The following is a 71728-nucleotide window of genomic DNA, read 5'->3' as shown; positions in this document are numbered from 1 at the left end:
GCATGTAGCTAACCCGTTAGCATGTAGCTACATGCTAACGGGTTAGCTACATGCTACCGCTATGACACGGTGTGTAAACACAGCGACCATCAGGGTGGAAAATAGAAGATGTGAAACAGTAGTCAGTTCATTATTTCTGCTAAAAGATAAATGTATGGAAGATCAGAGTAATGGTATATTATTTACAGTAGGAGCTGTCTCTGTGTTACCATGACTACAGACCACCGGAGCTTAGCTTACCATAGTGTACCAGAGCTGAAGACTTTCTCCTGTACCATGTCACATAACTAACTAACAGGTGGGATGATTACAAATGCTGTGAATAATTAATATTGTCATCTGTCTACTCAAATAAAGTTTGACTGTGAAACAGAAATGTGTTGTGTTGCTTACAAGTCACTATTTACTACCTGTACTCTGCTACATGCATGACATCAAATATATATAATATATAAATATCATCTGTTTAAACAGTGTAATTACATAAAGCCTTTGTGAATGAATATGTTATATTTAGATGATGGGAGTACATGAAGCCTGTTCTGCTGGTTCTTGCAGACTAACTGTAGGGAGCTACTTTGCTCAAGTTAGGTTGAGGAGGAGAGACAGTGACGCGCTGTGGGCCCGGGGTCAGCTACTGAAGGTTCTCTCTGGTTCGACCAGGAAACCCTCACGTGACTTGCATTCCCTAATGACGTCAAGATACAAGGAAAAAAGCGAATTTTTTTTCTGCACCCATTTCCGGACAAACGGAGGAGGAGAAAAAGAGAGAGGATGGTCTTTTATGATACTATGGTGGCCTGTAGACACACTGGGGACAGATATTGATGTTTAAAAGACATGGAAAAGTGCATTTTGCATAATAGGTGACCTTTAAGCTGCCTTCACGTGATAAGAAATTTGCCCTTCACTCACTACCTTCACGCGGTAGGGCGCAGAGGCAAAGTGTGGCCCTGGAGACAACTACTGTAGCAGGAACTACCACAGAAGCGGTTTTGACTACTTTGCCAGGTGTTTATATGTCTGTCTGTCTGTTGACAGATTTTGTCACCGAGATAGCGTCATACCCGTGCAAGATGTAATTACAAAAATTACAGGTGTGTAGTTGAGATCTTAATGAAGGCCGAATTCAAAAAAGTGTGTGGACCGAGCAAGGGCACTGGAAATAGGGGGGTAGGAAGTGTGGAAAGGTCCCCACCACGTTCGTAGATGCTAGAATGTCCCCACCGAACGCAGGTAACTCTCGCAACTCTCGCTGCCCGATGACCAATCCTAACCTTAAACATTCAAGGTTAATGTCTATTCTTAACCATCTCGCAAGAGTTTTGCACACATACTACGCTCGGTGGGTACATTCTAGCATATACCCCTAATTTACACCCACGATTTGGCGTCGCGACTGGTGTAATCCATACAGGCTAATGACATTAATGTCTGATACACTCTGTCTCTGTGCATCCTGTTTTGTGTCTTTCACTGAGGGTTAACGGTCTCTTTATGCTGCCTGTGTGTATTTAACACCTTGCTGTATATTTGCGGATGTTATAGAGGCCATATTATGTACTGTGAATGAAATGTACCTTGTGTATCATGCCATCTACATAGACACAGTGGCATATATAGAGCTTGCCAATTGGCTTTGAATTTGTAATTCCTTAATAATTGCATTTGTTGCTTATACATTCACCTGTTGGCTGTGTGTGATTTATGAATGAGTCATGTGCAGAATGTCTGCACAGTTGCTTGTGAGAATTTCTTCATTCTTGTTTTGTTTTTAAGCTGTGCTGTGTAATGAGTGATTCGCTTTAATAAGTAACTACAGTGGTTAGCCCTGCTGCCTCACAGCAAGAGGGTCGCAGGTTCAAACTCGGCTTGGGGCCTTTCTGTGTGGAGTTTGCATGTTCTCCCCGTGTTAGCGTGGGTTTTCTCCAGGTTCTTTGCCTTCCTCCCAGAGACAATGCAGGTTAGGTTAATTGTTTGTGTGAATGTGAGCGTGACTGGTTGTCTGTCTCTATGTTCTTCAGTTATTTCAGTATTAGTACTGATCTGTACCTTTGTAGTATTGCTTATATGTTTATATGCTAAAAAGATACATACAAAAACATGTGCATCTCAATGGTATTATTTTGATTTTATGTGAACATAAAGCTATCTAAAAGTCGAACCGATGTATTACACCACAGTGGAAGACTACAGTTCTGAATTTGTTAACTTAGTGAAAAGGACCCATTGTTGAACTCTATACACTTAATATACTTTATTATTCTTTGGATGACCGGTCTGACTTGGCTTCTGGACCTCTCCACTGCTAAAATCAGTGCTTCGTTTCAGAGTTAATATAGCTGGCCCCTCTACAGGAACTGCTGGCTCCAGTCTGACCCTGTGATAATGGACCAGAACCACCACTGGGTATACCGTATACAGTTTATTATACATTTTGGAGTCTGGTAGAGCCAAGTTTATGAATTATTTTTTAGAGGCAGCATGTCTTCCTTTTGCTTCAGTACAGACCTAAAATTAGAAATGGCTCGATACCACTCTTTAATGTCCGATACCGATACTGCAACCTTGAGTATCTGCCAATACCGATACCAATCCGATACCGTCTTTTTCCCTCTCTTAAACAACTAAGTTTAATAAATGTAATAACATTAATTACTTTGCAGATTCAGGTTATTAATACAAAATATAATGAACTAATAAATGATGATGTATTATTATAGATTAAACTACCCAGCAGTATATAAATGAAACAAATTAAAATGACCTCCACATTTACCAACTGCAATATTAAAGTGATGAACACTTTAATGCATCAATAATAAGAATACAATAATATAATATAGATTATTCTGCATAATGAGTACTTTTCCTTTTGTTACTTTAAGTATATGTTGATGCTAATACTTGTGTACTTTTACTTAGTAAGTAGAGATCTGAGCTTTTCTTCCATCTCTGTATGTTAATCTTAGTTTATTGAAATATTAAAAGGGTTTCCTTTCACTCACATGCACAGTTAATGCAGTGTAGTGCGTGCAGTGTTTACCTCTCCATCATCTACTGCTGTCTGTCTGTCTGTCTGTCTGTCTGTCTGTCTTTCTCTCTCCAAAGTGCATTTGTGCACTGTGTTTTCACCTTCATTAAAATGAGTCGTTTACTGTCTTAGTATGTTTTGGAGCGATGCCGTAACCTAATGTCATGCAAAGGGAGGTTTGTAAAATAAAATGGCATCTACTAACATGAAGAAGACAAAACACTGTGCCATTTCTCCTCTACTCTACCCCCACTCACAGCTGGTTTAGAGACCTGCATTTACGTTGACAGTCGGTTCTGTGATGAACACTATCACACATTCACATACATTATGTTTTCTGTCGGGACTACACTCAAAGCATTCGGGTCTTTAGTCCCGGCAAAATGACCTGGCAACGCAGACTTAGAAAATTGCAGGTGCCAGACTGAGCCCCCGCACAGATGCTGACATAGAAGAACGTATGTGACGGAAATGGATTGGATGATAGTTTTTTTTTTCATGATAACATACATTACTTTTCTATTTAGGTTTCCCAGTGGATATCTTACCCTATCTTGATACTCTGTTGGAATTATGTTTTATTTTACTTTTGGTTTGACGAATAAAAACAAGTTAAGAATCATCACCACGCACGCAATACTTTCTAGAAGCTTGAAGACGGACAGAAAAAGTGCTGCCAAGTCAATCTGCATAATGTGCTACTGAGGTGATGCTTTGCATGTTCCTGTCTCGAATTGTTGTAAATGAAATCATCCTGTAGCTCAACAAACTGTCAGTAATGATGAAAGTGAATAGTCAGTCTTGTCTGATTGATATTTAGTGTAATTGTGCTATCCATTTTTCCCCATATAATCAAATGTAGTTAAAATATACAGTAAAAAGTAGTATGAAATATTGTTGTTGACAATTTTTCTCACACTGTTTGTCACCATTATCTAGGCCTGTTGACAAAAGTAAAATTCTTCCTCAATAATTAAATTGAACCTCCTGATATTTCCACAAGATGGAGCCATGGTGTCATACATTAATTAAGGACATGTATACTGAGAACCATACACAATAACTGTGCTTAAAAAAAACATTGAGTTGCTCTAACTACAATTTTATTCACCATTATATTCATTTGCTCATCAAAACAGAATTGATTACAATTACTTTTCCTCAAGCCGTACTATGAAACAATCCTACTTTTCAAAATGCTGCGACACAGGTCTGACAAAAACAATGGTGTGTGATTTCAAGCAGATAATCTAATATAAAAAAAGTATATATTAAATGTCGAAGTGGTGGAATCTCCCTTTAGTTATGTCGTTTTTTGTTGGTATACTTATAATGTAAATCTACAGTAACACCATTATAGCTAACATAAATAATTCTAGCTAAGGGAAATATAGTCTGTATAGAGAATTTACAAGTCAAACCACCCAATAAACTATTAATATAAAACATAAAACCAAGCACTATAATAAACAAATCAACCTGATACACCTATATTGCCCACCAGACAGTGCAATAATTGGTTAGTCTGTGATGTAAATGACCAAGCTGTTGCAGTGTACAGGCAAACACTGCTGCTGAATTTCATGTTTAAATTAAGCCATCTAATTGCAGAAGGAATAAATAAGACGCTGGTCCCTCTGCTCTGAAGTTTATCCAGTGTGAAGGAGCCAGAGAGTATCAGTTCCTCTGCAAGTCAAAAAAGATGTTCGTCTTTCACCATAAGACTCTCGCGGATTTCAGTTATTTGTGTGCAGCTCAGAGCAGTAACCATACTGGGGTTACTCACAAAGCCCTCCCTCAACAACTACAGTACGCACAGCTAAGGCAATAAAATCTGGTAAAACAAGGTCATAATTTTAGCAGATGTTAAAAAAGATTTTGTTTTCTCTGGGGGAAACGGCTGTGCTTCCCCGCAAATTATCTCTGTGGCTGTCTCTGAAGTTTGCCATCAGTAGAAGTCCCCAGATATTTATAGTTGCCCTCCAATTCAATTCCCTTATCAGATTGTGAGTGGGTTTGGGAGCAGCCTGTAAACTTCGCAAATTTATTGCACCATGACACAAAGTCACCAACAACGCAGTCAAGTACTACGAAATGCCAGAATCATCCGCAAACTTGATAAAATGTCTCTCTACATATTTGCAGTCATGAATATGAATGGAGAGATTGCAGGAGTGGAGGAATACAACCCAACGGAGTGACAGTAGATAAAAAAGAGGAACTTTAGGGACCAAAATCTGTCACTTACAAATGCTTGTGACACAGCCTACGGTCTCTAGATCAACATTGTGAAATATGAAAGGAAGGAAATATGATAAGAAAATGAAGAAAAGTTACCAAGACTAATGAGAATCAATGCAAGTGAGCATCCCTAAGCTCCTAATGCAGTATGCATACTGTACCTCTGCCATCGTCTTCTGGGTTTTGTCAGCTTTCGGCTGCTAGGGCCTGAAATGGACATGTCTGCATTTCTTTGGAAAATACTACAACAGCTAGAATTCTTCCCACGAAAAGCAAATTTTCAGTTAAATTAAATTAAAATTTGTACTTGCAGATACTTCATTAAAGCGTAACTTCACAGATTCTGGACTAATCACTGACGAATCACATTAGATACACAGGATGCTGACTGGGGAAGAGCTATTTTCATGTTGGCAATTTATCCTTATCTCATCACTATCCAAAACATTTTCTCAGAAGCTAAACTGCTCAAAGTATTCTCCAAGAAACTTAATACACACACTGCCCTTCCCCATCTGTCGCTCATGCGCACACACTCATGCACAAATTATACTGTGCACACACACACACACACACACACACGCTATTGACTTCCTTTGTGATTCTATTTTCTGCATCAGGGTTATTTTAAGTTACTCTCTCACTTGTCATTTATGTTGTTGTTCAACACTTCACTGCTCTGTCACCATCATTGTGCAAATAAATAAATGCACTAAACTATACTAGCTTTGGATATCCTGCAGTAATGTTTCAAAAGAATATTCTATAACTTTATGGATAGTAATAGGTTAAAAAAGGAATTAGTCCAACATTTTAGGAAAGCTTATTCGCTCTCTTTTCCGAGAGAAAGATGAAAAGATCGATACCACTCTTCATAAAGTGTCTGATATCAATCTTCTCATCTAAATCTCGACAACAAAGCGAATAAGTGTTTTTCCTTAAAAGTCAGCCCAGTCTTTTCATGTATTACAATACATTCTTGCAGTGGTAAAAGAAGCAATACCCAACTAAAAAAATACTCCCAACATGTAAAATTCCTGCATGCAAAATGTTATTTTACACTACACAACTTTAGCCCTAATTTTCTGCGGTATTGCGGTTTTGTGACAAAACGTAGTTTGGAGACCAGACATACTTCTTAGAGATTCCCCCTGGTGAAAGATCTTGTAGTGTTTGACTCCCTGTCGCCGGTCAGTCATGTAGTGTGAAACCAACAATGACTTCAAGACTCGTGATTACTTAAGAGAGCAAGTTGTGGAGTGTGAACAGTACAGCGATCTGATGACTTTGAAAGTTGTGTCGTGTGAACTTTGCTTAAGCAGCTTCAGTGTAAATGCACCTGGTTACACTTCACTACTGCATTATTTTGTGTCTATAGTATTAGCATGAGAGGTTACCGTCATGTTAGGTTGGATAAGAAAAGTTGGTAGTTAAAGCAACAACTAAAACTTGTGATGATCATAATAAGGTAACAGCCTGTATGTTTCCTGATGAACAGTGTCATCAAAGCCCCACCCACAATCCCCTGCACTGTCAATTTTGCTCTCTTTGTTTCACTGTTCTTTTTCCTAGAGACAGTTCAACCCCTGCTGCTATAGATATACCCACCGGGTGGTCCCTGTAGACTGACAGGTCTGCCTCTTTCACAGATTCACACTTTGACCCCAGCAGCGGGAGACTTTTTCTCCACAGTGGCTCCCGCTGTTGACGCAAGCACATTTCTGTTAAATGAAGGAGGAGATGACTAACCGTAATGAAGACGTGCCTAAGCCTTGACTCTTCACCCTAATATGCCAGGGAAAAGGAGGCAGACATTGCTGCATAGGGTAACATTATAAAAGTACACTGTTAATCGCTGTGGCCAGCTGGCCACATACAGTAGTCTGGCTGTCAATCATCTATGTGCTACAAATAGGACCTAAGAAGCATTAGGGTTACATTTGGGAAACCATCCGGGAGTGGTCGGATGTAATTAAGCACATTTACTCAAGTACTGTGCTGAAGTACAATTTTGAGCTACTTGTGCTTTATACTTAAATAAAGCACAAGGACAGTTACACTATACTTAAATAAGGTATAAATCACTCCATTAGATCTATTTGACAGCTAAGATAGCATATTGCATACTAATCTTTTCATCAGCCTCTAAAATGTGATTCGTTCTTACAGATTAAACTACCAAATACTGTGTGACGTAGTTAAAATGAGTTCCAGCTCGATCAACTGTAAAATACTACTTCAGAATTAATGCACCAATAATCCAATAACAAAATATATACTGTAACGATATAACAATCACAGAGGTCATTTATCCACGATCAGTTACGATTACCTTTCATGAACTGAAAACACGCTGTGAAAGGGTTAAAGTTATAAGACGAAGGGCGCCTGGGTTAGCTCAGTTGGTAGAGCGGGCGTCCATGTTAGTGGAGCGGCTAACATCCATTTTTCAGTCAAATCGTGCAAATAGTGATACAAGCACCAAATTTGGCATGATGATTCCCGAGGGGTCACTTAGCAAATATAAACGATCGGCCACTTGAAAATCCAAGACGGCGGCCATTTTTCAAGATGGCCGCCAAATTGACCTGCCGTTAATGGTTTCTCTCATAGAAATTCATCTACTTGGTCAATTTGAGTGATCTTGGTGTCAAATTATGTGTTTTCTAGCATGCTGGATCTTATTTTGATAGTTTTAATAATTTTGAACTGCAATATGGCGGACATTTTTAAGATGGCTATCAAATTTACTCGCAGAGAATGTTTTTCTTAAAGAAATGCATGTACTTGGTCAACTTGAATGATTGTGATGTAGAATTATATGTTTTCTGGTATGCTATCTAATTTTACAGCTTTAACATCCTCCGATACGTTTTTTTTTTACTTTTGGCTGTCCGGTGAGTCTTTGCTTTGTGGTGTTTGCATGGCTCAATTGGCTTGTAGGTCTACTGTTGTAGATATCAATAGCTGCTGTTGCCATAGGTGTAGGGGCTTAGTGGTAGGGGTAGTACCTTTGTTTCAGAAGTCAGCCACATCCTCCAGGATGGACTACTGGCACTGGTCCTCACTACTTGCCCAACTCTCACCTGTGGCTCCATGAAGTTGCTAGTGCACGGCAATGACCACACCCCGGGACACCATGTTGGCTCACGGGCTGAACTAGGTGAGGGTAGCACACAGAGAGTCTCTCTGTGATGGAGTATTTCTAGCTCTAAATGTCAAAGTGCATAGAGTCAACGAACCAGCCATCTTTATCCATGAGGTTCCAACCCAACTGCCAGAATTGGAAAAACAGCAAAGAACTGTAAAGGAGTGATTGTCGGGCACTACCAGGGCACACTGGTGACAATCGCTGCTGTGTAACTCAGAATGGGGTTTAACGTCAGCTAAGTAGGATTCAGCATTATACTTAGTGTCCAAAATGCTGCTTACTACCAACCCCTGATCAGTTTAAGGCAGCAAAACCTGAATCGACAGGATGTGCAAGCGCGGGAGAGCCGAGCCAAGGATAATGGGGTTTCAGTTATCCAGATAGTGTACAGATTGCGTAAAATAATGCATGAACCTAGCTGTATCCCATGCAAGCAAGTGCCCGTTCAGTGATGGAAAGCTCCTTCCCAATCTGAATGCTGGAGATGTCAGCCTGCTTGCTTGGCTGCTCTGTACAAACGAGAACGAGCCTATCTGAATGCCCAACAGCTGCAGAAGAAAGAAGAGCTGTCCCAGAAGAAGGAAGCAAATATGGAGAAGCAGTCCACCTGGCAAAGGCTGCTCAGATGATACGTCGTGACATGTTTCAGCATAAATCAGAATTCAACAGCACGTCTCATGATGGGTACCTTGAAGATACCGTCCCACCATCACTGCTTCAGTTTGTATGTATGATTGAACATGGGACTGATATCAAGTCACAACTCCAAAATGGCACATCAAAATCTGACCTTGCAACTGTTACAGTAGAGCTGTTTTGCCAAATACAGGGAAGGATCGCAGGTCCACAGGCAATCCAAGGACAGGAAGACACCTTTTGCTATGTATGTTGGCCTGTCTGTGTTTTCCAAGACCAGAAAGAGGCAACTGATAGATATGTTGGTGTGGGAACCTCATGGATAAAGATGGCTGGTTCGTTGACTCTATGCACTTTGAAATTTGGAGCTAGAAATACTCCATCACACAGAGACTCTCTGTGTTTTACCCTCACCTAGTTCAGCCCATGAGCCAACATGGTGTCCGAGGTGTGGTCATTGCCGTGCACTGGCAACTTCATGGAGCCATAGATGAGAGTTGGGCAAGTAGTGTGAACCAGTGCCAGTAGTCCATCCTGGAGGATGTGGCTGACTTCTGAAACAAAGGTGCTACCTCTACCACTAAGCCCCTACACCTATGGCAACAGCAGCTATTGATATCTACAACAGTAGGCCTACAAGCCAATTGAGCCTTGCAAACACCACAAAGCAAAGACTCACCGGACAGCCAAAAGTAAAAAAAAAAAAACGTATTGGAGGATGTTAAAGCTGTAAAAATTGTTAGATTAGATAGCATACCAGAAAACATATAATTCTACATCACAATCATTCAAGTTCATCAAAATCATGCATTTTTTTAAGAAAAACATTCTCCGCGACTAAATTTATATTAAAGTTAAAAATTATTTAACTATCAAAATAAGATCCAGCATGCTAGAAATCACATACTGAAATAAGGTCCGTAGTTAACACAAGTTTAAGAGATTGTAGCGTTTTGTTCTACAACATAAACCATCTCTAATACCCCACTCGTGAATTTTGAAGCCTTTATGTGTCTTATAAAGGCGGTTGCTAACAAGTGTCTAAATGAGACTAGTAAATGTCATCACGCCATCTCGTCCGCCACAGAGCTTATTTTCTGCAATAATCCAAAACCCAATGGAAAAATCCCATTGGCTTTTGTTGACGGAACCCAGGGTGATGTTAACTTCCTGGTTGGCCTACAAAAATACGTCATCCTGGAGCACTTTATTTACTAAATGAACATCATGCTGTATTGAAGAAGACTTGAAACTAGCGATTGAGACCATGAACTCATGTTTACAATGTTTACTGAGGTAATAAATCAAGTGAGAAGTAGGGTCATTTTCTCATAGACTTCGATACAATCAGACTTCTTTTTGCAACCAGAGGAGTCGCCCCCTGCTGGCTGTTAGATAGAATGCAAGTTTAAGGCACTCCTGCATTGGCTTCACTTTTCAGACCAGGAGGTAGCCCACTGACTGTGCCCAACATTTTATAGTGAAATTAACATCATTCTACAGGAGCCCTGAGAGGCAAGTGAGAAAAAAAATCAATTCATGTTTTCTTCCAGATTAATTTTAATTTATCCGTGCACTCTAAACACAAGGTACATATATTGTGTGTTAGCAAGTTATGTAAATCAGAAGTCACCTGGAAGAAAACATTAATACTTTTAGTCCCATTTAGAACATGGCGTAGTGGTGCACAAACTTGATCCTGACAAAAAAAAAAAAATTCACCTGTTTTCACAGATAGAAAAATGGTCCTGGCAAAACTTTTTTCCACCTATTCTCAAGTTATAAACACAGGCCGGAAAACTATGTAGTACAGACTTGAAAATGGATCAACAGAATTTATTTTTTCTCACTTACCTCTCAGGCCTTCCATAGAATTCACAGTGTAATAAAAACATGCAATGTGGTATTTGGGCCATCACTTTGACTGATTCATTATTAAAATATTGGATGCGAATAATATGCAATGTTTGATAACCTGACCCATGTTTGATCAGATAATGCTGTTGTCAAATAGGCTTGTGCCGATTGGAGATCAGATCGTATAGCAATGATTAAAGGGATGATCGACGATTGTTTTTTCCCACACGGATTTTAATAAACTTACTATCAGAAGTAAGATGTTATAAAAAACATCTACAGAATCATTTAGAGATGTTTCTGGTGTCCGCTGAGCCCCATTAATCAGCACAAGTAACGAGTGAATTTTAAATCCTTGATTACAAATCAGTTTGCCTTTGTCAATTTTCCATGGCTCTCCATATGCCTGCTCACCAAAACTTTGCTCTGCGCTCCATAAGAGTAGTTAACGTTATGGATATGATTTGAAGTGTGATATTAAAGATGAGATAATAATGTTAAGCAGAACATGATGCTGAGATATTGTCGCACCAAGCACAGATACGCAGACTTTTAAAAGAGAGCCGTTGTTTGTTTTAATGTTTCAATATTTCAAATAAAATGTTCACACTCTTTTAGAAATGTTTATTCATGTAATTTTAAATGTATTGCTGGCAGAAAGCTTAAACCTGCAGTAGGCAGAATGTTTTTGGCATCATTGGGCAAAAATTCCATAATAACCTTTCAGCATATTGTAATTCAAGTGTTCTGAGAGAAAACTAGACTTCTGCACTTCATGGCTCTGTTTTCAGGCTTTAAAAAGTCTAGCTGGTGCCGGAAGACTTTGGTCAGTCACAGGTCATTTCAGAGCGAGTGTTCCTATTGGCTGTGCTCCAGCTGGTGGGCGGTGCTTGGTATTTCCTCAACTGATCTCAATATGGCTACCAGGTCACAAGCTTTCTCATTATGCAGCTAAACAGTTCACTACAAGATGTTTCGGAAAACATTTTATGTGAGAAATAGGCATTAAAGTAACAGAATATTGATCCATATATGATCAGCTCTGCCTAGTTTGACCGTCGCGAGTGGTTGACAGCTGCTCTGAGATGGCAAGACTCCAGCTTGGCTCTGACTGGTTGTTTTCCTTGGGTCTGTGAAATCTTGCAGATGCCATTAGGAGCACCGGAGGACACCAGAAGACACATGATTTTTTTTCAGATTATTAGATTGTCTGATGCACTACTGTCAGGATATAGTAACCGTTTTATAAACATAACTTTTTTAAATCGTATTTGCTCCAATTCTACCCACTGCAGTTTAAATGTTTGATTATTTCAAAGATCCATCGGCCGCTGAGCCGCGCCGCTGCCCCCTGGTGATCAAAACGCTTATCGGCGATCTCGAGTACCTACGATTGGACGATATGAAAATAGAAACGATCGCCCAACCCTATTGTCAAAAGGTGTCAGGTGTGTAGAACATCAGTAACAGACAGTATTATAAGTTGCCTTTCAAATACTTGTCTGTGTCTACCTTATTTTAGATTCACTTCTACAGCCATTGCAGCACATCTAGAGTAGTATCAAGTGAAACAAACCACAAAAACCACTTGCAAATCCTGCTCTTAATGTGGGTCATAAGAGGTGATGATAAAAACATTAGTGTAAGTAGGCGTTACATTGTAGGCACTAGATAAAGTGTCAAAATTGAGGTACCTGTTGATCATCTCAGTGTATTCTGTATTTCTGCAGCAAACATTAGAGCTCAACAGGTTTAGTCAGTCCATTAATCTAAACATAAATGTGTAATATCCCTTTCGCCACCACTTAACCCTTTAGTCTCTCTACCTTATCACACTCTCTCTCTGAGTGCATCCCTTTTTGAACTCCTTAAGGGTGTCCTCTGTGCTCCTCGCTCACTGGAAGGGGTGTGGGTGACTTGAGTGCCAGGAGAGCTTTGAATAACAGAGAGAGAGAGAGGGGAGAAATAAAAGGAATAAGCACCACCAGCCCTCAGTCTTCTAGCAGCAAAGCAAAGACACAGGAATAACCATGCCTGAGCCAGTCCCTGCAGGTATGCAGATACTTTTTGTGAAAGCATAATTCATTGTAATTAGTTTGGAGATTGGGTTTGCAGTGGTAATGTTGATGCTTGGGTTGCCTGGTTTGGTTTGAGGTGTTTGGTGTATTTGCTTATTTAATACTTATATATCTGAGGATGTGGCAGAAATTGATGGATTGTATAAAATGTCAGATTTTTGTGTTTTGGTAAATGTCTAAGATCAATTCATATACTTATGCATTTATATTAAGTAAAGTGTGTGATAAAAAAAAGAATAAAATGATCTGATTAAAAAAGTACATATATTTGGTTTTTAAGAGATTAGATGTACTTGGAGAAGAGCATGATGCCTGCTGTTATGGTGTAAGATACAAACAGATGACAAAATGTGGTCAAGATGAAAGTGGATTAGTTTAATGTTCAGTTTAATGTACTGGGGAGGCAAGATGAGCTTCAGGTCATCAAGTTAAACCCCATGCGACCCACATTAGTTGTTTACTGCAAAGGAAAACAAAAAATATCAGATGACCTAATCGCGACGCTTACAGTAACTGAAACGTGTTCAATTTCATTTTGCAGACAGTTTCGCACAAGACTTCCTAATTTGGGAGCAGACTTCATGCACAGCGTGACAAAAGCTAGACATAATAAAATGCTTTTTTTAAAGTAAAATTCGATTTTTTTTCCCCCGACATAACATTAAATTAAAAAGTATGTATCAAAATGACAATGAACCAAAATATTTTAAAATATGATTTAAAAATATCCAAAAGCGTTATTTTAGAATTCTTATAAGACTGTTTTACTCGTCCCTTGCTGCTAAAGAGTCACCTAGAGGCATTTAAATTAGTTGCTAAACAGATTGGGCATCTTGTGAAGATACACATTCTGCCTCTTTGGCTCCTTGTTGTTATCCGTCCAAAAAGAATATTCCAAAGGTCATAAATAATCACGTAAGCGGCTGCTATGACATCATCAGTATGTTATGACATCAGCCCAGAGAGAGCGCCATCTCGCTGACTGAACTGTAAAGCTTCCACAAACAGTTGTGGTAAAGTTAACTACAGCAGGTACAGCAGGTTCATAGGTAAACACGGCTGCCTGCAGCGATATCATGTGTGTCAGTCTGCGCTGTGTGGAGGGCCAGCTTATGTTTCATGCTAGCTCCTGTCACTGACTTGCTTCATGTACTTTACAGTCGTTAAGATTATAATCACTTTTAATACGATATTCACAGTGGAAATTTTTTTATTAGGTTACTTTGACTTTCTTTCTTTCATCTTTCCTGAATTACCACATGGAAGTGTTTGACACTTTTTTAGCAAAAGCCAACATCAGTAAGCAAATAAACATTTAAACAATTACACTAACCCTGACCCTAAAACCTGTATTATCATAGAAATATAAAAATGTAATATTAATAATTAAAAAAAAGAATACTGGCACACAATACAAAGTCAAAGTTTGATTTCATATTATTTTTCTTTTTTCTTTTTAAGATAAAAAAAATATATATATAAAATAAAGCTTGCTGCTGAAAATCTGTTTAAATATATTTTGGTCCCCGACAAAACTCCCATTTGGCACCCTAGGGTGAATGCTACTTTCTCATAAATAGTTGGCTGTCCTTTGTGGAGCCGCCCGTCCTCCACTTTGACCCTGTCTGGCTCTAAATCACTGCAGTGGCAGAAACCTAAGATAAGTCACTGTCACGGTGGAGGGGTCCGTAAGAGGAGTTGAGTTTTACAGTCTAAGATTGTGGGAAGAGTGTCGAGCCTTTTTCAAACCCATCCATCTAATTTCTACACTGGCCGTGCTGTGACAGTGAATATAACAGGCTTTGCTGGACTTGGTAGCACGTTGATTGTAATTCTACTGGGCACTATTTGGTTCTTTTTCTCTGTATCCGTCCCTGGGATAATCTTTTTACAGATCTAAGCTAGGCCCTTTTTTATTTTTATCCCAGCAACTTAGCCAGGCACTACATTTATTCACCATATACAGCCGCGGAGTTAATCCGTGTAATATGGATACGATCACACTTTCCTTAGTGTATGTCTGCACCTCCCACCGCTCTGTCATTCCAAGCCTGCAAAGCTTTGCACATGGGGGTCAAATAACCAGCCGCTGGGACGACTCTGTGCGTCTTACTACAATCCTATGAAACACAAGTGGTATAATTTTTCCGCCTTAACTTACAGTCTAACACCACTTATTTTCCCACTCTATGAATTATTTCTCTATTTACGCACCAGATGATTTGAAAAACGTTTTCTGTGATGCTTCACTGAAAAGACAGACCCCCCCCCCTCAGCTAACAGCTAAAAATACTCCGCAATAACCCCTGACCTATTCCACTGTTTTTTTATTCCTCATAGAGTTTCACGCACCCAAGCGTATCAGATTGTGTTATAAGCCTTGTGCAGTTCCATCTTAGATAAATCATTGCATGTATGTGATCTAACACTTCCAACCAGAAAGTTCCCTCATGGTCAGCAGGCCTGATGCCCCCTCCTGAATGTGATGCTGCCCTAACTCAATCAAGCTCATGACAGTTTACTAGTCAGTGGTTAGAAGTGACGGTATGAATCATGGTCGCAATATCTTTCATCATTGTGACCTGATGAAACACTATATAGAACCAAAGTTGAACCAAGACTGCTCTGTGAAGTTTATCCAATGCCCTAAATAACGCTGTTCATGTTTCTGAGGATACAAAACCCATGACATGAAATGATGAAATAATGAAGTTTCTCTAGGATAATAAACCAAGGTACAATCTGAGATGTAAAATATATACAGAAAAGCCCATCACCAAAAATCAAACAATACTGGAAGCTAGTTCCTACCTGCTGTCACCGCGACATTGATTGACACGTCTTTTACTACTTTTTGAATAATGGGTGGTTGAGAGACACAAAATACCAGTTTTACACCTGTAACTCACACCTATCAATACCTTAATTAAGGTGCCTTGAAACACTTTTTAAAACTGATAAGCCATCGCGACCCACTTCACAAAAGGCCTTACCTTTAAATCGCAACAATTTGTATTATCAGGTGATTATACACTAAAGAAAACATACTTATTAATATTATATTCCATTTCTGCAAATAGATCCCCCTAATTGTTACACACTGGTACTTTAAAAGACTATGGAAGAAATTCTGCAAATGTATTTGGCGACCTTAATAAAACCTCCTGCGACCCACCTGTTGGTCCCAAACCATCTTTGGGAACGACTGCCTTAAAATACTTTCAGTTTACAAGGTAAAGAAAAAATGGATTGGCCCTTAAAACCTCCTATCATTAGTAAATAAATATCAAGATGTAATTTTAAATACAAAGATTGTGTTAATTTGTTATTAAATATATCCCACAGCTGAGCCTACATTATCACTTTCTTTATTCAAATCGGAGACAATAGTGCATGAAAATTAAATAATTGGTCTATAAAAACATAATGCCAGTTTTACGTCAATAGGAGGTTCACACTCAGTATTGTCCTGTGTATCAATTAAAACCACACACTACAAACAGTTTCTTATGGCGGATCAAAACTATGAAATCGTGTCCTGCTTAGACATCTTCATAAACTTTGTTGTCTAAGGACACCCAGTCATCTTCAAAGGTTTGATAAGGTCAGGTGTCCCCATACTGTTTTTTATGTCTGGGTCATTGCACACACTGTAAATCACGCTGTCAGTGGTAAACACGGAGAGGTAAACAGTGTGAGGTGAAGACCCGCAGTACCTAAACTGACCTCGAAAAAAATATTAAAGATAGAGGAACCACAAACACTACAAACATATGCTTAACTCATTATGCTTCCATAAATAAACCAATGGTAACTGTAGACAAATACAGTATATAATACTACAGAGAGCCTGTTTACATACACTAGCAACAAATTAAGGGACAAAATAAAAGAAAGAAATCTCCCCGAAGGAAACAAACAAACAAAAAACAAGCATATCTACTATTTATACAGCTACAACAACTCTGACAACTTTGCCAATACATGAAACTACAGACAGTCTCTGTAGGGGACATTTAAGCAGCTGTTCAGAAGTTGATTACCCCACTTTATCACAAACTTGTTGAAGATAATCAAGATTCTCACCCCAAGTGGATTGAGTTAGCAGATGCTGATGCAGATTTACGCTCGATGCAGGTGTTAAATCCTCTCACGGGAAGTGTGAATTATTTGCACCAAAGTCTTAGAGTTTTCAAATTTTCTTTTTTTGTACAGACAAAGTAGCAAGCTTTGTTAATCTTTTGTTACTTAGAGCTCGGAGATATATTCTAACTGTTATGTAAGAAGTCATATGGGTTAAACGCAGCTGTACAAAAATGCGTTTAGCCCATTTTGCTAATGCAAACAGCTGATATCTTTTTAGCATTGTATTTAATGCTAATAAGATATCAGCTGTTTGCATGACGGACCCGGGTGAGCCAAGTCTTTCTACACTGCTGTATGAGAAAGGATAAATAATACGTTATGTGCATTACGACAGAACAGAGACAAAATAATAATTATAATTCTCTAACAGCCAAGTCAATACAATGTAACTTTGTGACAGCTATTTTAGCACGTAATTTAAGACAAACCCTAAGTGACCAGTAAAGCAAGCAAGGTCAAGTGGGTTGACTATTCAAGGAAACTGTGCACAACTTTAAAGAACGTGGCATGACTTCAGGAAGGTCACAAGACACCGTCCCTGGCCTTTAGCAGCAACTGGCCCCAAGGGAGACACTTGAGGAGTCGGGTAAATTATATGTCTCTATTTCCGTTGAGAATTTCCTTTTACCAGATTTAGGCCTCAACAATTACACCCACAGCGCTCTGCACTTCAATTAAATTGACTGTTTGTCATCCTCTACAGCTCCACTTTGGCCTTAGGAACATCTCTTGCCAATCGGCAAAGATGGTGCCGTAAATTTATAAAAATAAGATGGTGATGATATGATCCTCAAGTTACAGAAATCTAGGTCAAGATATCAGTTTTAAAGATTTGTGCCAGATGTTACGCCGCTTAAAAGAAATTTTGAAGATGGTCATTTTACAGAATGTATCCCCTTACGTGGTAGGTAGTATTTTATATTCATGGTCCAAGATTAATGGCTTCGCCATAAAATCAGATATACTCGTAACATTCCTGAAATATCCATTTTACATAAAGCCATCAGTTTCAGACAAACATTCAGTTAGATGTCATAGAGAAAATATGGTTCAGGATCCATCATCGCTCAAAATTATTTAAGATATCAACCCAAATTACGTTAAATGGATATATTGTTATTATGTCTAATGTATGTGTACATGTATACAAACAAAGTTTCTAATCATCTTCTTTTTCTGTTTAATTCTCAGATAAGCCGGAGGGGCAGGGTAAGTCGGATGCATCACACTGACTCGATTATAGCTCTCACATTTCCACTTTTGTTCACATATCATGTCAACTGGCCGTGTCAAGCAAACGCAGGCTCTGACTTCTGAGGGAGTGTAATCAACCTGTTCTCACTCGCAACACGTAAAATATAATCTGTAATCAAATACAGACACTTGGCCAGTGGCCATCGGCGTCTGATGCCGACGCACCGAGGCACCCTTTAACGTCTGTATGAGACGCACCGGGCTTTCAACTACATCCAATGTAAACCCATTCGTGTAATCATTAGATGATCAGAGCATATGACGTAGTATGAAAAGCGAGAAAAAACACTTAGGGAGGAGGTCGGGGTGGTCAAACAAACATAGACTTTCACCTAGGAGACCACGGTGTGAAACCAGGTCAACGTTGACATATTTTACCATAATTTTAAGCGAATTTAATATTTAATCGCGATTAATCGCATTATTGTCCATGATTAATCGCAAATTATTCGCACATTTTTATCTGTTCAAAACGTACCTTAAAGGGAGATTTCTCAAGTATTTAATACTCTTATCAACATGGGAGTGGGCAAATACGCTTGCTTCATACAAATGTATGTATATATTTTTTATTAACACAAAACAATGACAAATATTGTACAGAAACCCTCACAGGTGCTGCATTTAGCATAAAAATATGCTCAAATCATAACACCGCAAACTCAAGCCCAACAACAGCTGTCAGTGTGTCAGGGTGCTGACTTGACTATGACTTGCCACAAACTGTATGTGATTATCATAAAATGGGCATGTCTAAAAAGGGGAGACTTGTAGGTACCCATAGAACCCATTTTCATTCACATATCTTGAGGTCAGAGGTCAGGGGACCCCTTTGAAAATGGCTATGCCAGTTTTTCCTTGCCAAAATTTTGCGTAAATTTGGAGCGTTATTTAGCCTCCTTCACGACAAGCTAGTATGACATTATTGGTAACAGTGATTTCCCTAGGTTTTTTTTGTATCTTCACTCTAGCTTCAAAACTGAGCCCGCTACAACCTAAAAATCTAAATCTAAAAAATGAATGCGATAAAGAAATTAGTGGCATTAAAACAAATTTGCGTTAACGCATTATTATCGCATTAACTTTGACAGCCCTAGAAAAAGACACTATGCATGTAATGAGCGTAAACTGTACATTTCCTGTGACACTTAATGAGCTGAAATTGACATGCTGCCCCTGACATGCCAAAACTGATACTAGAGGGGTACCTAGAGCGGTATAGTTTGAGCCAGCCACTGATCAAGCTGCTGTATTTGATGAGTTGGGAGTGAGAATATGTTGATGTAATCAGCATGCACCAATTCTTTATTTATGAACTTTGAATTTTATTCATGTATGCCAGCATGCTATGTATGTTTCTATGTTTGTACCTTCAGGCATTTTCACCGAGAATATGTTGTACTGTACATTATCAGATTACTGAAGCTGTTTACTCAACTGTCTTCAAATGATGTAAAATCACAGACCGCACTATGAGAAAAAAATGCTTTGGTTTTCGCAAGCCATTTTTGAGTGTGGTCGTGTGATACAGGTCTGGATTTAATGTGTGATACAATCAGTTTGATGTATTAAATGTGTTTTCCAAATGAGCTACCACGGTATTACTGCCATGTCTAACAAAAATCCACTAATTTTAGCCCCAGAGGAGCCGACTGAAGTGGGTGAGGGACAATGATCTTCTTTTCTCCCCCCTTTTTTGCGACTTTGAGTGATTCAGTGCATTCAAACAGTGTTAATGTGAGACATGGAGTGGGTTTGAGTTGAGTGTTTTGCATTTGAGCTAATCAGTCAGGGTAATTATCTGAATAATACAGAACAAGTGGTTTTGCTATACATAATAAGTTGAGCAATTATGGAGTCAAGACGATAGGCCTATAAGTCAATCACATCATATGAGACAACATGAAGCCGCTGAAGGGGGGTAATGCAATTATTATGCCACTTTGATTCAGCCCGTTTGCATTTCAGCTAGCCCTCAGCATGCGTCACACGTGAAACTACATCTCGATTGTGTGGTAACAGATTTTATTTCCTCGATTGTATTGTAATACGCCAAGTGATGTCACGCACTCTGCACACTCTGTACGTCATGTGTATCCCAGCATCATGTGAATCCATTTCTTTCTGTTTTGTTGTCGTGTGTTGATGACCAGTCTAATGGGAATTAATGTTCTTGTTTCCTTTTTGGTGTTGTTGAACCTGATTTGGAGTTGTTTAGCATGTTGGACTACAGAAACGATCCATATGTATGAGGCAGACAAGACGAGCCATCTGCTTGGATTTTAATATACACTGACTGACTGCAACTGGATGCATTTTCCACATCTGTGAACTCTCACAATGACTTCTGGGTTACATTTTGCTGCAGGCATGTGAAGTGTTCTCCCCGTTTATGTGTTTTGGTTGAGGCTATTCGGAGATGTTCCCAAACTGAATGTTGTCCAGGTCTCATCATCTTTCTGTTTCCAATCACCTAACCATGATTTTTATTTGCCAGCTGAGCCGCAGCCAGAGATAGATGGTAGGCACCTCTTAGTGTTGGGAAATAATATACACTTTCAATTGACTTTCTCCTCAGCTTCCTCAATTATGACTAGAACTAGTGAATAATTACAGTATATATATTGGTAGCTAACTTTTATTCATTTCCCTTAGATGAACTCCCTGCAGACGGAGGTAAGATAGAATCCTGTGCATCGAATTTTCAGGTTTAATATGTCCGTCTACATAATCCATCTAATGTATTCACATATACGTGCATAGATGTGCCACTCAGTGTGAAAATTAGAGTATCTGCATGAGGGTTGTATCTTTCAGGTTGGTCTCCAGGTGACTTGAGTAACGTGTCGTTATGTATTTTTGAACACTCAAAAAATGCATGAATTCATATGCAAATTTAATGTCTTTTATTCAAATTAAAAATAATAAATATTCTAATCAATGATTGCTATGCTGCTACGTCATAAATAACAGACTATAGTTCACATTGAATGCCCTACGTTGTGTGTCATCACAGGACTGATATATACATATACTGTAAAGTATATGGTGAGGTATGTGTGACTTTAGCCTTTGGTTTGGTTTTACAGTAGGTGCAATAGGCTTGTAGTGCATTGTTGTATTTCCAGGTACAGTAAACAAGCATATAATGTATTTTAAGTTTTGGTTTCTGTGTTTCTACTGTAAGTGTTGTATGTGTGTTCTTGTTATCTATGTATATATTTATTATTGCATGCAGTAACACTAAAAGGAAAACACTTCTGTTGCAACTGTACGTCATCTCTTGTGCAACAAGAAGCATTTGCTTCCTAGCTGCTTTTTTTCAGTTAAGTTTGCTTCCTTGTCTGCAACAGATTCAGAAGCTGATGGGGATGGTAAGGAAAGAGCGACATTTTAGTGGCGTGTCCCTTGATAATTTACTTTTGCCCTTCCAAAAGTATGGTTTGAGTGTTTATAACATTATGTATATTTTTTTGTATTATGTGCAAGTCGAGACGTCACATAATATATGAAGTGTTACGTGGACCTGGGTCTATCTTATTATTTGAAATCTTTTGGACTACTTCAATTTGGACTGAAATTACGGCATGAAAAGTTGTTCAAATGGCTTTTTACTTTTTTGCTTTTTTAATTAGCTGGTTTCCATAGTTGAAAGCCTTCTTTGGCTTTTGTGAAAACACGGTTCCTACTTTGTTCTGTAGAGAACTATTACATTTTCTTTAAATTGTTGACTTACTATTACCGAAGACAAGTTGTATTGTTTAAAAAAAATCTTTCTCTGCTGTGGTTTGCCACAGGGCTGCTAGCGAGATCCTAAATGTAAAATGTAACATAAGTATGCAGGCTGGCTCCGCTGGCTTCAGCCCTCATATCTTACAGATCCCATGAAAATCCCTGCTAAAAATCCCCCTCAGAGCTTGCAGCTTCTTGCAGCTCTGCAGTAGTTGCCCTCAGAATAAGCCACACCTCAGGCCTACAACTCACCAGATCCTTGGCTGTGTCAAAGAGGAAAAAAAGAAGCTCTCATTTACAGCTTATTGCGTGATGCTATCCTTGTCACATTCACATGTGTCCTCTACCGCTGGTACACCTCACTGACAAATTATGCTGTTTATGTTCTTTTAAAAATTCAGCATTTGTTTCCCCGCGTGAAGAGTGCTGCCAATGCCATACCATCTGTGAGCTATGATACCAGCTCTCTTTTGCCTCTGTCCCTCTGGCAATTTAAACAATGAGAGTGGAAACACAGCTGTGCTTTCTGTGTGTAACAGTCATCGTGGAACAATGGCAGCTGTTGCTGTTAACATACCAAGTGTCATTTGATTAGATGACACTTTTATTAACATTATGCCATACTGGGCAAGCAGTGAGGTCATCCAAGATATCATAGTCAGCACATCAAAGTCGATGCCGCCAAACTGCACAAGGAAAAGACATACTGGGTCATGTCTCATCCTTTATCTGAAGGCCAAAGGCCTGTAGATGGTTTACTAACTAAACCATGGTTGTGTATCACAGCCATGCAGTGTGATTCATAAGTCAGCTGTCCAAAAATGTTGGGATTGCACCACAACAAATTCAAGAGCTTTTATTCATGTTACAAAGCTGTCCTTGTCTGCCATGGTCTTTCAGGGACACAGCTCCCAAAGCGATGCATTGGATGCTCTATCTGGACTGATTAAGGCTAGATCAGATTGGAGAAAGGGTTAAGCCACCCGCACATGATCAGCAGTAAAATCGCTCTGCGCTGACTGTGCCATTGTTTTCCTGTGGGAAGGGCAGTGCCGCCCGACTGGAAGCGCTAACTTGGCGCTTTCCACCGAGCGCTGCGCTCAAAGTTCTAATTATTTCAACTTTTACCTCGGTTGACGCTGACCTTTCAAAGCGCAACCGATGTGATAACAGCTGCAACTCTTGTTGTTGCCTTGAAACTGTGAATGGCATTCCTTGCACTCTTTTTGGTGACATATTATACTTGCTTTTCCCCACTTTGGACACCTGAGATTTGACCAGAGGCGGTAGTGCCAACTGACAAGTCGCAGTCGCTGAAATATGGCCTGCCGAGCGAACAGAGAGGTCAAGCAGCCGGGGTGGGTAAGGTCAATAAATGTTAAGTTTGGTTACTGCCCTGGATGTCACGTCATCCATAAATTCCCTGTGGAATGAGTCCTGTGATGTTGCCCAGAAAGGGAAGAAAGGTATACTGTTCTGCAGATGTTCCTGACGGAGCTCAGCATAAGCTGCGACACATATAGTGGCAAGAAAAGACAAGCACGGTGGCAGAGCATGATTAGAGGAAAACTGGAGCATGAAACAAAGAAGGAAAAGAGCTCAGCAAGTGGAAACTCTGCACAATAGAAACACCTTGTGGTTGTCACTATCAGCCATGTGCCTCCCACAGCGGGAGCAGGGTTTCTCTTTTGGCAAGCTAGGTTTAGCAAAATGCAAATTTTACATGGTGAGGAGATTTAATTCAACATTTTAGCAAGTTGGTAGCAGCATGGCTAGCACGCTAGGTTTAATCCAAAAACGGCAGCTGAGGAAAGTTCAGAGGGAAACCTGAGGAGACTTTTCTTTGGTCAGCCTGGTCTAGATGGCACGCCATCCATGTCCAATTTTAGCTGTGAGAACAGATACAAAAACTAAACTACCATTTACCTTAGTTCAATGAAATCATGGTGAGTTACTCTTGGGATATGATTTGAATGACAAAAAATCATATATACACCGTGTGGGAGGACATTTTTACTTTACAGTATACACAGAAGCCATTGGTGCTGGTTTGATTTTTCATGTTTACAGAGTGGGAATGGCACCACACTGAGATTGCCGACTGTGCGTCTATTGGAGTAGAATTTCTGTGTGGGAAGTGCTTATCATTCCAATGCTGTTTTTAAGGCCATACCCATGGGGGTATAGTGTGTGTGGGGAGGGATTATCATCACTTGGCCAACTGCGACTGTTTTTGGGGCACTTCTTGCACCAGTATTTGAAACGTTTTGAATGTTATAAGAGCATAAATGTACAGTTTGCCTAGAGTCGCATTCGTTTTAGGGTATCTTGAGAGGGAAATGCGACAAACTTTGATACAAATTATTGTATTCATAACATGTTGATGCCCTAAATAAAATTTTGTCACACTTCAGTGGTTTATTTAGGCGGCCTGGGGTGCACATCTGTATGGGGTAAAGTAATTGCCTCCTTTGAGACAAGCAGCCTTGCAATATCAGTCCAAAAGAAGTAATCATGGTGATTTCATTTATCACGAGTTTGGTGATTAAAAGTGCAGTAATCAATGCACTTGATTACTTTCAGCTTTGATTGATAACAGTCACGATTTTGATTCTGTTTTGGTTTGTATTCACGGTGTGATGTATTAATGTAATAATCACTCTGTAATTGCTGTTCACTTGCCTTGTTTTACCTCAAAGAGTTTACACCTACTTATGGTACAGTATAAACGCAAATGATTATACTTCCATCTGTTCAAAATGGGAATGTTTGTCTTTCCTAGCCGAAGCAAACCCCGCAGAGGAGGGTAAGGGCAAGCTGGAGGCACAGTGCGGGACTGTGACTATCTACTGCATGCTAATGTGACGTTTTGAAATGCAGATGTATGCGTCCTATGTGTTGTTATGTATCATCACGTCAAGTGAAGATGTCAACTGCTTGGATTTGTTAAGCCAAGTATAAACCGAGGGATTTTTTGAGTTTCTAAAACTAAGCAGGGACTTGCACTGTATAGTATGACTTCAATTAGATGCTAATGTTAAGTGGGAGTATGCATTGTTTACTGGTTTGCACCTTGAATGCTAAATCTTTGACATGGATAGCAAGTGCTGATGTATTAAGGTCAACAGGTGCTCTTGATCTTGCTAGAAGATTTATACTTAGCACAGTGAGAGTTCATTAAGACATTCTGGACCTTATAATTGGTTAGGAAACTTTGCTGAAGCGATTATGTGTCACTGGAACTTTTGCTTGCCTGAAAACATGAAAGACATCCACATTGCATTCTTGTTCTTGTATGTGTTTGGATCTGTGGACGTGGAGTGTTTTACTGGTCAGATGACTTTGTGTTCTGAAGCATTATATATGTTCAATGTCTCGTGTGCTGCAATTATTTTTGCTACTTTACATACAGGACAACATGGGGGAAAAAAAACTTAAAACAGAGTCCATAAAAAACTTTTTTTCATGTGAATGACTTACAAAGTAAAAACAAATATCGCTGCTCTACTGGCAATTTCCATACAGTACAGCACAGTAAGTTATTATACAGTCATTTATCTTTTACTGTTATGCAAAAGCCACAAAACAATAGCACATACTTCTAATTTGTCTCATTTGTCAAGAAAAAGCCAGAACATGGCTAATTGTGCTTAAAATCAAGTGTAAAACTGCAGGAAGTAATTACATTTGTGGTAAGAAAAACACTAAACACATTTGTTAGGAAGATAAGCCAAACAAACCCTAACTATACAATGATACAACTGCTTTTGTTATATAGTTATTATACAGCTTTAACAAAATGCTAATTTGTGATTTGACTGAACACAGAGCGCTACAAGAATGAGTTCAAAAACTCGGAAATGAGTTAGCATTTTCGCACTTCCGGTTCCCTCGTCTCGAAGTCAATGGGTTTTTTGAATGGGTTTTTAAGTTAGATGCCTGAAATAAGGTCTGTGGTTAACACAAGCTTAAGAGGTTTTACTGTTTTGTTCTACGATATATACGTGAATTTTGAAGCCTGTGTGTTTTAAAAAAGGAGGTTGCTAACAAGCGGCTAAATGAGACTGCTAAATTTCATCACGCCGGCACGTCCGCCTTTACAGTCTCGTTGTGTATACTCACGCTCATACGACCGTGGTGTAGTTAGTTTTTAGCCTAACGTTAGCTTTTTACTTCAAGTGATTGCATTTACGATGCAGTGGTGTACATTTGTGGAGATTATCTTACGGAACAAAACGTGTAAATATCATAAACGTTTGTTTGCCACAGTGCTTATTTTCTCCAATATTCCAAAACCCAATGGAAAAATCCCATTGGCTTTTTGTCGAGGGAACCCAGGGCGATGCTAACCTCAGGGTTGACCTACAAAAATATGTCATCCCTGCACCACTCTATTTGGTAATGATAATAACTTACAGTTACAGTTAAAATGCCACATTGTTTTTTTATGTCAATATGTTGTACATATAAGCTGTTTACTTGTCATACTTCCTCTTGTCTTTTAGTCCTTTTAGCCAGAATGGCTGGTGTTGGTTTATTATTTAGTGTTTGCTGTGTTTTTTATATTTAGGCCTACTGTATGTGCACAGTCTGTGTGATTCAGAATTTTTCATGGTTATTCGTAAAATCGTCTGAGCATTTCCCTGTGTCCTTTGCACTTCGGTTTGTTGCACACTGTGGATGTTACCAATGCCGTTGAAGGGCTTTTTTCCAGAGTAAGTGAACTAATTTCTTTCTCCTTCTTTTCAGAGCCCGGGTCGACCGAGCTCAGTGGGCTCTTCGTCGAGAAGCCACTAGAAAGTATAGCCGCTGTTGCAGGTTAGAAACGTCGTGAATAGATGGATGACAGAAAACGGTTGCAATCCATAACGTGTAACCTGATTACATAATTGCTGTTTGTGAATGGCAGGAGCGGATCTCACCATCATAGCCAAGGTTGACTCGACCACCCTGACAAGAAAACCCACCATGAAATGGCTGAAGGGCAAGTGGCTGGACCTTGGCAGCAAGGCTGGAAAACACATGCAGTTCAAAGAAACTTATGACAGGAATACTAAGGTTTGTGTTACACAGAAAATCTGATCCCCTTCCTTCAGAAATAATTAGGTAACTAAGAAGTAATTTACCCTTATCTCCCCTCCAGATCTATACTTATGAAATGAAGGTCATCAAAGTGGTCGCTGGAGATGCCGGTGGCTACAGGTGCGAGGTGACAGCAAAAGACAAGTGTGACAGCTCCCAATTTGAAATCTCTGTTGAGGGTGAGTGAAAACGGACCCTGGCCTGCTTAGGCTGCCACAGATTCCATACATGCTGATGTTTTGATCTGATCCAGCCCTAATGTGCGGTCTCTGCAACTTCTCTCGTTACAGCTGCACACCAGGAGGAGCAGCAGGCAGATATTTTGTCCTCCTTCAAGAGAGCGTAAGGGCACCTGGGCTTGCATTTCGGCCTGTCTCAGTAGTACATGAACGTGTGTGTGAATACACAAGAGGGAAAAAGCATGCATTAGACTATTTATAATGTCCGCGTGTGAATGTGTCTTTCAGCACAAGTGGTATATGACGTGGTATATAGCATGTCATGTCGGAAGGTATGCCTGATCTGGATTACACTGTATAGTTTGTATATTGTTTGTCTGTTTCCATGCACACAGGGATGCTGGAGAGGACGACGGAAGTCTGGATTTCAGTGCTCTGCTGAAAGCCGCTAAGAAGTGAGAAGCTGAGCGTTATTTGGTTTGCACACAATATGATTATTTCCTTAAAAAAACATTTTGCTTCTCCAGTACCGATTACATACATTTCCCTTGACTGACAGGCCAAAGAAAAAAGTGGAACCAGAGATCGACGTGTGGGAATTGCTTAAGAGTGCCCATCCGAGCGAATATGAGAAAATCGCCTTTGAGAATGGCATCACTGACCTGAGGGGCATGCTGAAACGACTGAAAAAGATGAAGGTCGTCGAGCCCAAGCATAGCGAGGGTAAGTCGGGTCAAGTAAGTTAAGGGAGGGGGAGAAGTGGAGGTGCGTTGAAGGCAATGAGTTAGGAGGTGAGATTTAACCTCTTGTCTACCTCAGGGGAGGTGGAGAGGGAAGCACAACAGGGGAGGGAAGTAGGCGAGAGAAAGGGCACCATGAAACCGGATACAGAAAATAAGAGGTTTTCATTAACTAATGAGTTGCTAATTCTTAATTTTTCTCTTTATGCCCGCAACCCAGCTTTCCTGACGAGGCTCGACTCTTGCTACTCAGTGGAAAAAGGCAAAAAGATTGTCCTGAGGTGTGAGGTGGTCGATCCCGACGTCCAGGTCAAATGGTTGAAGAACGGCCAGGAGATCAAACCCTCAGCCAAGTACATGCTTAAACGCATAACCACATGCACACACACTAATTATCCTTAGTTCACATAGACAGTTTAAGGGTGTGTTTTTTTTCACCGTGCTAAGCTCCATGCAAGACATTTACTTATTAGTCCGTGTTGGGCTGGATCAAATTAATCACCAAGCCTAGATGGACTTGACGGGCAGTGTTTTAAAAATACCAAGCTAAAATTATCTGTACCACAAACTCATGCTCAGAAACCATGCTGCCATCAACATGTTTTATTTTTAGGTGGTCATAAGGAGCTTCCCAGAGGGTTAAAGGACCAGTGTGTAAGATTTAGTGGCATCAAGTGGTGAGGTTGCAGATTGCTGCCAAAAGAATACCCCTTTCCTAAACCCCCACCACAAAGATTATTAGTTTCAAGTGATTATACACTAATGAAAATGTAACCACCTACACCTGTCACTGTAAAGATAGTTCAGAGCATCTAGGTAGGAGATAGAGGTTGAAATCAGTGAAAACAATGCTTAAATGTATTAAGTACCAAACTACCTGTCAAGTGCAGTAAGCAGTGTTTGGCAGTAACGTGCTACTCAGTAACGTATTACTATAATATTTGTACTTTCCCCAGTAATGAGTAGTGTAAGGGCTTACAACTTCCAAAACAATAATTATATTACAGTTATCAATCCAAGTAAAACTGTGTTACTGCATTACGAGAACAGGAGGCTTATGTCCTGTGAACGTGTGGCAGGTCAGTGCATCTTCGCACTGCATTGAGTTGTACTTTGATGACCTTTCAGGCGAATAACGGAGCTAACAGCTAACGTACGGAGGTTGCATTTAGTTTCAATATATGATACGTTCAAGCTCTATTCAGTAAGAGGCAGAGTGCAGCAAAACTATCGACCTATTTAAAGAGACAGTAACATAATACCAATCTAGGCTTAAACTAGCCTGTTTACAAAAACATAAAAATTAATATTATATTCCTTTTCTGCCAATAGATCCCCTTAAATCCTACACAGTGGTCTTTTAAGCAAGTCTCTGCCAGGGCATCTTATGCCTCATGTAAACCAATACAAGGAAAAAGCACATTATTTCACATGAGTTTGAAGGTCTGAATGTGAGAAAAATCTATGCCTCAGGTGAAAATGCATAAACAAAAATCTTAACATGGCTGCGGCAGCTAACGTGCTGACAGCATGGATGTATTAAAAGAACTGGATACAGCGTTGGAGCCGGGGCCCCGGTCATTCTTATGAGAGTTGCTCAGTGGCGCATGAAGCCTAAATGGCTCGACTTCCATCTGGAAAAGTACCCGGATCTTGGCGGAGTAGCGTCCGAGATGATTGGTGGAGTAGCGTCTGCTCGGTCACATGACTTGGTCCCAATGCGCTCCAGCCTCGGTCTGGGTCTCACTCACATGAACGGAGGAAGGGAAATAACTCTGGATTCAGCTGTTAGTGCGTTTTACAACTTTAAACACTTAATTTTTTAAATAAGAGCTATTAGAGTGTTCATACTGGGGAATTGATTCAGTTGGTCGGGAAGGCGTTATCAGCTGTAAAGCAGCCATGAGCTAGCCAGTGGGGCACGATCACATGCACAAACGTGAAAACATGCGCTAAAAGCATGCGTGGTCGGCTCGGCTATATCAACAAAGCAGAAAAGCTCGGATTACAACACACACAGAGGGAGAGCGACTTCATTCTCTGCTCAGGCAGACATTACTCTTCTTTATCTTTACATAGCAAATAGTTGTATTGTATAGAGAATCTTTAACTTAAGTTTTTCATGATCATTTGAGGACGTTTGTACTAAAACATGTCACTGAATTGATAAAGGAATACTTTTAATCTATTTGTCACTTTTCAAGGTACATTATGGAGTCACTCGGGAATGTCAGAACACTTACCATCAATAGGTCGACCCTGGCTGATGATGCTGCGTATGAGTGCGTGGTTGGCGACGACAAGTGTTTCACAGAGGTGTTTGTCAAAGGTGCAGCATCTTTTCTTTTTGACAGTTCGTCAGCAATAAAACTCTGACATAATTCATGTGACTTTGTAAAAAATCCTGCTGAATTCATGAATGTTAACGTCCCTCTCTGCTCTGCCCAGAGCCCCCTGTGACCATCACCAAGCTTATGGATGACTACCACGTGGTTGTTGGAGAGAGAGTGGAGTTTGAGATCGAGGTGTCGGAGGAGGGCGCCCACGTCATGTGGTCAGTATATCTGTAATTTAGCAATATATAGGCTTAATCAAGTTGGGGATGATTTCAGGCTTTAATTCAATGCAGAATTAAAGCAGACATTTGTACAACTCAACTAGTTCTAGAGAAAGTCTGTCTTTGTCACATAAAAATGTTTCATAGAAATTTAGACTCTTTTCATTGTGAAACTTTGCACAATGTGGCTTTGCAAATAGGTTATACATAAAGGTCGAAAGAACAAATAGATTAGTGAATGAATCAGTTAGCATGTGTTAGGGAAACCCTTTCAAATTATTACAAGAGTCTCTCTGAATGTGCCTGTGTGGATTTTATTGGCCCATTGGAGATGTTTATCAGTTAGTGTGTGTGATTTCATTTCACAGATGAAAACATACAGTAGTATCTTTTATATAGTTCACCAAGCACAGACTTTTATTAATTTCCCATTGATGAATGCATTCATATTTCCCCAAACATTTATTTTAGCACTCACTGAATATTCACATCAGACTCATGCTCACTGTTACTATATTTAGTATTAAACATTTAGCAGTGATGTGTTTCAAAGAGATGTGCTCATTTTCTTTTATCGTCCAGGTACTTTGAGGACATAGAGCTTCACAAAGACAAGGAATCCGCGAAGTATCGTTTCAAGAAGGATGGAAAGAAGCACACGCTCATCATCCAGGAGGCCACGCTGGATGACATTGGAATGTACCATGCCTGGACAAATGGGGGGCATACCAAAGGAGAGCTGGAGGTGGAAGGTACCACTGGAAAATATTATATTCTAATTTGTTTTTTTAATTAATTTTCCCTTTTTTTTCATTTCTTTTGTAAAGAATCAGATTACAGATTTTATTTTATATAGATTTATTATATTTAGTCTGGATTTTCTGTCATTTAAATGCAGTGCTGACGATGCAGCTGAATTTAACTGCTAGCCCGAGGGCTTAACGCCTCTCTTTACAAACAAACTAACAACTCATGGCAGTGGGTGTCAAGATGTTGCCGTCATGAACCTTATCCTCCCTTTCCTCCCCCTACCTTCACACGCTCTTCTCTCCCGCCTGAACTGCTCTCTTGTGGTTTACAATGTCTTATTCAGAAAAACAGCTGGAGGTGTTGCAGGACATTGCTGATCTGACAGTCAGGGCAACAGACCAGGCTTTGTTCAAGTGTGAGGTCTCTGATGAGAAGGTCACAGGAAAGTGGTACAAAGACGGCGTGGAGGTCTTGCCATCCGAACGCATCAAAATTACTCACATCGGAAGGTACGAGGACACGTGAATGTATTCAAAAGCCTTTATAGGATATGTGTCATAACTGAGAAACACGCATTCTGCGTTTATCTAGTCTTTTTTCATCCGTCCCTTGCGTCATATCCTCTCTGTTGCTTGTTTCAGGTTTCATCGGCTGCTTATTGATGATGTGAAGCCAGAGGATGCTGGAGACTACACATTTATTCCTGATGGATACGCTCTGTCAATTTCTGCCAAACTCAACTTCTTGGGTGAGAATGAAAGAATGATTACAAAGGTGCTATGATGGGTGCATTAATCATCAGCAGTCTACATAACATTGTCTTTTTTTCTCTCTCAAAACAGAAATTAAGGTCGACTATGTGCCGAGACAAGGTAGGTATAGCCTTGAATTACCTCAGTTTACAAATACTCTTTTTAATCTTCATATCTCAAACCTAATTTTACACGCACTTCCTCTTTGTACATTAACCAGATCCTCCAAAGATCCACCTGGACACCAGCGGAAACATGGTGTCCCAAAACACCATCATTGTGGTGGCCGGCAACAAACTCCGTCTGGATGTGGAGATCACTGGAGAGCCAGCACCCACCTGTGTTTGGTCGAAAGGCGATCAAGTAAGGATGTGACAAGTTAAGGGTCACTATAGCGATGCAGCCACCCAGAGTTTCCCCTCCGAGCCGGCTGCCAGCCAACCTCCAGCCGCTGGGAGTCTCCCCCCTTTCTCCTCGTCCTGATAGGACTTTTCTAGATTCCACTGTAAACACGCTCATTCATTCAATTGCAGGGTGTCACCATGAGATGGCACTTCCTTCACAAAAACACACGCGTATTTATCAGAGACAAGTCATCCAGCAGACATAACTTATGCCTATAGTTCACAGACTTTAGCCCTGTATTTCTGCTCCCCAACAAAGCCCCAGATCAGTGGCAATTTGGAGTTGGCTCGCTGCTCGCACATTGGCATGTCTGAACTGCTCAAAGACACGCGCCAAGAGGCTCGCCGACATATTCCAGATATCTAGCATACTAAATATCTGGACCTGTCAGGACTCCGGCCACGAGCTACAGCCAATGAGAGCGCGAGACATGCGTTGAGGGGAAACCTGGGGGAGGAGGGGTCGCCTGTAAAAACAGGAACTTACTGTATGTGTTGCATTTGCAACACGGAGCAAAGTTGTTACACCTAGAGGAATAAATAGTAAAAAAGAGTGTGGAAACAGGCTATTTAGTGAACACGTGCCAAAAACAACAACATCAGCAATGTGTCTCGCACATGGTATCACGTCATTTACCGTGTATTTCTCACGTGTGTTTTTGGGACAAAACGCAGTTTGGAGACCTCAGCGGGGATTCCTCAAAGTGACAGATCTTGTAGTGTGTGACCTATCGCCGGTCAGTCATGTAGTGTGAAAACCATAACGACTAAAGACGATTAAAGACTCCCGATTACCAGACAGAAAGTTGTGTCGTATGAACAGTAGGCCACAGCGATCTGATGACTTTAAAAGTCATGTAGTGTGAACTTGGCTTTAGCTAACAAAACAGCCAACTTCAGTATGAAAGGAGAAAATCATGTTGACCACTTATTTATTCATGATGACCATGGCATCCATGATGTTGGAAGGTCAGCCTAACCTGTGTCGTGGCCTGTTTTTTTATGCTCACTATCTCCTCTCCCTCTTTGTCTCTTTCACTGGGCTTCAGCTAAATGCCACCTCACCAGAAAACAAAACTGCTGTTCTGTTGAGATTTGACCCAACCAATGGGTTTTTTGTCCCCTGAGGCAGTTAGGGGCACAGCGGGGCAAAGGAAAAAGACTATCCCTGATGTTTTTGGCGCCCTTTTTTTGGAAACAGGATATGTCTATGCCCTACTAGTGGGACAACTCCATGCTTCTTATTTTGCCTCAATGTCACATCGGTGAAATGCTTTGGTGACCACTGGTAAGTTGCCAAAGTCTTTCTCTTGTCAAATGGCCCATAAATGCCCTTCTGATTGGCCCGAATGCCTCTGTGATTTGCCTCTCTGTGCTCCTCTGGGGTAGATTTAGGATGAAGCCTGTTTTTAACCTTGCTCATGGTAGAGGTGCCCCTTAGTAATTTTCACCCTTCCACCCCAGAGATTCTTTGCCCAACCCTTTGCTAAAGAAAACTGTGTGTGCATTTTAGTGTCACGTTTAACGCCACCCACAATTTGTGAAATTAAATGTCGTTCTTAATCACCCACTGACCCATTTAGTTAGGTCCCAATGTTGTTTTCTCAAGGTGAAATTGCGGATTGCATCTTTAGCACATTAGACGTACTAGTGCAAAGCTTCCCTTCATGGCGTTTAGAACATTGCTTTTCCTGTTTATTAGGCAATTTCAAACACTGAGGGGCGCGTAAGGGTGGAGGCCAGGAAAGACCTGAGCTGCTTCGTCATAGAGGGGGCTGAGAGGGAGGATGAGGGCAACTACACCATCTGTGTTACCAACCCAGCTGGAGAAGACAAGGCCATGCTGTTTGTGAAGATTGTGGGTGAGTGAAGATCTGAGTATAATGCAAGTATGATTTTAAAATTTTCCGATGGACGCACTAACTGTAACCTTAAATTAGATGTGCCCGACCCCCCTGAGAATGTCAGATGTGAATCAGTGGGAGAGGACTGCGCCAGCATCCTTTGGGATGTTCCCGTATTCGATGGCGGTGCACCACTCAAAGGTAAAGGATGGATTTTGTCTTAACCTTTTCATATTTAATGGGCTGGGCATATATTCAGGACATTTATAGGGTTTCTGTGAGTCTTAAATTCTGTTTTTCCTCCATTAGGTTATCTCATGGAGAGGAAGAAGAAAGGCTCCACCAGATGGACAAAGCTCAACTTTGATGTATACGAAGCGACTACATACGAGGCTAAGAGGATGATTGAAGGCGTTATGTATGAGATGAGGGTGTTTGCCATCAACAGCATTGGCATGTCTCCGCCGAGTCTCACCTCCAAACCCTTCATGCCTATTGGTACGCATCACAGCTATGTTTTACTCAGTCATCCTCAGCTTCCTCCTTTGGTGCATCCCTCATCCTCACTCAACCCAGTGATTCTCTTGAGTCTCTCTTTCTGTCACCCTCAGCCCCAACTAGCGAGCCAATACGTCTGTCAGTGCACGACGTGACGGACAGCACATGCACCCTGAAGTGGCAAGCCCCGGAGAAGATTGGAGCCGGGGGCCTGGATGGCTACGTTATTGAATACTGCAAGGAAGGAGGTGACGAAACCAAAAACATTTGAGCATTCATGGACCAACATTCTCAAATTGTAACTTAAGGACATACAGTGTATTTGATAGCTGAAGTCAGTTTAAAAAATGCCACAAGTCATAAGAGAATTAATGTCTACAGTATAATACTGTAATAAGAGAACGAAAACATGACAAGTAACAAGAATCAAATCCCACTCACTGTGATTTACTGCATCTTAATTGTCTTTTATTTCAGAAACTGAGTGGGTGGTGGCAAACCAGGAACTTTGTGAGAGGCACGGATTCATGGTGCGTGGCCTCCCCACGGGAGAGAAGATCAACTTCAGGGTGGCGGCGGTAAACATTGCTGGACGCAGCCCTCCAGCGGTGCTGTCACAGCCCGTCACCATCCGTGAGATCATGGGTGAGTCAGTCAGGATTAGTTGTGAACAGACACCCGTCAAAGAGCACCTCATATTCAGTTAGGGCATTTTAGTGCTTGTGAACAGATGCTTAATAATACCATCATAGTATAATGCAGTGTATTTTAATAAGATGTCTTTTCCTGCTTTAGAGTATCCTAAGATCCGCCTCCCTCGCGACCTGAGAACAAAGTACATCAGGAGAGTAGGAGAAAAGATCAACCTGACCATCCCCTTCCAGGTTAGAGACCTACTGGATCTGTTGCGTGTTTTGCATGAAGAGCTATTTTAACATCTACTGAAATATACAATATGATAATACTGTAAATACCAGTTGGAAACTGTTACATACTTAAACTATAACATATAAAGCCATTATATCTTAAAAGGGAGTCTGTTTACAGGTGTTGGGCAGCACTACTGCATATGTGAAAACATTTTATAAAGCCTTTTGAGGCTCCAGAGGGAGCTGCATTGAATAAAAAAACGACATCTCTGGTTCTGCTGCATCGGTTTTCATTATTTTTTTTTAACTTTCCATCGTAGTGCAAAGCTAAATTGGGGGTGTACTCTTTCAATGAGAAAAGTCACATTTTATTTTATTTTAAACATTATTATTCATTGCAGGAGTGCCCTTTTAATAGTTAGAAACACTGACAGCTCTAAAGAAAAGCAGATTCTCCTTTTCCTGTAAATCAGTAGCTTATAACACACACAGTGATTATGTTTCTGTTTCTTTCCTGCCTGTACTGTATTTTGTCAGCTAACACATTAGAAGTTACCATCTACCACTTCAAAATAAAAGAGATTTTGTGCTATCATTTATCCATTTTGTGTGTTTTATTGTGTCGTATAGGGTAAGCCACGCCCTGTCGCAACCTGGTACAAGGATGGTCAACCCCTGGACGAAAAGATGGTCAACGTCCGTAACTCAAATGTGGACAGCATCCTCTTCATCCGCGCCGCAGAGAGAGAGCACTCTGGTACATACGAGCTGGTGCTAAAGATCGAGAACATGGAGGACAGAGCCAGCCTTGTCATCAGGATTGTGGGTAAGATTGTCAGGTCTCTGCAACTGGGGACGTCCGTTTCTACTTTATCTCTCAAGGTCTGCATTTCAGTGGAAACTGTTCATTTAAGAAATCGTTTCATTTGAAGAAAAACACACCTTGGACTATGTGAAATTCATCACAACTGAATTTATAAACTTCAGATAAACCTGGACCTCCTCTGAAGCTGCATGTGACAGAAGTCTGGGGCTTCAATGCAGCGCTGGAGTGGCAGCCCCCCAAGGACGACGGCAACTGTGAGATTACTGGATACACCATCCAGAAGGCAGACATGAAGACTAAGGTGAGAGAGGAAGGTCTATAGGTCATCCCTATAGTAATGCTGAGATTACCTCCGGCCAGTGTGACTTATTCTATATGCTCAATTTGTGGTCTTAAATGTGACAATATCACATTTCTTCCCTCTCCAGGATTGGTTCACTATTTATGAGCACAACAGACGAACAAACTGCACATCTTCAGATCTCATCATCGGCAACGAATACATGTTCCGTGTCTTAAGTGAAAACCTCTGCGGCCTGAGCGAGGACGCGTGCTTAAGCAAGAACACGGCTGTCATTGCCAAAACAGGTGTGTGCGCATACAGTAGAGAATGTGTGTGTTTGTAGAATGCATTTACACTATCATTGTTGAGCTGTCAGGTCAAATGTGCCACATTTCTGCTCTGATTTATGGGGGTTGACTAAGTTTGTCTGCCCTCCCACCCCTCTCCATAGGCCTGGAGCTCAAGTCAAACCCCTACAAGGAGAAAGACGTGTGCTGTGTGCCCAAGTTTACTCAGCCCCTGATTGACAGATCTGTAGTGGCCGGTTACAGCACCGCCATCAGCTGCTCCGTCAAAGGCTTCCCCAAGGTAAATACGCATGTTTAAAATAGCCTGTGGAGAGTGAGTCACAGGACAAGGCTGCCAGTGCCGGTTCTCATAAGCAAAGTAAAGAGGACCTATTGTGCTTTTGTGCTTTTTCTCTTTCCTTTAGTGTGTCATATCGTTTTTTGGGCATGTAAAAGGTCTGCAAAGTTACAAAGAGTCCACGCCAAAGGGAGTTACTCTCCTCCACAGAAACACTGCTCCTGAACTGTCTGAAATGCCTTGATTGAAGTCCAGCCTTTTCTTCTGTAACGTGGTGATGTTGCCAAGTAACACATTTGCATAATACCTGCCTAAAGGCTAGTTTGGCACGCCCTCAAGCAAAGCTAGTTAGAGCGGAGCTGGAGCGGAGTCAGAAAAGTTTGTTTCAATTGACCAATCACTACAGAGTGGGCCAGCTTACCAATCAGAGCAGATTTTCGGGATGGGGGTGGTGGAAGAGGCTCAAACAGTGCGTTTCAGACGGAGGGTGAAAAAAGGTGCTGCAGCACAGCCGGTATGAGAAAAATAAAGTGTTTTTTTGAACATTAAAGCATGTAAACATGTTCTAGTAGAAAGCCAAAATACAAGTATGCACCTGAAAATGAGCATAATAGGTCCTCTTTAAAGTCTGAAGTTCGCTGTAACAGGGACCAACAGTCTCCTTTCATATCAAACGATGTTGCAAAAAAAAAAAAACGTCTTTCTGTATTCTAAGAATTTGATTTGTTGCACCTGATTATTTATTAATTTGGCTCTTTCACGTCTCAGCCTAAGATCACCTGGAGGAAGAACAATATTATCATCAGTGAGGATCCCAAGTTCTTGATGCGGAACAACCAGGGAGTGCTGACCCTGAACATTCGCAAGCCAGGCACCTTTGACGGAGGAAGATACTCCTGCGTGGCCGTCAACGAGCTCGGCACCGATGAAGTGGAGTGCAAGCTGGACGTCCGACGTAAGAACGGAGGGGATGAGAAAGGATGAGAGGGTGGAGGCAGATGGGAGGGGGAGGGATGACGGAGGAGGGGGGGAGCGTTGGTAATTTGAGGGCAAGATGAGTTTCCTTTTCATGTGTGGAGTACAGACGATTATCACGTGGTTAGTTTTGATGATGTGATACACACTCAAAGCTAAAAAGCTCTCTGTGTTTACAATGACAGCTGCAACAGAATTGAATTGTTTGAGCGTGGATATGAAACACAGCTATTCGATTCGGGCAACAAAATCTAACTCTCATCATCTGCCCTGTCATCCCACAGTTCCCATGGCCATAGACGCGCAGAAGAAGTGAGACACCGAACAGCAAAGAATGTGAAATGATATGAGCCAATGGACAGTGAATATCAGTATGTAGAGCACACACTGTCAAGATAATAAAATATATGCCTGCTAGAAATAATTATTTATTTTGAATATGTTTTCTTAACACACAAACATAATTCATAAAAGAAGAAGAAGAAGAAGTAAAGAGCTCACAAAACCCCTCCACACACACCCAATAAGGAACTTAAATATTAAAATACATGGCACATTATTATTAGAGGAGCACCTTTCTGTACTTTTGGCACATGCGTGACAGTCGTCTGCACTACACCTCCCTGGAGTAGTGCGCTCTCCTCCTGTGGATCGCCACTCCTATGCTGAACAACAGCGCCACTGCCAGGAGACCCACGGCCACTGCAAGAACTGTTATGACACCTGTGGGAGACAACAATCCTGTGCTTTAGGTATATGCGAATATGGAACATTTGGAGGGTTTCCAAAAAGCCTTGATATTTTTAAATCAGACAGTCTGTGCTGAAAATCCCCCACACTGCGGTCCCTGAAGTGAACACACAGGAATAAACATATTGCAGCGAAGTGTTTTTAACGATGCCAAAATGTGTGTCGAAATAGAAGTCGGTGCAAGAATGTAAGAAATCTTCACCTGTGCTTGACAATCTCGTCCTAAAGCCGCACTCGGCCTCCCAGTCGTCCGCCAGCACGTCCCGCACCAGCTCGGTGAACATGGACAAAGGGCAGGGGTTCAACCCGTTGCATCCTGGCACAGCGTTGGGGTAGGGGTCGCGCCAGGAATCATTGCGGTAATACAGCTCCAGAGTGTAAGAACTGGGGGATTAACACAATGAGACGACACACACTTGTGGTAAGTGTTATGTAAATTGTATCATGTGCTAATTTGGCCGACGCAGGCCTGAATGCCTGCCATCGAATTGAAAAGGAAAAACAGAATGGTGCGGCTAAACAGTGCTCAAAATGTGGCGCGTTTTGGCCATCTGACCTAGATAAAGCGTGTTAATTATGCAAAGAGAGCAGGCAGGGGACGTCATTACCCATCATACTCCTGGTAGAACTCAAAGAGCTGACAGGAAGCGTATGGAGGGAGAAGGCCGTTGTACACGTCCAGAGCCGCCTGCAGGGTGATGAGGGTCGAGTCATGCTGGAACGAGAAACATCAAGGAGGTGAGGAGATACAATAAACGACGATAGATTCTGAATGTGTGCAAGCGTTTGAACTCACAGCTGAGTACATAATGAATCTGAGAGAGCTCCCTTGCTCGACAGCCCTGGAGAAATTCCTCAGGATGGCGTTCAGCAGCACCCCTGGTAAATTAACACATCAGTGTCAACAGTGCAAATGGAATTTTCCCAGACACCAATCGTTTTGACCTTACTGAGCGTCTTGTAATCATCTTTGTTCCATTAGCTCATATGTGCTAATGTGCTTTTGGGGAGCCCGGCCCAGCACTTTACCCTGCAGTCGGTGGCATAAACAAAGCCTCCGCCAGCAGTCACAACATTAGACACACTGAGCTTTTTTTACTCTTTTCTCACAACAGCGCTTTAAATTAATTGCCTCTAATGTGAATCCCTCACCTCCCGAGAGCCTGGCCTTCTCTTTCCGCTTGTGACTGAGGATGCTGTACATGACCTCGAATGATGCAATTCTCTTCAGGGTGTCCAGGACGTCTTGGGTGGCCCAGCGTGGGAGAGTCAAGTTATGGATCCTCTGCACAAGAAAATAGCATTCATTACCCCCGCACCACGCTAATAATCACATTACACAACACATGAATCTAGACAAAGGGGGTTTAAATGGCTGCATTTCATCGTTTCCATTATCCCGGCTATTTTTAGAGGCGGTCTGAAGATAACAGATGCTCATTTTGCAAGTGTGAATGAGCGTATTCAACCTGGCCTAGAATCCACCCATCTCACAATGCTTTAATTATCATTTCAATATGTTGTCCTATTCATGTCTTACTGTATGTATAAAAATGGTTTCCCCACGCTTCCCCACGCCCCTTCCCCATCCCCATCCCCATCTCTCTGCAGACGTGTTGAAGGAAACAGATCCCTTCTCTTTGTTTGTCTCACTGCTCTGCAGCTGCTGTTGGTTCTCATAAGTAATTGAAGATTTTATAAGAATACAGGTAGTATAATTGGGTTTATGTGTGCAACATCAAGTATACCTGGCAGGTAAGAGTGTCGTAGACCCTCCATATCTTTTTGCCAACCAGTTTGGAGACGGGGTAGCCAGTGTAGTTGGAAAGTCCCTCCACAAAGTACTGCAATGTGCAGAAAAGAGTTAGAACATAATATTCAACCAGTGGTGGAAGAGATATTCAGACCCTTTACTCATGTAAAAGTGTCAATACATTTATCTACAATTACTCCATTATAAGTAAAAGTTCTGCATTCAAAGTCACAGCGAGTATTTAGCTGTTGAAGATGGCCCTACTGGGTGGAGCTTGTTTTTATACAGTTTAGTCCAGTGTTGAGCTGCAGCTATTTATCGATACGCTGACGGCTATTAAATTAATGTCATGAGATAACGAATGATTTTTATTTTTTTATTCATATTTGGGACTTTTGCTTTTCAGTTAAATATTGGATACTTCTTTAAAGGTACAGTGTTTAGGATTTGGCGGCATTTAGCGGTGAGGTTGCAGATTGCAACCAACTGAAACTTCTCCCGTGTGCCAAGCGTGTAGGAGAACTACGATGGCCGACACGAAAACACGAAAATGCAAAAAAATGCGAATGGCCCTATCTAGAGCCAAGAGTTTGGTTTGTCTATCCTGGGCTCCGTATGTAGATATAAACGGCTCATTCTAAGCTAACGAAAACACTTTCTTTTCTTATTTTGAGGTGCAGAAAACCTACTTACTAATCATCATCCATCTATCCTTTTCTGGATCTCCCCTAAATGCAACACACTGTCCATTTAAGTCATTTAAATGAAAAGCTGTCAGAAGATTAGAGGGGAACATCTGAAACTTGAAGGGCCCAAACTAGACAATGTTTTTTTTTTAGGGGGTCATGAAGCCAAAAAGGCTGGAAACCACTGGTTTAATCTTTAACAATACATAATATTCTATAAATTTATCATGTGATTTTCGTCTGTTAAAATCTTAATCTGATGAGTAAGTAGTTACTCCTACTGTCAAATAAACATAGTGGACTAAAATGTGCAAAATTTCTCACTGAAATGCTGTGGGGTATAATAATAAAGTAACATATAATGAAAATACTCAAAATTGCACTCAAGTACAGCACTTATTACTCTCCACCACAACACTGAACTCATCCTTTCCGGTGATAATGTTCGAAGAAAAATAACACTTAAATTGCCATTTTTATGGGAATAAACTTTTTTGGGGGGGTTGTTTTTGCAGATGCACTGATAAAAAAAGTAAAACATTGCTGAATTTAGTTGGTTAATTGTATGGATTAGTGTTGTATATTGATTCAGTGACTGTTGAGAAATGGCACCATTTCGGGTCTTGCAGGTAGGTACTGTGCCTCCAGCAGAGGGTGTGAAAATTCAACGCAGGAGGGCTCCGTCCTGATCACCTTAATAGGCAGCACATGGGACTCTGTTTAATTAAAACCTTTTCATTGTAATTCTTAATCTAATTCAATCCAACCGTTAATTAGCGTCTCTGAGAATGTGAGAGAAATTGCACTGTGCAGCTTTTTCGAGGCACTGGAGTCACCGTGCCTGAGAAAAATCACTGAGAGGACACAATGTCTACAGCAGAACTAACACGTCCACCGGAGGTGCCGATAACGTTGGCACCGGCAACTGTGAAGTATATGTTTCACTGTTTTACACAAATGTGCATTTCGCAGTGTTTGTTAATTTACAAATGGAGGCACGGATAAGCAGAAAAGAAGGTGAGGAAAAAGTATTATTCACAGCAGTTCTGATTATATAATTCAAGAGTTACAAACAAGTTTTTAGTGGTTAACAGGCACATGACTCATGGAAAAGTGATGTTTAACACAAACTGAGCTGCGAGTAGAACGTCATTGAATAGATACTGAGGATGAGTTATAGTACAGTACAATCTTCTTCTGTGGTTTGTCTCACCTGGTGAGCCCTGAGGAACCTCTGGTAGTGCTCGCTCTCAAAGGTCTCCGTCATCAGCGCTCTGAACCTTGGACAGTCTTTGCCCGGAGACTTCAACAGCTTGAGAAAATCGAAAACAACAGCATCAGTGGAAATAATGCACATTTACTGCGGGTACTGCAAGTCTTCTGGGCACAATTATATGTTCGTTTCACACTTTAAAACAGTGGGGAATTTCAGCGCAGCAGGTTCACAGCTGAGGTGAACACAGGCAGCCACATGGAGCGTTACAGAGAGAGACTCAAATGAACTTGTACAAGTTTCTATTTGGAGTGCGGCTGCCGTGTGAAAGGAAATATTTATGTGGCTCAGCAGCCCACCTTGTCCTGGGCCCTGGGGACGGTGTGCACTGGAATAGGCCGCCACAGTAACTGGGGCATGATGGGAGGCGGGCGTCTGGTTGGGGGGAACATCCCAGCAAGGCAGGCCTGGGCGCTCATCAGCGTGCGGTCGTAGTCAGTGCTCCTCACGTAGAACTGTTGGAAACATGGAGGGAACGAAATGCATCCATATGTTGGTACGACATGGCTTGGCGCTGATTTCTGTTCTTCCAAATGGGACAATCAGGTTTACTTTTTATAGAAAGTGGAAATGCATTTCTGTTTCTATTTTTATACAATACAGATGTAAAAATAAGTGCACCCAGCAAAGCAGCGGTGTATCATGAGCGAGCTGTAAATCAACTGAGGTATTCCCTTAACATGAAGAGGAGGGGAGTCAGAAGAGATCCAAATGGATGAGAGAGGGAGGGAGGGGAAAAAAGATCCGTCTTACTGTGATCTCTTCTGACATCAGCCTTCGCTCGTCTATATCTCTCTGTCACCCCGTGTCAGGTTTTTGCACACAGTAAATCACGCTGATAAGGTTGGATGTTCCTGTGATGCCGAGAACGCTTCTTTTTTTTCCCCCTCCCTTTTTTGTCAAATTAAAACAGACATGGCAGCGCGGGGAAAGGTACGGTGCAAGTTGACAGAGACTTGGGCGACAAATCGCCAGTGACAGGTACTGAGGAGAGCTGTTATTTTTGTGGTAATTGCGTGTTATTTAAGAGGGAGGAGAGGACAGAATGCAAGGATGGAGATGGAGATGGAGATGGAGATGGAGATGGAGATGGAGATGGAGATGGAGATGGAGATGGAGAGAGGGGGGGATGGGTAAGAGAGAAAAAAGAGTGTTAAGTGTTAAGAAAACAGAGACAGGAAAAGAAAGCAGAAATCAGAACATAATGACAGTATTGCTGGGCATGCATGTTTACTGTACATGGAGCCCAGGGGTAAAATTACCACACATGTTGTGGCACATTATAAGGTCGTGGCAGTGATATCACCAACATGAGTCATGCTCATTAACTTAGCGTACGGTGTTACAGCTAATACAGACACATGATTTCACATGTTAGGCCGAGGGCACACATGACAATCGCATTATGTGACAATGAAGCACACAGGCTCACAGGGGACGTCTGAAGAAAAATTAAAAAAACAACAGAAATGGACACACATGTATGCACACACCTACCTCTTTGTTGTTGTAGTCCTCGCTGAGAAAGTTGCCATACCGCCTCCTTAGAAACCTGCCCAGCTCAAACTGTTGTTTCATGCCCAGCTGAAAGGAAAATTGCGAACGCCGTTAATCTTTGTCGAATCTGACCTTTTGCTGTAGATTTGGCAGATTTAAGGTCAAATTCAACTTATTTACATAAAATAACACATTTTCACCCGTTCTACGGGGCCTCCTAGAGCCAGGAGTGATACGTTTATTCACCGTAAACCTGCTAATTGCCCGAGAGCAGAACAATGTCACAGTAGGAAGGAATTTAATTAAAATGCTACAGCAAGCTTTTCCTCCATCTCAAGACTTAAACTGATTTTACAGATCACAAGTGAAATATAGTGTGATTTTTGACCCCACATCTAAAGCTACTGCGCCTATATAAAGTTACAAAAGAGCTTAGACTTGTGCCTTTTTTGTACTTACTCTGTACGTGAATTTCTTGTCAAATTTTATATGAAGTTTTATTGAATTTTTTTTAATTCTAAAGCATACCCTGCTTTATGGTCTGTTTGACTCTTAATGGGACCATAATTTACTAAATGAACATCATGCTGTATTGAAGAAGAGTTGCGATTGAGATCATAAACTCATATTTACAATGTTTACTGAGGTGATAAATCAAGTGAGAAGTAGGCTCATTTTCTCATAGACTTCTATACAATCAGACTTCTTTTTGCAACCAGAGGAGTCGCCCCCTGCTGGCTATTAGAGAGAATGCAGGTTTAAGGCACTTCTACATTGGCTTCACTTATCAGAGCCCACTGGTGTCACCCCAGTTGATGCTGGGATAGGCTCCAGTATGGTGGCCCCGAGGTGCAAAACAAAACAACATTTTACAAAACACAACTGTTTTCTGACATATTTTTGTGTTTTGGATTTTTAAATTGGTTTTATTGTTGTGGTTTTGGGTTTTTTTTGCACCTCAGGGCCACCGTACTCCAGCCCCCCACGACAGGAAAAGTAAGGGAAAATCGAGATTAGTGGAATTTTTACACTATTTAAAACTAAAAGCTCTACATATTTGGTTATTTTGTTTGCCAAAACCTGTTTGCCAAAATGATAATGATGACACACACACACACACACACACACACACACACACACACACACACACACACAAATACATACTCACAATACCTCAGTCAGCTGTCCGAATCCCTGAGCCCACACTTCCTCCCCATGAGGATCCCTGGGATACGACTCGATAGGTGATCGATCGCCATGTCGGAACACCTTAAAAGTCATAACAGATAATGTCACATGGATTCAGACGCCACGCTGCTGTGCCAGCCATTACACTGTGTACTCTAGGGAAAAAATCCACCCTGAGACAGAAGTCAGAAATAGAAACCTGTGATCTTGGACAGTTCAGCCTGGATTTGAGACACAGAAGAGTCATTCTGATGACTGCTCCGTTAGTATTATTAACCAGAGGACTCACTTTCTGAGCAGTGGCATGACACACAGGTTGATTAAACTGGATTATGGACACATCTGAGTCACTCTTGTTAGCACCACAGTGATTTGAACTTCAGATATAATTTGGATGTGAAACCTCAAGAAAAAGCAAACCACAGAGTCCAGTCAACAAAGTCATGGGTTGCTTTTAGAGATAATTGTTATTTTCCAACACCCACTGACTTTTTTGATGCAAAACACCTTCAAACTGAACTAAGCCAAAATGGAATAGGACAGTTGAATTAAAACACATTTAAAGGAACAGTGTGTAACATTTCGGGGGATCTATTAGCAGAAATGGAATATAATATTCAATATTGTTTTCATTAGTGTGTAATCACCTGTAATTAAGAATTGTTGTGTTTTCGTTAGCTTAGAATGAGCCCTTCATATCTACATAAGGAGCGGGTCCTCTTCACAGAGTCAGCCGTGTTGCTCCGTCATGTTTCTACAGTAGCCCAGAATGGACAAACCAAACACTGGATCTAGAGAGAGCCTTTCATGTTTTTACGTTACCTGAAGGCCAGCGTAGTTCTCCGACAAGCTTGTGAAACTGCGGTAACGTGAGCCGCGGAGTGTAAAACCGTGGTACCGCCAGCCACCGTCTTACTTCCGTTGCTCCTAATGTAGTGTTATTATGGTAAGGATGACCTCTGAGCGAGGCAAACGGCGTTACCACGGTTTTGCACTCAGTGGCTCATGTTACGGCAGTCTTGGAAAGGGAGGAGTGAGTGGAGGGGTACTCAGTTGGTTGCAATCTGCAATCCTACACACTGTCCCTTTAAACAATTAATTATTAGCAAATAATGGCGCAATAAAAATGTAATTCAATCAACACACATAATAAACAGACTAATGAGGCAGTTAACAAAATTGAATTACTAGATAGCACGTAGCAAATCTAACCATTACTTTAGCTAAAGTAATAACTGTCAAGCTACATTAAATTATAAACTAACAGAAAATAGACATTTGTAATTGACAAACACACTAGTATAACATACAAGAGGACATCATAGGAAAAACATTTGTGATTTTCACTTAAATCCCTCAATTGTCTTTTTCTATCACTGAACTATGGTGTTAAAGAAAGATATGCAAAGAGGTTTATGAAGGGAGCAGTAGTGTCTGGGAGAGATACGCTCGACACTGTTGGAGTTTAGGCTCAAAGTAATCCTTTGTCGCAATAAATGTGTAAATATAATAACGCTCACTGAGCAGAAAAATACAGTGTAATCAGCAACAAATGCACAGTCATATCAGTCTTATGTGATCTAAAAGGTTGTAAGACAGCTTAATATGAAATGTCATCATTGTTAATCATGCACACAGGAAGAAAAGGAAACTTACAGCCACGACAAACTTCAGCACCCGGCACTCAGTGAAGCAGATGCAACAGAGGAGGAACAAACAGCCCAAACTTTTCTGGAACTTCCACATCTTTTTGACTAGTTGATGTCTTTCTCCTTCACAGAGTTCCCTGCTTACAGGAGGGGAAAACATTTAATTGTAAAAGGCCATTAAGGAGCAGAATATGATGAACACTTGTATTTAATTTCAGGCAATGGCTGTGCAAAATGTGTCTTTTAGATTAGTCATATAACGTGTAAAATGTGTATCTTTAACTACTACAACCCTGTAGTAGTATTTATGTCAACTTGATTTACACATTCATTAAGAATACATGGATGTACAGTATGTAGAGCACAACAAAATGCATTGTCAGGAGAGATTTGGCGGATCACGTAAACGAACACGTGCACTTACCTCAGCACACTCGTTCACACATTCTGCTGCTTCAGTCAAACGAGTTACAGAACAGAGGAAGGACTGCTGTGCATCCCAAATCTTCAGTCACACTCGGGTTGACATTAAGTGCATGTTCGAGTAAAAGAGGGAGTGCTTTTATAGCCCTCCTACCTGACCTCGTCTCTCTCTCTCCCTCTCTCTCACTCTCTCTCTCTCCCCAAGGATTTCTGATCCCAATCTACTTCATCGTGGACTGAAGTCCAAATCACTGTCTCTCCCAATTCCCTGCTGTGCAGCGACATGACAACCCCCCCTCGGCACACATATTTGAGTCATCTTTTCAACTTAAGGAAACATATTTGACCCCTCAATGTGAATAAACCCACAGTCATATATTCTTAAGGACACTCTGGCTTTAGAGTAACAATATGACAAAGAAAATGGGTTAAGACGCGCCCACCTGGCTTCTCAAATTGTACTCCTACCAGCATAAGCACACACATACACACTTACACACTGGCCCGGGGCCACAAACACTCATTATAACTTGCTATGTCATCCGCCGTGGGTTTGGCCCCAAAATTACAGGGCCTGGAGTGTTTTCCATGACTCGACACACATGTAAGTATCTGTTAGTATCAAAGCAGCTTTATGGGATACAATGGGATTAGTGAGTGTGAAGATTTAGAGCCATACAGCATTGACATCATGCTTGATACGTGTAAGATAGGATCTGTTGTACTAAGTGATGCACAGTACAGTATTCACAGGGGGGGTTTGTCAGTGTAACATGAATGTTCGATTAATTAAATTAATTGAGAGCTCACGTGGGAACACATGGCGAGGTTTTCACTTTAAGTTAAAGTAACAATACCACAATACCATCAAGCATAAGTCTGATGATATTTCATATTTTTCTTATTGTCACCAAATCCCATTTCGCACGATACAGCTTATTCCTCGATCTGTGCCATCATCATCCAAAAACTATTAAAAACACAGGATTAATTACACCACTGCACTGGGTGACATCCTTTATTACAACAAACATTGTAGTTTATTTTGAGTCAATCCCACACACATGTCCTGGTGCTGTAAATACTCATAGCGCACCAAATCTGTGGCTGAAAATAGTCCCCAACAACAAACACAGTATTGTTTACTGTTTGAGTGATGTTTGGTAAAAACTACAGTGCCCGGCTGATAAAGGAAATCATTAAGCCTTTTAATACTATATATTTATGACCCATTTTTTTTAAAGATTTACATTTTTCACAATGGGCTGAGAGCCACAATTCTGGTCTTTTCGTGGGATTTGTTTACAATAACAAAAATATGGAATATAACTAGCCTTCAAAAATGGAATTGAACAACACTGACGACCATACCTTTAAGCAGAAGTACAATACTGTGTAGTATTAAAGGTGCTAAATGACAGATTAGGAGCATTTCTTTTGCCTCTGAACAGCTCTCAACATGGTGACGGCAGAGCAGACCAAGCCTCCAGGAGGAGCGCCGGTTGTTGATCCCAATTTTTGTAGAGGCCGAACAATGGTACTTCAACTTCTGTGTCCGTCACGTGATGCCATTGAGACACGTCTGTAACTCAGCGGATAATTTTTTTTTTAGGTATGAGCGCAGTGCAGAGTGATGGCCGTGAGCTAGCCAGTTGGGCACGCTCATGTGCATGAACTCGGCTATGTCAACGATGCACAGAGGAGCTCTGATTACAACACAGACAGAGGGAGAGTGACTTCATTGTCTGCTCAGGTAGACATTACTCCTCTATATCTTTACATAGCAAATAGTTGTTTGCTGCAATATTAATGTTCTAGAGCACCTTTAAAGACTTACATCTTCACTAGGAACTAATGGACATGGGGCTGAGTGACACAATTTTGGTCTTTTTGTGGTATTTGTTTACAATAATAGAATTATAGAATATCACCAACCTTGTGCTTTCAGCAGAAGTAACAGCACTGTACAGTATTAACAACAGAAAATTCTACTGTAAGAGTATCTATAATGCAAACTGTCTGCTTTTGAAACATACTCATGCATTCACTTTCAGCACACGTTATCGGAACTAATTTCAAATACGGTGTTCAGCATGAAATGTAACGTATAAAAGTATCGAGTAGCACGCAGTGGAAATAATCAAGTACAAGTACATCAAAGTGCAGTCCTTGAGGAGATATGTAAACTTTCCACCGCTGTGCAGATCTCTCTCTGCCCATCTGTTTTACTCTTTCTCTCTATATCACAGCCCTGCACAGTAATGCTCTCACTGTCTATAGCACACACACGCACACACACAACACAACACACACGTGTCGTACTGTAGCTGGTATGGTTGGCTTTGAAAAAACATACATGTGTTACAAATGGGTCAGTGAGTCCACCTGCACTGATCTACACAACAACATATACATTCTCAAGGGTCTGAGTGGCGGAAAAGAAAGGAGTTTCACCATATGAGGCCAAGAGACACACACACACACACACGTACTGTACACACACACACACACACACACACACACCGTCATACTGTATGCACATTTGTGCCGCAGTTGATACACACCAGTTCATTGAAGGGTCACTAAACACGCATGCACAGACTCACAACTCTGCATCAGTCACACAAACATAAAAAAAACACACACACACACACACACACACACACATCCTTTTTCCTCGCTCTCCCCCGAGTGGCTGTAGTGTTTTTGTCTTTGTTGAAATAATTGCAGTGATTTTCAAGACCGTTGTCATGGCAACACAGAGGTTGATGCATGTTGACAGAATCTGTTGTAGGGCGACCGAGAGACTGAAAATGGGAGATAAGAGGTGGGAGGAGAAGTGATGCTTGTGTACGCGTGCGCGCCCGTGTGTGTGTGTGTGTGTGTGTGTGTGTGTGTGTGTGTGTGTGTGTGTGTGTGTGTGTGTGTGTGTGTGTGTGTGTGTGTGTGAAGGCGATGATGGTGACGGTTAAAGGGGGTTGGGGGGAGGGATGTGCGGGGGCCTTCATATGCTTCAATCCATATGATGAATTGAGATGAGCAGTATGGGACATCTCAACATGATAGAACGAGGCCCAAGATCAGGAATGAACAGTTATGAGTGTATTGTGAGCGGACGAGAGAGAGAGAGAGAGGGAGAGAGGGAGAGAGGGAGAGAGGGAGGAAACCGGGGTGCTATTTCAGGCCGGGCGTTGTCATGGAAACTGCAGCCTCACTACAAATGGAGACATCCAGAACACATGGATCGTCAAACAAATGGCGTGCGTAGGGCCCAGCGTGAAGCGACGCCATGGCTGTGCGACACCGTGCCATCTCAGTCGAACCCACCCCAACCCACACCCACGCTGGCACCCACCACCCCCTCCAGTCAGATAGCAGTGGCGTCTTCTCCATCACAGAGACTGAATATCAATGGGAGGGTGGCTTTTAGGGAGGAGAGGGGGGGGGGACAAAATGCTCGGAGTCAGGGGCTAAGTGACAGGCAATGGTGTCCATTCAGGCAGTGAGTCACAGCCACTCGCTCTCTGTCTTTTAATTAACAGTCTTTTCCACACTTCCTTCCCTTCCCTCCTCTTCTCCTCTCCTCTTGTCTCTTCTTCTGTCTACCCCTTCACTCCTCTGTCTGTCTCCCTCTTCCTCTCTGCCTGCCTCTATCTCTCCCCCTCTCTCTCTCTCCTCTCTCCTGCGCTCTGAAGGACGGAGGTATTCCCACATTTCTCCGTTGCTATAGCAACACCGCAGCGAGAACAGGAAAGAGAGGACGCAGGCAGGGAGGAGGAGGAGGAGGATGGGAGGATGGAGACGTGGTGGAGGGAGAGAGGGAGGGGGGAGGGGTGTGGAAGCGGCCTGAGATGAGAGGATGTGTGAACAATGCTAATGCTAATGGTAGCAGTAGCAGCAGCGACAGAGCAGCCAAGTGTTGGTGGTGAATTCCCCTCTCGTCGCATCACGCTCACATGTCACATCCACATTTGCATAATTGCCGGTGGGGATCTATTTGCTCTGTACGTTGCTATGACCGTTGACATCCTCCACAAAATGATACACTAGAAACTGTCTCCGCATCAGACGTTTGACTCTTTTTGACATTGGACCAATTCTGCAGAGCTTTGCATCCAATTTCTTGAGCATCATTTTGGAATAAAAGGCCTCTAGTTTGTGGCTGAGCTCCTTGGGTGCTTATTTTCCAATGATTCAATCAGCGCAAAACCAATGCCAGGTCAAATGCCAGAGAAGACAGATTCCATCTATGTGGAATAAGCGCAGAAAGCCGAGGGAGGACCACAGCTATTTCATATCGATGTCATCATCATCCCATTCAATCAGGATACAACGCAATCTCATTATCTCCACATATATATATCGTAAGGCGTTAGAACAAAGCGGTGTTGCATCAATTTCCCCAACATGTTAAGATAATGTAGCGAGCAGAGAAAGCTCATGAGGCCCGCAGAGGAGACAAACGCCCACATCCTTCTCCTCCCTCACTACACGTGTTTGTCTGCTTTGACATGTTGTACAAAACTCAATAGATACATATCAGCTGAGACTGAAATGAATATTCCTTCATACATGTACGCATACGTACAGGTATGAATGCTTAAGCTCGGTATACCTGGAGTAATCTGCCGCATGTCAACGCTGTCCTCTCCTCTCAATCAATAACTCATCTCTCGACGTCAATATCGTTATCCCCCATGAGACAAAAATGTCCTTCTTTGGGACAAAAGGAGAATAAGCAAGATGGGAGGAAGAGGGGATATGAGAAACGGAAAGATGAGTTTGTTCTGCCTTTATATGTCATCGTGTAATCCCTGCAAGGAATCTCCATGCCTTTCCTTTTTCTTGGTCGATGTCCATTGGAAATTGGACAGAGTGACAGGGCATATTGGTGTATTGTGAAGCCATATATTCCCACCTGTAAAAGGTAAAAGAAGAGATAGAGTAAAAGTGATTAAAAAACAGGAAATCTACCTTTTTGCTTTTTTTGTTAAGCATTTTCCTCTCAATTCAGCACTCGTCCAATCTACTTGATTAAGCAGTACAAAAATGTATTTTAATGCCACAAAACACAGTTGAAGATTGAAGCATTTAGTAGATTTTGTCAGGGAGTTAGATGTGAAGACTGATACCAATCTCATGTCTAGCTAAATATTTAGCCACAAATAGTGAAATGGTTTGAAGTTAACAAAATACACTTCCCAACACCTCTAAAGCTAAACAAATTAACACATTATATTTCATTTGTTTAATCCTTACTGGACAAAAACTAAAACGTAATTATGGTTTTAAAGGGGGGTTATGTGTCAGACTATTAATGTTATATACCAGCAACTTATTGGAGTCTTGTTGTCACCGTGAGGTTGCAACCAGTGGAGACTCCACACAGCTTCATATTTATTATACATAAGAGTGGTTTCAATCTTCTCATCTAACTCTCAGCAAGAAAGCAAATTACTATATTTCCCCAAATGACAATTTAACAATTAGTGCCAGAACTGACTATGTGAATATCAGTGATGCATCAACGGGGTAAGTAAAAGCCACTATATAATTCAGAGTGCCATAAAATGAGAACACCATTATCAAAACACACAACATCAACCAAGCACAGAATAAACCTCAGCCCTATCTGCAGTTATGGTAAATCAATACTCAAGTACGTGTAGTAATCTAATAACAACACCAGCACAGTGCCTGAAAAAAGTGTGTTTGTGTGTGGGAGTGCATGCACTGGGGAACAATTTGCCACATACAGTACCGTCCTCCAGTAATTACACAGGAAGTGTCTGTTCATAATGTATGCTGGAAACACAATATTCATAGGGAAGTGATTACTTTTAATCTCGTCTTCTACCATAGGCCAAACAAGCATTGCTGGTGACATGTTCATGTACAAACTGCTTTCTTTTTTTTGTTGTCATTTCTGTTAACATGATTAAAACCTATTATAAAGTGGCTAATTGTGTTTTTATTTATTTATTTATTTTTATTTTTTTTACAGTATTTCAGCACCAAGAGGGATTTTTTTTATCTCTGACCCATTGCAGCAAATTAGAGTCTGTGAAACAATCAGAATAATTTCACCAAAATTTGCCACATTTTTAACATTTTGAATTAACTTTTAGGGTGAAAATATAATTTCATATGTCATATTAAAGGGGACCTATTATACTTTTGAGCCTTTTCCTTTTCCTTTAGTGTGTTATATAGTTGTTGGTTTTTTTTGCATGTAAAAGGTCTGCAAAGTTGCAAAGAGTCCACCCCACAGAGACACTGCTCCTGAACAGCCTGAAACACCTCGCTTGAAGTCCCGCCTTTTCTTCCGTAATGTGGTGATGTCACCAAGTAACACGTTTGCATAATACCTGCTTGGCGGCTAGTTTGGTACACCCTCAAAAACAAAGCTAGTTAGTTGGAGCGGAGTCGGAAGAGTTTGTTTCGTTTGACCAATCACAACAGTTGGCTAGCTGACCAATCAGAGCAGACTGGGCTCTTTTAGGGGAAGAGGCTCAAATAGAGCGTTTCAGACAGAGGGTGAGAAGAGGTGCTGCAGCACAGCCGGTATGAGAAAAGTAAAATGTTTTTGAACATTAAAGCATGTAAACCTGTTCAGATAGAAACCCAAAATACAAGTATGCACCTGAAAATAACCACCATAGGTCCTCTTTAAACTATGTGCATAAATACACACATTAATAAATAAAACTATAAGCTCTTACAGTACTTGGGAGTTACAAAAAACAATCTATGTCCATACATACATATACAACAGCAGCTTTATATCCACGCCCACTTCAGCAGCATTTAGTGGGAAGAGAAACAAACAGAGCTTATTTTTCCGGGTGACATGCCTTGTTGGTCAGGTTGAGTGTTTTATCCCCAGAAGAGGTGAAGAACTGTCTGGGATTACAAGGGCTCCTGAGTGCTTGCTAAGTATACTAGATACATATAGCCTCCCTAAGGTATGTTTGTGTGCATCCTCTCTCTCTCTGGATTATTAATTGAGATCTATGGGTGAGGAACAATATTCCTAAATCCAAAGGATCTGCTGCACGGCTCTTAATGATATTGGGAGAAGAGAGGGAATCTAAATATAGACTGAAACAAAAGCAAAGTATGTTCAGTACAGTGTGAGAGAAGTCCTCTGAGAACGGCGGTAGTAAGCTCATAATTCACCAACATAGTTTCATGTAATAACAGTCAAAGACTGAATCTTTGAACAAAGAGCAGACTTTAAATCAAAAGGCTTCTGCTTTCCTTTTAACCATTCGCACAAAGTAGGTCCAACTGGGTCACTGTCATCTTTTCCTCACACTCCCCATAATACTTTGGATCCTCAGTCCGAGCTAAGCCCGCTAACGGTTCTGTGTAGTCCATCCTCACATAAACAATACCTAAATAGGCCACAGAATCTATACTTAGTTTTTTTTTGCTATGACTGCAGCCCACGCCGCCGCCGCCGCCGCACCGAACACACTACGCTCGTGTTAACCACATGTATTTTTATTTTTTTTTGCTGCAGCCTTTAAAGTGAGAAGAAATAATAAAAATGATAATAAAAAAAAAAGGCTGTCACATTTTCATGGCTGCTCGATCAGCGGAGATGCAGCCCATAGACTCTGACACCTTTGCTTCACAGTGGAGTTTATGTTGTGTCAGGTTCCCCACAGACTCTGCAGTCTGTCTGTGGGCCAGGGGAGCTGCTGGGGAATCCCTGGAGAAACACACAGCTGGGAGGTTATTGAATTTGAAGGGAACAGACAGCATAGGGAAAAGGAGAGGAGAGTGTGGGCACAAGTGGGTTTTCTAGACGATGACTGCAGCATAGGCGTCGATGCACTGTTGCATTTTCCAAACAGAAATCAGGTTTTTCTTTTTAATACAGTTTGGAATTACAAGGGACGAGCTCATGTTGATAAACGCACCTCCTGTGGTTGCTTTATGCTGCATTTTTAAACTCCACCTTTTCTAATTAAAAAATTACACTTCTCCATCACATTGTATTCATTCCTCCATTACAGAAAGCTCTAAATGTATTTGAGCATTTCTCTTTCATCTCTTGTGCATATTAATATATTGTTTTGCTTCACACACTTACACACACACACTCTTTGCTCATACTTCACACCCCCACTTCATATTACCCTTTTCAAACACAGCATTCATTGTATGTTTGCTCACTATTACCACAAGCTGAGGAACAGCAAAAAAAAAAGCTGCAAAACACAGATATTAATAATCGGCTCGAAAATTAGACACCTCAAGGTGTTACAGAACATTTAGTTTTATATGAATTCTTCGCTTTGGTTTTGAAAATACTACGATGTAACCATAGTGTACTGTCTTTTCTATTGCCGTTTGAGCATACAGGCCTTTAATGTTATTTCGAAGAAGTCTCATGGGGACTGAGCTCTCTGGAGAGCGGAGTACAAGCCAAGTACAATTACATTCAAGAAAATGACTTTACATAGTGCCCCCTAAGACATTTCCGCAAACACAATCCCTCTGCTGTAAGGCCAAAACATTTTATCTAAACATATCATTCAGATTCGCTGTCATGGTTCGTGGCTGATGCATTTGTTGTTACATGAATCCCTCGAGGTTGCTGTTTCGTAACGTGGGATGGACTTGAGCTGCGCAGTGGACTATCTGTGATAGTCTATATAGTTTCAGCTCACCTCAGGGGTCCAAAATCAGTTTAAAAATATCAAATATCTGGAACACTGAAGAACAGAACACAACACAGCGAAGCAAAGCTCGATTTTGTCGACCCTTTCGAGATAAGAACTGGTGATAATGATGTGTTAATGAAGCCCTGCACATTCATAGCCGGCATAAAGATGAGTTAGTGCACTTCATCTGCAACATAACCCAAATCCACTGCTTTCATGCCAGCCTTGTATAGGAAATGTCAAAGCTATACACTAAAAGGATCTGATTTGTTTCCATTTACCTATTTGTTAGATTTGCAAAATTCCCAACATGTGCTAATAGTGCGGGTTTATGTACAATTACACTAATGTAACATGATGGACCACTTGATTTATTAAAGCGGTTGCCACGCTGCAGTGATTACAGGATGTAATAGTGTTGCGTTCAATGTCTGTACTTCTACAGCTGCCCCTCTTAATTAATTTGTTATTAGGATTTCAATCAGCTAGATCAGATGTTATCGCTAGAATATTATCAGACCACCTCTGACGTTATAACACAATTGTAGAAGTTTGTGTTTGTTCATTTTTCATGATTACAGATGTTTACAGATTTATGTATTAACAACATCTGAAAATAGTTTGACAGTTTGTTAATTCCCTATACTGTGGTTACGTTTGCTGTAATAGGCTGTAACATTTGCATGGACCTTTATATGACAAAGCTACCAGCTGTTACAATAGCAGGAGTATAAGGGGCCATATAGAGTGGTGCAGGAATGAGTCCTAAAACCCGGAAATGAATTTGCATTTTAGTACTTCCCGTTCCCTCGTCTGGAAGTCAATGGTTTTTTTTAATAGGTTTTTAGATGCCTGAAATAAGGTCTGTGGTTAACACAAGCTTAAGAGATTTTAATGTTTTGTTCTACGATATAAAAATACGTCAGTAAATATCCAACTCGTGAATTTTGAAGCTTTTACATGACTTAAAAAAGGCGGTTGCTAACAAGTGAGACTACTAAACGTCACCCCGCCGACTGATCCGCCTTTACAGCCTCGTTGTGTATACTCGCGCTCATGTGAGTGTTGTAGTTCGTTTATAGCCTAACGTTAGCTTTTTACTTCGGGCGATTGCATTAAAAAATCATAGAAGTGGTGTTCATTTGTGAAGATTGGAAGTTTGTTTGCCACAGAGTTTATTTTCTGCAATAATCCAAAACCCAATGGAAAAATCCCATTGGCTTTTTGTCGAGGGAACGGGAAGTACTAAAATGCAAATTCATTTCCGGGTTTTAGGACTCATTCCTGCAACATTCTATATGGCCCCTTGTACTCCTGCTATGTGCACAATTATATTGTAACAGCTGGTAGCTTGTTATATAAAGGTCCATGCAAATGTTAACTTCTGGGTTGACCTACAAAAATACCTCATCCATGTAGCACTCTATTGTGTCCAACTATAACCTTATTTTGAAAGTGTGTTTCCTGGTCCTGATTCAATAAATAAGTGCAAAAAAATACAAAAAAAAGAAAGTAACAAAATACAGTGTAAACACAGTAATTGTTAGGACTTTTTCCATTTTGTTTTATAAAATTTCACGCAATAACTTATTTGAAACATCATCATGTTAAACGTGTTAACTCATTTCTCATTTAGTTAGTTGTGGTGCTCCGCAGGATGAAATCACAGCAAAGAATGAAAGTGGCACACGTTTTCTAATAGCAGAATAGCTCCTTACTGCAGTCACAGAAGTAGCAAACAGTGAAATAATATACCTCTCAGTCATTGCATGACAGTCATTGAAGTGCAAGTACAGCACATGTTGATTTTGCTATAATCGAAGAAATACACTCTTCTGCCACACTGTGTACCTGAATGAACGCGTGAAAAAAAATGACATTTAATGACAATACATAAAGACCCAAATTGATAATATCACATACCGAGATACAACCAACAACTGGAAAATAAAAAAGGAAAAATAAAAAAAACACAGAATTACTGTTTTTTAATCATTATTTTGTATTAAAGAAATCTAAATTTTTCTAGAGCTTAATACTGTTCTCTCTCTCTCTCTTTTTAAAAAGCTTTCAAAACAGACCCAGGTCATTTTTTTTTTTTTTACATTGTTTTATCAAACCGAACAGCTTACCTTTAAAAGACCAAAAGGTCAGTCCATTTTCTTGTCTTGCAATTTGGTGTCTCGGATATGATAATCCTTTTCATTAAGGAGCTTTGCTTCCGACAAACCAAGAAATGTCATCTGGGCTGAAGCATCCATTCATTGCGAGCAACGGATGGTGAAGAGAATACACATATGCCAGCACTCCATCCATCTGTAGCCAAACTGCATCAATTCACCACCATATACTATATAATACAGTGAGGTACAGTTGCCCAATATGCACATATTCAGATTCCAGTCTCAAGCTTGTGATCTTCATTAAAAGGGCTCATACGTTACTGACTGAGCCTCCTTTTAAATCAATATGTACAACGGCAGCCACTATACTAAGATGTAATCTGCATTTCCTCCAAATGTTAATAATAATGATGATAATTGTGCATGTTGCGGATGTCCAGAGGTATGAAAGGAACATTTCTGTGCTGATTAGGTGAGTCGCCATCGTAATAAAACACTGCTACAGTAGCGCTCAGGTAAGAAGATTTTTGTTCCACGGTTAACATGCAGGAATGCACCCTCACACACACAGCACAGCACACAAGGAGGTATCTAGTATGCTCTTTGAAATCCGACGGCAGTGCCACCGAATGTAGCACATCAAGGGAGCGTGCCCATATGTTGTGTCTTTAGCCTTCATTTATATTCCATTTGTGTCTCTGTGGGGCTACGGTTGAACCCTGCCCACTAGAGCCGTCTGTGGGGTCGCAATGCATTTACATTTTTACTATGCTTTTGAATGAGATCCGCGGCCAAACATTGGAGAAAATACACAGCTGTAATTTAGACAATCTGAGTTGTTTGATCGATCGGTTTACATGTGGTGTTGCAGGTATAACCAGAAACATTTTAAAAGATGGATTAGATGTTTTAAAACAGGATGAACGTGGTGCGCATCGACGCAGAAGATGTTCCTTTCATGGATTAACCTCTGTGACAGTGCAATCTGGGTGGGTTTTCGTCACTCATATTATCACCATTATTATTACTATTCCCCAGTGTTCCTTTTCTCTCAATAAGTGTGGGCTCGTTGCTGATAAGAAACCATCATCGCTCATATAAAACAGCTCCTATATATATATATATATATAAGCAATGCAGGTCTGAAAGAGGGTAAGCAGCAGAAAAAAAACCGGCAAAATCACATACAGAGCTGCATTAAAACCTTGTTGATATGATTTTGGCGATACTACTATCTCAGGTACATTTATCTGGAATAACTGGTCCAGTTTGTGCTCAATTGCAACAAACATTTTTAGGTCCCTGCTTGTTCAATACAAAAAAAAGAGATAATTTATTTATTCTTTCCTCAATTCTTCTTCCCATTTCCAAACTAACATGAAAGAATCACCATGGGAGAAGCATACTGAGGGCTAATTTCAGACAAATGCGCCTTCATTAAGAATAAGTTGTCATCTGTTAAAAACACTCATTTTGCAAAACCAATAGTGTCTGTGGAACATCTACGGTATGGGAGAGTGCTTAAAAGCCCGTCTGAACGTGTCGATAGAGCAGATGGCACCTATCATTACCAGGATGACTAATGGCTGAACCACAAACCATACATTCAATTCGGGTTTAGCACAGAGGCCTGCATAACGTCTCACTCTTTACTTATGTGGTCGCCATATTGACCCGCCACAACCCAATATATGATTGATTTATTTCACACGTAATGATACATGGCTAGACAACTGTACACATTATATCAAACTAACAAAAATAAAGAAATACATAGTTGAAACGCGAGAAGCGTAAATGGCATTTAACATATGAAAGTTACACTGTAAAAATGTGGATCTTACAATTGTCATACAACCAGACATTATTATTATTAATATACTGTACATTTTCATTCATTCCAATCATCCCAAGATGGATGTTTAATCCCTTCTTGAATGCTGCTGCAGATAGATGTCTAATCATCCTTATGACAGCATTTTATGGCATGATTATGGTAACCATGAGCAAGGAGGTCATATCAAATTCCTGTCTAAAAGCAAGTATCTGGCTACTGATCTGATTCAAATAACACATTGTCAACACTTTATTTTACCCATACAGGTCTTTGCAATGGATCACCTTTCCGCGTTTGTGGAACATCGTTTTAACCATTGTTTGATGCTGGCATTTAAGTATCAGAATTGTCAATTCAAATACCAAGTAGCTGGCTTTTACAAAATACATAATACACTCTCAGAACACAAAAGTTTGTAATGATTATTACTGAAGCAACAGAAAAAAATTTGTCAAACAGAGATCTGCGTTTACTGTTCTACAACCTAAATGGACTTCATGTCACAAAGCCAATTCAAAGATTCACAATGAGTGTTGCAATTGAGCCCTTATGTTTCTGAGAAGTAGCCAAACTTAAAACATGTATCATATAACCAACCTCCACTATCGCCGCCCCTGATTATCCACAAAGAAACAAACTATACCAGCTTATACATCCGCCCCAAAATATCTCTGCATCGGAGTCTGCAATGATACATATTTAAATGAAAATATATTTATATAATTTGTGGATTTTTCACAGTAGTTTGTACTGCACTGTACCTTTTTGTCCATCTATTTATGCCTACATAATTGTCACCTTGAGGGAGTCTATTGAGTCACTTGAGAGAGAGTGTGGCTTGTGTTTTTGTGTGGAAGAAAAATGTCTCTTGGATTTTGTTCTGTAATATCTCCGATCTTCAGTGTTGTAAGTGCTGTGCATGTCTTTCATCTCTGCTGGCCAACAACGATTTGGGGACTGATTACTCGGAAAGGCTAGTTTTTCCCTATGAGAACACAGCTTGTAGAAACTGCAAAAAACATTTGCTTTGGCACAGATTTACATTGTAGCAATGTCCATTCCTTGATCTCCATGGCCATGATCGTTACTACAAACACAAGTGGCCCATTGTGGTAATCCTTGGCTCAGTACACTGTCACGGATAAGTCTATGTGTTTGTGTATTGCCGTGTCAGTCTATCCTCTCTCCTGGTGTAATGTCAATGCACTCTAGTGTCTAATCATTCCGCGCATAAACCCAACATCAATCCCCTCTCTGTCTCCGACTCTTGCTCACTCTCTCTCTCTATACTCTCGCTTTTGTTTCTAGATCTGAGTCTCTTGGACGTTTTCCTTCGAGCTCCCCTTGAAGAGAAGAGGCTCCATTTGGGGATTCTGGTTTTGGCCCATGAAACCCTTGATCGATCCATGTAAGCCCATGGTAGGCATGGGGAGGGACATCGGCAGCGGTGGGGACATAGAACAGGGGTTCATGTTGGTGCCGTTGCCTGATGAGCCGAGCAAATTAGATGTGGAGATCGGGACTGAGGTACAGGAGATGGGCATATCCTGGAGTTGCTGGTTCTTGCTATTGAGGATCATTCCTGGTCCCATCCCTTCGGAGCCGATACTAAGACCCATCACATTGTTGTTGAAATGATGGGTCTTGTAGTAATGGTTGAGAGTATCCGAACGGCCAATGTTGGGGAGGTTGACTATTTCTGGATGATGTATCCTTAGGGTTCCTTCTCCGCTGCCAGAATTCATCGTTGAACCACCCGAGATGCCACTCCCGGCCCCGGCTCCGATCTCATCTTCTACATTGACAATCTCGATGGCTCTGGCAGGGCCGTGGTGCTTGTGTAGCTGGTGCTGCTTCCGGAGTTTATAGAATACTACCAACATAACAGCTGCCATGAAGGTAATGGCCACGAAGCAACCAATGATGATCTTAGTTGTTTTCATTACATCATCCAAGCCTGGAATGTTAGTTACAACCATTATGGACACAGTCACTGCGTTTTCAGTATCTTTGTTGGATCGTGGTGGCAGTGCGATAGAAGGCGTTGTAGTGATGCCAGGTCGGCCCTCTAACACCCCTCTTTGAACAGTAGGATTATTAAATTCTATGAAGGTCTCATTAATATACTGTCTTGCTGACTCCCCGTCTCCTTTCACTGTCTCTACTGTTTCCACAGTGACAGTGGTGAAATAGCTGTAGGCGTTGCTGGGGTCCGAAGCAGACACATTGAGCACGGCGGTCGCAGTGGTGTTTCCAGCGGAGTTGGTCACCATGCAAGTGTACTGCCCGGTGTCTTGCACGGTCACGTTTGTGAAGTTCAGTGTTCCGTCATGAAGCACTGAGATCCTAACTCGGTACGATCCGTGGGTCATCAGAGTGCCATTTGGGGTGAACCAATTCACGGAGGTCATCGAGGTTCCTGTGCGACATTTCAGCTCAGCAGCCATGCCCTCAGTGACATTGAGGTCAGTGGGCGGCTCAACAATCACTGGGGCATAGCAGGTGAAGTGGCTCTGGTCTAGTTCCCCAATGTATTTGCCTTTTATACCTGGGGGCGCGTGGCATCGAGCACAACATGTGGTGTTGCTGGGAACGGTTTCTTTCAGCCACCAGCTGAGCCACAGAACATCACAGTTGCACACCCAAGGGTTGTGATTGAGATGTACTCTCTCCAACTGGTGCAAAGGGGTGAAGAGGTCATGGGGCAGCGAATGCAGGGAGTTGTGGGAGAGGTTGAGTTCCTCCAAGTTTTTGAGGTCATCAAAAGCATTGCGTTCAATGACCGACACTCTGGAGTGCATTAGCCACAGCTTGCGAAGTGACACTAGGCCCTGGAAGGACCCAGGTCTGACTATTCCCAGCTGGTTCCCTGACAGCTCCAACTCCTCTAGTCGTACTAGCGGGGTGAGGTTGGGGATGTCCTTCAAGCCGCACATGCCAAGATTCAAGAAGCGCAAGTTGACCAGACCTTCGAAGGCGGCCTCTGAGATGAAATCCAGCTTCCTGAGTTCCCCTAGATCGAGACGGCGTAAAGAGGGAACCCGGTGAAAGGCAAATGCCGGCAGTGTCTCGATGGGGTTGTTCCGGAGCCATAGTTCCCTTAGCTTGCTGAGGTACTCAAAGGCTTGTGACGGTACCACCGTGAGACGGTTGTCAAAAAGCTCCAGCGTGTTGAGGTTGGGAAGGCCATTGAAAGCTCCCACCTCAATTTGCCGGATGTGGTTCTTGGAGAGCTGAAGGATTTCCAAATGCCGCAGGTGCTTGAATGTGTCAGACTTGATCACCTGGTGTGGAGACAAAAACATGGAGGCATGTTGGAGCAACATCAGAATTACTGCTGTCAACATGTATTAATTCAGTCTGAAGGTGTAATCTGTTTGAAGGTGAAGCCATATTTACCTGAATTGTGTTCTCTTGTAGATTGAGGTATCTTGTGTTCTCTGAAATACTGTCTGGGACTTGATCTAAACTCTTCCTTGTACAGATGACACGGCTCGCCTGATTGGAGCAGGTACAGGGGGTGGGGCAGGGGGGTGCTGCCTCTGTCAGCTGTGGTCCATAGTTGTGAAACCACAACAAGAGCTGGACCAACCAGAGGAGGGGGGAAGGGGAACAGGGGCTGGTCACCATGACAACACGCATGGCAACTGAGTCATGACCCACCCCTATTGCTATGATGTTGATAAGTCACCTCCAAACAGGGGAACTTAAGTGCTTATCTTGATCATATTGTATTATCTTATTCAGTGTTTCTCCTTCAAGCAGTCACTTTAAAAATGGAGAGGGAAAAGTGTAATGTTATATTAAAAGACTCTATTTATCATTAATAGATTCTTATTTTACTTTGCTCATGCTTTTTTTGACTATCAAACTCCTTGTTCTTTTCAACAAGTCATTTTAGGGGAACTCAGTATCATTTGTTCCCATGACAATTTATTAGAATAGAAGATTTTGGGGAGGGTTTGCTCTTGAACGTGTTGTCTCTGTGGAGTCTTCTCACTGTAGGGGGAAGAGAGAAAAAGCAGAGAGAAGAAGGAGGTCAGGTAAGTGCAGTAGCTTTAAGATATTAGCCTAGCACATACATGCATGTATTCCCAGAACTGAATTTAAATCTCCAAAATATTACAATGTCCTGTCACCACAGAGTTTGACAAGCTGGGTCAGGCTTTTTTTTTTTTCCTAAAGAGGTGGCTCTCAAATTGTGGCCTGTAGTCTAACTGGTGAGTCAGCTGCCATTTTCTTCATCGGTTGAACTTAACATCTGGGTCAGGGTCTGAAATGGCCACAAAAATCTTAAGCTGGGTCAAAAAGTGCTGCAGCAGACCCATTAGGACGGCAGTCTCGTCGTCCACTTTCTGATACTGTTAGGCTATGCTTCTAGTCAGATACATACTGACATAAGCAGAATCTCACATTTAAAATTAGGCCAAGTTGTTGAACGCAATTACAACTGCTGTCGGGCTTCATCTAGACCTGAGGTTAATGCAGACATTCGTGCAATCCATCATGAGGCAGCGGCAGTAATTTAGCAATTAAGATATGAAGGAATGAATTGACTCCTGAAATGTTACTGCAATGCACATGCTGTATACAATAAGCAACGCACGATCAGACAAGATCCCCAGCCAGTAAAGTTGATGAACCAAAATGACAACTAGATTGTGAATAAAGAAAAAAAAAAAGATGGTGCAAATTACTTTTGTAATGTAGAAATGTGTATCTGTGTGTCTTCGGTTAAGAGGGAAATGGCCGCGAGCATCAGCAGACTCACTATATTTAGTGAAAAGGTTGTGCGGTTTCCCTTTAAATGATCAGAACAGAAAAGAAAGTGTTCATTGTTTTCTCAAGCACGTCATGTTCAACACTGTGACTCTCGCAGTCACAAGCCTGCGCTGAAAACAAATACGATCTCTGTTACCTGTCACTTCTATGACCGCTGTGTTACCGTTACTGATATTTTACATCAGATAACTGTCGGGTACATTTTCAAAATGTTTTTTACTCTCCCATAAACAGGTTAATTTTTTTAAAAGCCTCCATGGCAGTCCTCAGCATCTCTCCTCTCCTATGCAGCGACGATGCATGCGCTCCTAGAAACACGGTTGCTGTGGCAACCTGCTCACTCACCATCTTGTGTTTTTACTGTCCAGTGCCCTATTCCACATTACTGTGTTTAGCTGAGCCTGATGAGAGTTTGCCGTTCGAAACTGATCGGCAGCACCTTTGTGGTCTAAATCAACTCATATCAGACTTAAAGCTTAATGTTTATTCCCTTCACAGCATTTGGTATACAATAAACAGTAGATACCTTCATCTAAAGGAATAAAAACTGAAAATATACATTCACATAAGTGCAGGGAGACGTGAGAAAGCACACGGTTCAGCCTTGGCCTTCAATATCACAACAGAGGGAGCACATAAGCCATGAATCTCAATATCTACAAGGTCTGATGATTAGGTCAACGTCAGTCTTTATTAAAAACGCAGCTCTGAGAACTCTTAAAGCAGCTATTAAGAAAGCTCATAAGGGAGTGTATGCTAAAAATAGACTTTTTAGATGCTCTGCTCACCCCACAGTCTCTCTCTCCAACACACACACACACAGATTTCCACACATCCATATTTACAACCATCCGAACTGTAACTGCCACAGAGAAATAACAACACATTACCCATCTCCAATAAGAATCCTAAATGTTACCGTATGCAGCCCCCTTTGCAGCACTCCTCATTCGAACAGTCTCCTTCTCATCCCCATCCAGCAGGTATAATTATGCATTTCATTAATTTGACTGAAATAAATAAAAAATGAAATGTGTTTTCTCCCAGCAGAATTGTATGTGATCCAGGATGACGGTTTGATCGTCGCAATGTTTAGCTCAACAGAAAAATGATTCATGGAGGCATCAAAACACAGCGTCATTAATGTTTATCTGGTCATAGAATGGCTCTCAGAACAGAATGTGTTTATACACACTCTGTTCTTTTTCCTTTTTTGGATTGGGATGTCTTGTAAATATTAGCGAGGGAATGTGATTTCAAGAACGCCATTCCCCAATGTCTCCTGCTACTTCCACCATTCTTGAAATGTACAAATATGGAGGTAATGGAGAAGTTTGTTTTCTACACACGTAAATATACAATATGAACATTCTGATGTAACTTTTTTCCCTCATTGCATCCATACAAGAATGATTTCCAATCAGACCAGTAGCCTTTGGCAGTTGACCACAATTAGTTGTTTTATGTATTTTTTGATCAACATTGAAAGAGAACAAAAAGTGCATTGAAGGAATTGAGCTACACCTTTTCTTTGTGGCAAAAAGTCACTGGAGAGAGACAGTAAAAACAATCTATGTAAAGCACCACACGGGGTAAAACTGTATGGAGGGAGAGACCTTGACTGTACCAGCAGGACGCCTGTTGCCTTGACCTCCCATCTTCAAGTTCTCCAAGAAACAACAGCATGCAACAGCTTTATTTTTAGCTTATTGCACCTTGACTCATCCGAGGGCCAGTTCCCTCCCCAGCGGGCCTTCATCCTTGTGTTTCGTTTAAGGTTCATGACATGCTCGAGACTATCGGCTATACTGTATTTTTCTTTTTCTTTCCAACCAATTTCACTGAAAGGTATTTGTCTTTCCTCGATCTTGAGCCGTTTCTTCCATGTCAAGAGCAGATCGCGACCATGTAGATATTGATTATTCGATCAGGCCTGAGAAAGCTGCTCAGTCGTGAAAAGACAAATTAGCTGCAAGCTGCTGACCAATTGCTACAAACCAATCACATCATCGTAAGCGCCTGATTGTATCAATGCCTTCCACAACGGAGTCGTTAAGGTTTATGAAGAGGCAAAAAACCGTGGTGGGTTGTTTTCAATAAACAGAGAGACACACTGGTCTGTGGGACGCTTCCTCTGTGTGAGAGGCCCCAATTAGACCTCATGTATTTACAGATGGTGGAGATGAACACAAAGCGACACAGGTGCAGCAGGGCCAACATCATCCTGCTGTAACTATGACAACACTAGATTGATTCAGGACGTGGGAATCAGGGGGTAGGATGGGACTGCATTTCATCAGTGTGGTAACAAATTGCAAGGTTCATGCTAAAAAAAATATATTTCTCCAACTTTCAACATGATTTCTCTTGACATCAACTCATGAGAAATATCCATAACATGACTATTTTTTTTTCTCCTGCAGTCTGCAACCTCCTAATCTGCAATCCCTCTCCTCATCATATAGCCCTCTGGCATAATAATATCTGCCTACAATTCAACAGAATGGCCTTATTCATCTATGCAGCTGCGCTTCTTCACTACAGGCGCACCTTCCAATTGAAATTCTGAATAGGCCTAATTCTGCACATGCTGCATTACAAAATGGCTTGCATCCATTCTCTCTCTCTCTCTCTCTCTCCTCTCTCTCCTCTCTCTTCAGGGGTAATGACAACATGACTGCACCCACAAAAAAAACAATCCATATAGACTCAGGTTTTTTTTGGTGTGAAAATATGACATGACATGTGAAACGCACAGGCTTACATAAGGAATTATTTCAATACATTTCCAAAACAGCTTTATCCCACTTACATCGAGTGTATCTTTTAAATTATAATGAATCTGTGCATCCTTTTTTGTTTCATTATCCCAATTTTTGTCGAGTGCATCCCATGCGCATTAGGTAACATGTATGCAATTCGGCCATTTCAGTCTCCATCTATACCTGTCCAACCAATATATCTCCACGTACCTTTCTTAATGTTTCCACGGCTGCAGCGTCAGGTCGATGTTTTCTCTCTTTCCCCTTCGTTCGTCCCTTTATTCTCCACCGATCCAGCCAGTTTTTTCCCCAACCTCGCCTCGTCTATCTCTCCTTTTTCCCCTCTTCCTTCCCTTAAATTGATTCGCTTGTTTCCACGGCTGTGAAGCTGCCTCTTGTTCTCTCTCTCGTATAGGCTGCTATTCCGCAGCGCCAACGCAACGCGGGGGGCTACAGTGATGGCAGGTTTAAAGATGAACACAATCCACACACACACACACACACACACGTATAGACACGCACACACAGGAGGAAGGGGTGGGGGGGTGGGGAGAGGAGAGGAAAAAAAAAAAGATCAGATTAAGGGTCGTTGGTAAGAAAATGATGTTAGTATTATCACATTTAAGGGAACGAGGTCTGGGGCGAGTGCATCCATGCGCCTTATCATCATCCTTTGGAGGAGGAGAGCGTTTTTTTGCGTCCAGCCGAAGCGACTCTTTTTACGCACATTCCGTATGTCTCAGTCTGAATCCCACTAAGGCAGCGTTTAGGAGACTAAATGAAGGTGCCTAGACTTATGGATGCATGCGTTCTTTTAGATGATTTATTATCTATAGCTCTGAACGTTGCAAGAGTTTTTTTTGTTTTTAGTCTGCAGGTTTTTGGATTCAGATCCCCTGGTGCAACATGCATGCATGTAAATGAATATATCATATATCATTAATATGACTCAGCAGCACTTGATCAGCATGCATGCCTTCTATTGTGACATTTCATGCATTTTTGGGGGGTTTTCAGTGTTTACCACCACGTAACGTAAAGACACCTGTTTACTGTCAAACCAATGGGCCAAAACATCTGCAGTAAGAAACTACATACAGATACTATAATGTCTTTTATAGTCTTTTATACTCTGGTTTGTTTTAGTCTGCAGGGTTTTTGGATTCAGATCCCCTGGTGCAACATGCATGCATGTAAATGAATATAGCCACATATTCATTAATAATATGACTCAGCAGCACTTGATCAGTGCATTTCATGCATTTTATTGGGGGTCAGTTTTCCGTGTTTACCACCACGTCATGTAAAGACACCTGTTTACTGTCAAACCAACGGGCCAAAACATCTGCAGTAAGAAACATTCACCCTCCGCTGAGTCTTAAAGAGTATAGGCCTATACTATAATGTCTTTTATAGTCTGGTTTGTTTTTAGTCTGCAGGTTTTTGATTCAGATCCCTGGTGCAACATGCATGCATGTAAATGAATATAGCCACATTATGCATTAATAATATGACTCAGCAGCACTTGATCAGCATGCATGCATTCTATTGTGACAGTTCATGCATTTTTTTTAGGTCAGTTTTCAGTGTTTACCACCACGTAACTGAAAGACACCTGTTTCCTGTCAAACCAACAGGCCAAAAAACATCTGCAGTAAGAAATAGTCACGCTCTGCTGAGTCTTAAAGAGTTTTGGTACAGTACAGGCCTATATTATAATGTCCATGTTCATAAGGAATGTGCAGTGCCAGCACATGCGTGCATTTCAGCAATGGCCAGCTAAGATTAAATCTAGCACACTAATGAGGTCTGTTTTCTGCAGTCTTTGCATATAAGTATTTATTATTATTTGAAAGCAGTTCTCAGTGGTGGAATTTAAAGCTGTACATGAGGAAGCCAGCATCACTATTACTGTCTGTCAGTCACACGCTGCAGCCCTGCAGGCTGGTCTCATACACTGTTCGTAGCAATACCTACGGAAAGTAATGCACCATAATTTATGTGTATCCCACGAAAGCAATTTGTGTGTAATTAACGCAATCGAGAACCATGAAATATAAAAGCGGAGAACGCCACATAGGGAGGAGGTCGGGGTGGATGGGTGGGCCAAAAAAACACTAGACTTTCGCCCAGGAGACCGGCGTTTGTACCCCGTGTGAAACCAGAATTCAATGTAATTTATTTGTCAAGTAGTAAGTAGTTTTGTTGCCTTAACCTAACCAAGTCGATCTTTTCCTAAACTTATCAAAGTGGCTTTCTTACCAAACTTAAGGAAGTTGTTTCCTGTGAAGAAATTGACACGTGTTGCTGGACATTTGTAGAAAAATGAACGAAAAAAGAGGAATCACTTTTTCGTAAGATATCATACACACCGTTGTATGAGAGTACGTTATAAAAACACAAACCTTCAGATACTTCTGCAGCCTGAAAATGTACATATGAAGTATTTTGTGAGCAGGTAGCAGTTCAGTGAGCTGCTGCATGTTTCAATTAGTGAAATTGAGAAAGACGCCAGCTAGTTATTAGCCAATAAAGAAAGCTTTAGTCTCTCTGAGTGGCCTCCCCATATCGATTTTTGTCATGTGAAACGTCCACATGTGTCAAGCGCTTTAGCTCCTATATCATCATCCCCTTCACCAGCGTTTATTTCTCAGAATGTGTGCAGAGAAAGAGAAGCATTCCTTGTAGCTGTGTATCCACTACTAGTTTATGGGTATAAATAAATCCCTGCACATCTTTGCTCCGTCTCAGCTCACACTAAAGGTCAAAGGACAGAGAAGGCCAGTTATGCTTCAGAAAGACCCCCAAGATATATACTCTCTCTCTCTCTCCTCTCCGCTCCTCCCCTCCCCTCTGTGAATGCCGTAGTGAGCATTGTTCACGACCACTAGCTTTTGCTGAAAGCTGCACAGCAATGAGGTCTCTGTGCCTTTTGCCTCTCTCTTCCTCTCTCCCCTCCCCCTCCTCTGCCTCTCTCCCACCCATCTACCTCTCTCTCCTTCCCTCTCTTTCTCCCTCTATCTCGCCGCCTCTATTAAATTTCCAGTCACACAGTGGTGCAGAGGATATTCCTCCTTTCCCCCTCTTTTTCTCCCTCTTCCCTCATTCCCTATATCACTCATGCTGAAATCTTAGCCCACATCCAGTCTCTCGCCCCGACCCTGGCTGCCTTTTTTCCTGCCACTCTCGCCGTCTCCTCTCTCTCTGTACATCTTTTTGCCTTCCAACCCCCGCGCCATTTAAAATGAGTCCACGCCAAACCCACCCCTGTGCCTCTCCTCTCCTCCCCCCCCTCCCCTCTTTCCACTCTATGTCCTCACTGTGTCATTGTACATTGAATCTGATATTCCCCTTATGGTATGTGTGTGTGCAGGCACCCTTGAGCGTGTGTGTGTGTAGGGAGGGAGAGGGGACATGCGTTTGTGCACAGTAAATGAACAAACACTCATCGCTGTATTGCTTGTGTCATCAGTACAGGAAGGCTCTCGGTGTAGAAATACAGCGGAGAGAGCTAATCCCGCCATCCAGAGGACGAGTGCGTGGCATTTCCAATACAAACCCCAAACCCCCATAAACTCTTAATGCTGTGTTAGGAGCCACGGGGGAAAGAGGAAGGGGAGGGCGGCGAGGATTTGGCAGCAACATGCTAGTGCCAAGACATATGTGGCATGCTGATAGCGCCAGAGAGGTGCCGCTCACGCTGCGAAGAAGCTTTAGAGGGGCGCTGATACACATCCATCACTTCCATCGTTTCGGGGATACTAGCTACAGGCCTCGCCGCTCTGGAAGTGGGTGGTTGAGTAATTGCACACAGTTCAAAGCAAAGATTAAGAATAATTTTTGTTGCAGCAACGCTG

At 41.3% G+C, this 71728-nt stretch overlaps 3 protein-coding genes across 7 annotated transcripts; 1 reads left to right on the top strand and 2 right to left on the bottom strand.

Moving 5' to 3' along the window:
- The first annotated feature begins 12725 nt into the window (after window positions 1–12725).
- On the top strand, window positions 12726–38900 carry LOC141758540 (myosin-binding protein C, fast-type-like). Of its 3 annotated transcripts, XM_074620073.1 has the most exons (31): window positions 12835–12971; window positions 18335–18352; window positions 20035–20058; window positions 20895–20918; window positions 21053–21073; window positions 26879–26947; window positions 27039–27187; window positions 27273–27390; window positions 27502–27553; window positions 27786–27845; window positions 27950–28113; window positions 28351–28483; window positions 30335–30459; window positions 30579–30684; window positions 31270–31439; window positions 31781–31946; window positions 32079–32185; window positions 32280–32309; window positions 32410–32552; window positions 34296–34455; window positions 34534–34638; window positions 34747–34935; window positions 35049–35183; window positions 35413–35580; window positions 35731–35819; window positions 36435–36630; window positions 36792–36931; window positions 37059–37218; window positions 37365–37501; window positions 38267–38453; window positions 38758–38900. In XM_074620073.1, the coding sequence occupies exons 1-31, from the start codon at window positions 12950–12952 to the stop codon at window positions 38787–38789; spliced, it is 3399 nt and encodes a 1132-aa protein (XP_074476174.1). In that variant the 5' UTR covers window positions 12835–12949; the 3' UTR covers window positions 38790–38900. The 3 variants fall into 3 exon arrangements, with proteins under 3 accessions (XP_074476175.1, XP_074476176.1, XP_074476174.1); XM_074620074.1 differs by lacking the exons at window positions 20035–20058; window positions 20895–20918 and having other exon boundaries at window positions 12726–12971; XM_074620075.1 differs by lacking the exons at window positions 20035–20058; window positions 20895–20918; window positions 21053–21073 and having other exon boundaries at window positions 12821–12971.
- Window positions 38884–47809, bottom strand: LOC141758541 (testicular acid phosphatase homolog). 2 transcript variants are annotated; one of them, XM_074620077.1, is made up of 12 exons: window positions 47694–47809; window positions 47277–47406; window positions 45606–45701; window positions 44433–44519; window positions 43235–43390; window positions 42876–42974; window positions 40972–41067; window positions 40376–40508; window positions 40020–40102; window positions 39832–39938; window positions 39426–39607; window positions 38884–39196 (listed from the first exon to the last, which is right to left on the bottom strand). In XM_074620077.1, exons 2-12 carry the CDS (start codon window positions 47364–47366, stop codon window positions 39087–39089), a joined length of 1239 nt encoding a protein of 412 aa, XP_074476178.1. In that variant the 5' UTR covers window positions 47367–47406; window positions 47694–47809; the 3' UTR covers window positions 38884–39086. The 2 variants fall into 2 exon arrangements, with proteins under 2 accessions (XP_074476178.1, XP_074476177.1); XM_074620076.1 differs by lacking the exon at window positions 47694–47809 and having other exon boundaries at window positions 47277–47533.
- A 12366-nt stretch (window positions 47810–60175) lies between these two features.
- On the bottom strand, window positions 60176–68587 carry lrrc4bb (leucine rich repeat containing 4Bb). 2 transcript variants are annotated; one of them, XM_074620016.1, is made up of 3 exons: window positions 68082–68587; window positions 63727–64326; window positions 60176–63611 (listed from the first exon to the last, which is right to left on the bottom strand). In XM_074620016.1, exons 2-3 carry the CDS (start codon window positions 63967–63969, stop codon window positions 61632–61634), a joined length of 2223 nt encoding a protein of 740 aa, XP_074476117.1. In that variant the 5' UTR covers window positions 63970–64326; window positions 68082–68587; the 3' UTR covers window positions 60176–61631. The 2 variants fall into 2 exon arrangements, with proteins under 2 accessions (XP_074476117.1, XP_074476119.1); XM_074620018.1 differs by lacking the exon at window positions 68082–68587 and adding an exon at window positions 66029–66200.
- Between the last annotated feature and the right edge of the window lie 3141 nt (window positions 68588–71728).

This window comes from Sebastes fasciatus, chromosome 20 (assembly GCF_043250625.1).
Source record: "Sebastes fasciatus isolate fSebFas1 chromosome 20, fSebFas1.pri, whole genome shotgun sequence".
NCBI classification, from domain to species: Eukaryota; Metazoa; Chordata; class Actinopteri; order Perciformes; family Sebastidae; genus Sebastes; species Sebastes fasciatus.
The sequence above is the reverse complement of the archived record's forward strand: the minus strand, read 5'-3'. Positions and strand labels throughout refer to the sequence as shown.

What these genes read in the sequence shown, in the direction of transcription:
- LOC141758540 (XM_074620073.1), top strand. Translation starts at nt 12,950, where the DNA reads ATGCCTGAGCCAGTCCCTGCAG. An exon ending in TGAACTCCCTGCAGACGGAG is followed by an intron (nt 21,074 to 26,878) that starts GTAAGATAGAAT and finishes CCTTCTTTTCAG; the next exon opens with AGCCCGGGTCGACCGAGCTC. An exon ending in CACAGAGGTGTTTGTCAAAG is followed by an intron (nt 30,460 to 30,578) that starts GTGCAGCATCTT and finishes TGCTCTGCCCAG; the next exon opens with AGCCCCCTGTGACCATCACC.
- LOC141758541 (XM_074620076.1), bottom strand. Translation starts at nt 47,429, where the DNA reads ATGTTTTCCCCTCCTGTAAGCAGGGAACTCTGTGAAGGAGAAAGACAT. An exon ending in GATTCGGACAGCTGACTGAG is followed by an intron (nt 44,520 to 45,605) that starts GTATTGTGAGTA and finishes TTTTCCTTTCAG; the next exon opens with CTGGGCATGAAACAACAGTT. An exon ending in GACGAGATTGTCAAGCACAG is followed by an intron (nt 39,197 to 39,425) that starts GTGAAGATTTCT and finishes TGTCTCCCACAG; the next exon opens with GTGTCATAACAGTTCTTGCA.
- lrrc4bb (XM_074620016.1), bottom strand. Translation starts at nt 63,969, where the DNA reads ATGCGTGTTGTCATGGTGACCAGCCCCTGTTCCCCTTCCCCCCTCCTC. An exon ending in TACAAGAGAACACAATTCAG is followed by an intron (nt 63,612 to 63,726) that starts GTAAATATGGCT and finishes TCTCCACACCAG; the next exon opens with GTGATCAAGTCTGACACATT.